This window comes from the organism of the source record quoted next, unplaced genomic scaffold (assembly GCF_019419815.1).
Source record: "Pyrus x bretschneideri cultivar Hongxiangsu unplaced genomic scaffold, Pyrus_bretschneideri_v1 Contig89, whole genome shotgun sequence".
NCBI classification, from domain to species: Eukaryota; Viridiplantae; Streptophyta; class Magnoliopsida; order Rosales; family Rosaceae; genus Pyrus; species Pyrus x bretschneideri.
In genome coordinates, this window is record NW_025999830.1 from 562,171 (window position 1) to 634,259 (window position 72,089).

The window sequence follows — 72,089 nt, forward strand, 5'->3', positions numbered from 1 at the left end:
TCCAATTCATCTAATTCAGCCAATATGGTTAAGTTGGGTTCAAATTCCATTAATTCTAACCCTATTCCACCTAATGTTCCTTTCCTTCGCAGATTTATGCAAGCAAAGAAAGAGGAGAATGACAAAGACATACTTGAGACATTTAGGAAGGTACAAGTCAACATTCCACTCCTCGATGCAATCAAACAAGTTCCCAAGTATGCCAAATTCTTGAGGGAACTTTGCACCACAAGGAAGAGGGTTTCGAATAAAGAGGTGGTAAGGGTCAGCGAAAATGTTTCCGCTGTTTTACAAAGGAAATTACCTCCAAAATGCAAAGATCCAGGTAGTTTTACAATCCCTTGTATTATTGGCCAAACTAAGTTTGAACATGCTATGCTAGACTTAGGAGCTTCAATTAACGTCATGCCATACTCTATTTATGCATCCATGAACGTAGGAGAATTGAAAAATGATGGTGTGATTATTCAATTGGCCGATCATTCTAATGCATATCCAAAGGGAGTTTTGGAAGATGTTTTAGTGCAGGTTAATAACTTGATCTTCTCGGCTGATTTCTATGTGCTTAAGATGGAAGAGACGACCCATTCCACCTCCTTGCCGATTTTACTTGGTAGACCATTCATGAAAATAGCCCGCACCAAGATCGATGTATTCAAAGGGACTTTAATGATGGAATTTGATGGGGAAATTATTGATTTTAATATTTCTGAAACTATGAGATTTCCTAATGATGATCATTCATGTTTTTCTATTGATATCATTGATTCATTGGCGCAAGAACATCTTGAACAATTACATAAGGATGCACTTGAAACGGTCATTACAAGTGGATTAGGATTCAAAAACCAATTGGCAGCACCAATTGCACCCCTTGGCACCAATCTGGAATTCCATGCCGTGCCCCTTTGTGATGATGTAATTGAAGTGGTGGTTGCCCTAGAGTCATTGCCACGGCAAACTTGTAAGTTCCAAACCCTAATTTCAATTCTCGTTTCAACTAATAAGTTGATTCCTTCAATGATACAGCCACCTTCCCTTGAGCTTAAACCGTTACCAAACCACTTGAAGTATGTTTTCTTGGGTGAACAAGAGACCTTGCCCGTTATTATGGCTTCCTCACTCATGGCACAAGAAGAGGACAAGTTGGTGAGGGTGCTAAAGGAGCACAAAACAGCCATTGGTTGGACCTTGGCCGATATTAAGGGAATAAGCCCTACTACGTGCATGCATCGTATACTCATGGAGGAAAAGGCTAAACCATCTCGAGAAGCTCAACGCCGACTCAACCCTCTAATGATGGAAGTAGTGAAGAAGAAGATTATCAAACTCCTTGATTGTGGCATGATCTATCCCATCTCTGATAGTTGTTGGGTTTCACCAGTCCAAGTTATTCCAAAGAAGTCCAGAGTCACAATGGTGAAGAATGAAGAGAATAAGCTTGTGCCCACACACATCCAAACAGGTTGGAGAGTTTGCATTGATTGTAGAAAGCTAAACGCCACCACAAGGAAAGATTACTTCCCTTTGCCATTCATTGATCAAATGCTTGAAAGGTTAGCGGGTCATTCTTTTTATTGTTTCCTTGATGGTTATTTAGGATATAATCAAATTGTTATAACTCCAGATGATCAAGAAAAGACCACTTTTACTTGTCCATTTGGTACTTTTGCTTATCGTCGTATGCCATTTGGTTTGTGCAATACACCAACCACCTTTCAAAGATACATGGTACGTATATTTTCTGATTATGTTGTGAAGATTATTGAGGTATTCATGAATGATTTTAGTGTTTTTGGTGACTCGATTAATGATTGCTTGCATGATCTCACTTTAATCTTAAAAAGATGCATTGAAACTAACCTTGTTTTAAATTGGAAAAAATATCATTTCATGGTAAAACAAGACATAGTTTTGGGTCACATAATCTCTGAAAAAGGAATTGAGGTTGATAAATCAAAAATAGATCTTGTACACTGCTTACCCTTTCCTACTTTGGTGAGAGATGTTCGTTCTTTTCTTGGACATGTAGGATTCTATAGGTGATTTATCAAGGATTTTTCAAAGATTGCACAACCTCTTTGCCGTCTCCTTCAAAAGGAAGTGTCCTTTGAGTTCAACGAGGAGTGTGAGAAGACATTCAAGCACCTCAAGGAGATGCTTACCTCGGCACCAATCATAGTTCCACCAAATTGGAGCATACTGATAGGAGCATATTCATGCGACTTAATTAGCTTGTTCTCGTGCATTTATGTTGTGTTTACTTAGTTGTTTTAGTGTTTAAGGCCACTTTTGTGTATTTTCAGATTATAAGGCCAAAGTGTGCAAGAAGATGTAAATTGGAGTCTTTTGGAGCGAAAGAGGAACGAATGAGTTGAAGACTTGAAGAAACGACGAAATCCTACTCCAACGATGAATTCCTACCAAAACGAGGAATCCTACTCAAACAAGGCTTCCTATTTTAGGAAAGTTGACCCTAAGTTTCCCGTTTTGGTAACCTTTCCTAATTCTAAACGTCCATATTTTCTAGCCACTTTATAGGCCTCGTATGCACTTTAGGACACAAAACCAAGGCCCTAGTCCTATTTCCCTTCCTAGCCGCACCTTTATATTTATGCTTTAATTTCCTATTTTCGTAAGCCCTTGATTTAATTTTAAATAAGCTAGGGTTAGTTTTCTAAAACCCTACACATTTTTACTCCCCTAGCCGCACATTATTCTTCATATATTCCATAATTCTTAAAAACCTAGCAACCATCCAAATCCATCCACTTTACCTGTGCATTCCATAACCATTATCCCATAATTCTATGCCGTGGGATTCCATATTCAATCCAGCCGCATATCCCATTGATGCCATTTTAATATTCAGCCATTCTTCCATAATTCCACCCAAAACCCGTGCATAACATCACAAAACAAGCCGCAAATCTACACTTTCACCCTAAGCCGCATGCAGCCATTCTTTTCCCATTAATTTGGGCCATTCACGCAGCCACCAATTATTAAAAAGCCAAAATAATCAGTGCATTTTCCATAACCCTAAGCTAATCAGCCGCATAATTGAGGCAGCCATTTTTTTTCCAATAAAAAAACCCGTGCACCATATCCCATATTGATTCATACAAGCAGCCGCAACAATATCCCATATTTCTTCCCCTTAAGCCGTGACTAATTCCTACCCTACTCCAGAATCATACATCATTCATCCAAGCCGCAACCATTCTCCATTTTCCAGCCGTGCTTTTTCCCAAACATTCCAGCCATTTTTACCTTCTCTGCCGCAGCAAGAAGAAAGGAGGAAGAGGAATTTAAATCGCGCACCAATTCACGTGGATTCGTTGGGCGTTTTAGGTGTAATCATTCCTTTGTGCTTTATGTTTAAATTCAATTGTACTTCTCTTTTTGCGAATATGAGAGGCTAAATCCCCCTAGTTAGCTAGGGGGTGATTCGAAACCATGTTTATGCTTGCAATATGAATTGATTACTTTTGGTTGGAATTTCATGATTGGTGAATTCAATTTGTTTAACTGCTTGATCGATAACTTATTTATGTATGTTTATTGAGAGTACACGCTTAATTTTCATGCATGAATATGACGCTAGAATATAAGTGAGTTTCACCTAATAGTTATGAACTTATATTCACAAGTAGTGGAGGTTGCTTATAAACAATCGCGTTAAATGAATTCTTGGCACTAGTTTCATGCTCATCATAGTAACGAATGCCTCGTCAACACTTATAGTTTTCATGATGCTTAATGATCTTTGATTGTATCTTTATTGTGCTTTTCACGTAAAGGACTTTTGGAGAATGTTTTGAATTGCGTTGCGCTAACCCATCCAATTCATTAACTTAAGGAGAACTTGACGGTTAATTTAAGCGGACCTAATTAACCTGGGGTGTTGAGTTTCATAATTCATCGAAAGACCAACTGAAAATCAAAGTGTATGCAAGTGTGACATGTGTGGAGAAGAACCTTCTAGCTAGCATTCATTCCATATTTCATCACATTCATATTTAAATTCTGCATTTAAATTACAATTTGTGCATTTAATTTATTTTCCTCAAAATCTCAATCCCCCTTTACCTTAGTGTCTAATTTAGTTAGAAAGTGTCTTAGTTTGTGTTTATAAGTGTTTTGTATTCTTTGAGTCTTTTGATTTGTTTGAGTGTTTTTATTGTTAGTTTTGCATTCTTTGAGTCTAGTTTAGTGTTTCAAACTTTATTTTACGTTTTTGAGTCAGTTTCCAAGTGATTTTGCAATCCCTCCTAATCCCCGGTTAAGAACGATCCCTACTTATTCATATACTACAATTGTCACAAGAGGGTTTTAAATTTGTGTGCTTACTTAGTTCGCATCACATACGTTTTGAGCTAATGTGTGATGCATCAGATTATGCAATATGGGTTGTTTTAGGTCAAAGGAAGAACAAGCAACCACATGTCATCTATTATGCATCCCAGACCTTGAATGATGCTCAATTGAGCTACTCTACCACTGAAAAAGAACTTCTTGCTATTGTATTTGCTTTAGATAAGTTTCGTTCGTATTTACTTGGCACTAAAGTTGTTGTTTATTCTGACCATGCAGCTTTGAAGTACTTATTCATCAAAAAGGAGGCCAAACCAAGGCTAATTCGTTGGATGCTTTTCCTTTAAGAGTTTGATATTGAAATTAGAGACAAGAAAGGGAGTGAAAACGTGGTGGCTGACCATTTGAGTCGTTTGGTGTGCAATGAGGAGTCTTTACCCATCCAAGAGACATTCCCTGATGAGCAATTGTTGTCCATTAACGTAAATGAACCTTGGTATGCAGATTTGGTGAATTATTTAGTGTCTAAACAAGTTCCAAACACCATAACCAAACACCAACGTGATAAATTCAAGAAGGAGGCACAGTTTTATGTGTGGGATGACCCATATTTGTGGAAATATTGTTCTGATCAGATTCTCGTAAGTGTGTGCATGATTGTGAGATTAATTCAAATTTAACTTTTTGTCACACTTATGCATGTGGGGTTCATTTTGGCACGCAACGCATAGCCCTTAAGGTGTTAGAATGTGGATTTTATTGGCGTACAATCTTTAAAGATGCTAGAACTTTTTGTATGATTTGTGATCATTGTCAAAGAATGGGCAATATAGGTGCAAGGGATCAAATGCCGCAAACCCCTATATTCAATGTTGAAATTTTTGATGTTTGGGCATTAATTTCATGGGTCATTTTCCTTCTTCATATGGTTTCACTTATATTTTGCTTGCGGTTGATTATGTCTCAAAATGGGTGGAAGCAAAAGCCACCCGTACTAATGATTCTAGAGTGGTTGCAGATTTCATCAAAACTAACCTCTTTTCTAGATTTGGGATGCCTAGAGTGCTCATAAGTGATTGAGGGGTCTCATTTTTGTAATCGCACCATTGAGGCGCTGCTCAAAAAATATAATCTCACACATAAGGTTTCAACACCTTATCACCCTCAAACCAATGGCCAAGCCGAGGTTTCCAATATAGAAATTAAACAGATTTTGGAGAAGACCGTTGGGCCAACAAGAAAGAATTGGAGCTTGCGTTTAGAGGATACATTGTGGGTATATCGTACAGCCTACCAAACACCCATTAGGATGTCCCCTTTTCAGCTTGTCTATGGCAAACCATGCCATCTTCCTGTGGAATTAGAACACAAGGCACATTGGGCTATCAAAACATTCAACATGGACATAGATGCGGCTGGAACTCAGAGGAAGCTTCAATTGAATGAACTTGAAGAGATTAGACTTGAAGATTATGAAAATGCTTACATTTACAAGGAGAATACCAAGGCTTTGCATGACAAGATGATTCGTAGCAAAACATTCTCAATAGGGCAGAAAGTGTTACTTTTCAACTCTCGCCTTCGTTTGTTTCCCGGTAAGTTACATTCTAAATGGATTGGGCATTTTGTTATTACTAATGTTTTTCCATATGGTGCAGTCCAAATCCAAAGTTTAAGGAATGGCAAAGAATTCAAGGTGAATGGGCATCGTTTGAAGCCATATTATGAAAGTGTTAAAGGGCAGATTGTGGAGGATGTACCCCTCCATGCCGTGGGTTCCAATAAAGCTTAAGAAGAGGCATCGTCCGGTTAGAAGACGTTAAAGCAAGTGCTTCTTGGAGGCAACCCATGCATTCAAATAAAGAGGCCTTAGGCAATCCAACAATCCACAACCAGATTTGCGTTCCTAAACTCTTCTCTTTATTGCTTTTACTTTGCCATGATAGTTGTGTTTATGTTGTTTGTTTGAATGTGAGTCTTTGTTTGAAACATTGAGGACAATATTTGATTTAAGTGTTTGGGGGGGGGGGGGGGGGTAAACAAGCTGTTTTTGCATGATTTTCGTGGGATTTTTTCACCTATCACTTCTAATGTTGTTTCTCACTGTTTAAGTGTTTTTAGTGTGTTTTGAAGTGTTTTTGTGTTTCTTAATCAGAAAATACGGAAATTTTACAAAAAAAATTTGCAAAACAATTTTGAAAACCCCAAAAAGAGTTGTTTTTGTGTGTTTGTTTGTGTCTTAGGGTACCTTCGAACACAATGATGAGGATTTGGTTTTTAATTGCATGATTATTAAAGAAAGTTACAAACATGGATAGAAGTTTGATTTATTCTTTGATTTATGCTTGGTTATAGTGGTTGTTTACGAATTCACATGTAATCACAAGAAAAAATCAATTTTTGTAACATGCTTGAAGGAAGGAACTCAAACTAACGCTACAACCCTGAGAGACTTGAGCCTAAAACATTCTTTGGAGAGTTATAAATCTGTGGATTTTTGTTTTCTAAAGTCGTTGCATGATCTCATTATTCTTTGCTTGGTTGCTACTTAGAATTCATCATTATAGTTCTAAATACTAGAACTCATGCCCATTTCATTCAAAGCATGATATTGATTGCATAACATACAATAAGATGAAGTTGTTTAGTTGAACCAAAGCCAAAAAGCCTAACCTTTTTGCATATGGATTGTAGGATTAACCCTTTTGAGCCTTATCTAGCCTATTTTTCTTTGTTAACCACATTATCTTCACCTAGCCTAGATTAGGACAATCCATATCCTTGTTCTTAAAAAATAGTGAAGTATGACTTAACAGAAATTCCTTTTGATCAACATATTGCAGAAAATAAGTGTGGGGGAGTTAAAATGGCACGACAAAAGAAAAAAAAAAGTTGTGAAAGGAAAGAAAAAGAGTTGAGAAATAAGTGAGAATGAACTCATAAGTATTGGTTGTTGAAGAAAAAGTCCAAAAGTTTGAATTTGACCCTAAGTTTTGTGTAAATCTTCCCTTTGTGTTTAAAAGTTGATTTCTGCCATCAAAAGTGAATTCTAAGTGTCAATTTCATTATTTTGCTTCCTATTGCTTTAAGAACCTTTGTTTATCCTTTACCCTTCTTTGTTAGCCAATACCTTAGCCTTATTACAACCCTTGACTTGTATCTTGATGTTCTGTAGTCAATATGTGGAGTTTGAAGTTGGTATGAGCATATGGAATCACTGATTCTCATTCTAAGTAGTAGCATTCCATTCATGAGATCATATACATGTCATTGTAATAATTCCATAAAATGCTTTCTTTGTTATAACATATGTGAGTGCTAGTCTACATATTTACATCAATCTTCTCACATATACCTAGTATAGGGAGTGTAGTCAGAAAATTTGTGTGAAAATAGAGAGTATATCTAGTGAGGAATTAAGGGAATTCTCTAAGGCATGTTACTACATTCAAAATGTTGTTTTAATCGATTAAATATGAGCAAGTAAGTGGTAACTATGGTTAAGTGTTTACTCAAGTGTAAAGAGAGCTAAAATCTATGGGAGTAGTGTTTTTTTAATGTGTCATGTTCATTGGAAATCCCTAAGGTAAATGTTGGAAGGTCTAGAGTGTGTTTTATTTTGTTTGTTTTGTTTGTTTTGTTTTGCTCAAGGACTAGCAAAAGATAAGTGTGGGGGAATTTGATAGAAGCATATTTAGGCAACTTAGTTACCTTGTTTTCTTACATTTGTGTTGTTAGTTCATAGTTATTTTAGTATTTTGAGCCATTTTCGTGTATTTGTAGGTCCATATGGCTAAAGTAGCAAGAAGGTGCATTTTGGAGCAAAAATTGGGCTTGGAATGGATAGCATATGCTTGGAGCAAAAGGAATGACGAAATTGAAGACTTAAATATGTTAGAATTCCTAATCAAAGAAGGTTTCCTACTTGAAGTAGGAAAGTTAAGCCAAGGTTTCCTATTTTGGTTTGACCTTTCCTAATCCTAAATATCCCTAAGTTCCAGCAACATTGAAGGTCTCTTATGCATTCTAGGACACAAACTAAACCTTCCTTGCACCATTCTAGCCCTTGCCGCACTCACCTTATCCTTTCCCTTTCCTTGCCGTGCAAGGAAGTTTCCTTTTCCTTCCCTTTGGATGCTGCCGCAAAATACATTCCTTTTTCCCCTTTTATTCTGACTTTAATTCTCCTTTTCCTTGTGGATTTGGGGTCCAATTCTTTCCTAAATCATTTAATTAAAGTTAAGATCATTTCCCTCAAATATATAACCCTTTGCCACACTCATATACAACTAGGCCTGGCAAACGGGTCGTGTATGTCGTGTTCGTGTCGTTTTCGTGTAACACCTGTTATCTTAACGGGTCATGTCGTGTCACACCCGTTATCTTAACGGGTCCTTAACAGGTCGTGTCACTTTACCCAACGGGTAAAGTGACCCGACCCGTTATGACCCGTTAAGAAAAAAAAAAAAATTTTAAATTTGCACATACCACACATTGCGACATAAATATTACTTGAAAACATTAAAACATTTCTCGTTCAAGTACTTGAAAACAATAGATTGACTAACACTTAGAGTTTATTTATACTTTCATTAAGTATAACATAAGATTTTGTGGTATCCACTTGTGTAAATATTTTAAATTGAAGATCGAATTCATTCATTGTATTCATATAGGGTCAAGGAGTGTAGTTATAAAAAATCATCAAAATCGGAGTTAAAATAACCGTTAAATCGTAATTTTTCGTTTATAACCGTTGAAAAGCTTTGTCCCGTTACTTGATCTCTGAATGTTTTTTTTTGTGATTTTTTGCTGATGTGATCTCCAAGCATATACAAACAATTTTGACGGTTTGGATAGTTGAAATTAGTTTTGGAGAATTCGTAAAACGATAGATTGACTAACACTTAGAGTTTATTTATAATTTCATTAAGTATAACATAAGATTTTGTGGTATCCACTTGTGTAAATATTTTAAATTGAAGATCGAATTCATTCATTGTATTCATATAGGGTCAAGGAGTGTAGTTATAAAAAATCATCAAAATCGGAGTTAAAATAACCGTTAAACCGTGATTTTTCGTTTATAACCGTTGAAAAGCTTTGTCCCGTTACTTGATCTCTGAATGTTTTTTTTTTTGTGATTTTTTGCTGATGTGATCTCCAAGCATATACAAACAATTTTGACGGTTTGGATCGTTGAAATTAGTTTTGGAGAATTCGTAAAACGATAGATTAACTAACACTTAGAGTTTATTTACACTTTCATTAAGTATAACATAAGATTTTGTGGTATCCACTTGTGTAAATATTTTAAATTGAAGATCGAATTCATTCATTGTATTCATATAGGGTCAATGAGTGTAGTTATAAAAAATCATCAAAATCGGAGTTAAAATAACCGTTAAATCGTAATTTTTCGTTTATAACCGTTGAAAAGCTTTGTCCCGTTGCTTGATCTCTGAATGGTTTTTTTTTTTTGTGATTTTTTTGCTAATGTGATCTCCAAGCATATACAAACAATTTTGACGGTTTGGATCGTTGAAATTAGTTTTGGAGAATTCGTAAAACGATAGATTGACTAACACTTAGAGTTTATTTATACTTTCATTAAGTATAACATAAGATTTTGTGGTATCCACTTGTGTAAATATTTTAAATTGAAGATCGAATTCATTCATTGTATTCATATAGGGTCAAGGAGTGTAATTATAAAAAATCATCAAAATCAGAGTTAAAATAACCGTTAAATCGTAATTTTTCGTTTATAACCGTTGAAAAGCTTTGTCCCGTTACTTGATCTCTGAATGTTTATTTTTTATGATTTTTTGTTGATGTGATCTCAAAGCATATACAAACAAGTTTGACGGTTTGGATCGTTGAAATTAGTTTTGGAGAATTCGTATGCCATCAATCAAGTTCCGTGTGTGTGTGTGTGTATATATATATATATTTATTAAGTAGATTTAAATCTATTTATTTTGTACGTATAAATTATAATTGACTGGTACACGAAATAGTACATACATCACGTGTCACGTGTGTCATTATAAAAATAGTGAGATATGTCATGACAATCATGTGTGTGATAAAAAGTTAATAACTTAAAAAAGAAAAAAAAATTTCTCACCACTTCTATTAATTTTCATTTTTCCCTCTCTTTTTTGTTACCTTTTCAACTTTTTCTTATCATTTTCACTTTTCCCTCCAACATCTTTCCTTAATTTCCTCACTTTTTTGTTTTATTTTCAACTTTCTTAACATTTTCATTTTCCCTCCATTTCTTTTTCAAAAAGGGCGGCAAGTTGGCAAATGGCAATGGCAAAAAAATGATTATTGAAATTTGAATGGAAACAAATCACATCTGACGCATCAAATTTCAATGGATGCAAAATCATGCAAATATGCAATGCATGATCATGCATATTAAATTATTAATTAATAATTATTATAGTTTTTATAAAATTTAATATATATAGATATATATATATATATATATAATTATAGATAGACTTAATATTTTGGGGGTATAATTATTATAATTATTATAAATTTTATAGTTAATTTAATATATATATATATATATATATATTTATTTATTATAATTTTTAGGGGTATAAAATTGTAAAATTAATGTATATAATTATTACAATATTTTTTTAGGGTTATCAAATTATAAAAATAATATTCTGCTTATCGTGTATCGTGTTACCCACGTGATAGGAGCATATTTATACAACTTAGTTAGCTTGTTTTCTTGCATTTAATTAGCTAAACTATGTTAATTATAGTGTTTAAAGTTATTTTCGTGCAATTTCAGGTTTTAGTGTCAAAGTATGCAAAAAGAAGCAATTTGGAGCATTCTAGAGCATTTTTGGGCCAAGATTGGATAGTGCAAGCATGGAGGCATGAGGATGGACGAATTTGAAGGCTTGAATTCAGTTAGGGAGCTGCAAGGGGGCCTAAAAACCTTTTTTCTAGAAGGCTTTATCTATTCACACATGGTGCCTAATTCCTACCTTGTCTCCTAGCCGCCCTACCTTCTCCTAGCCGTCCTACCTTGTCTCCTAGCCGTCCTACCTTGTCCTAGCTGTCCTACTTTGTCTCCTACCTTGTCTCCTACCTTTCCTAGCCCTATAAATAAGGCTTTGCAGCAAGGCACTAAGGGGGGATCACTCATTCACCCAATTTTCGTCCATTTATCTAGCCACACCATTCTACACATCCTAAAATCCCAGAAACACAATTCCAGCCACTTTTACCACCTTTACCGCAACCTTCCATCCAAGCAACCATTCATCCACCATAGCCCCACCTTCCCACCACCATAACCACCTTGTGCCGCCACCATTGAAGGAGAGGAGGAGTAGTGCCGTGCAGTCCAAAGGAAGGAAGAAACCTTGCACATGCAATCTGCAACTGTTGGAGTGTTTGGAGTTCTTTCTTCTATTGTTTCTGTTTTCATGTTTAATTTAACTTGTTATTCAATTATGTTAAACATGTGGAACTAATTTCTTTTTAGTTAGAGGCGAATTTGAAGCCATGGACATATGTTGGTTATGATTTGATTTACTCCAGTTATGAATTCATGAACTTTAGATGTGGTTTACTTTTCTGTTTTGATTAAGAACTTGTTTACGTATGTGGGTTGAGGGTCGACACTTAATTTGCATGCCTAAACTTGATGCTAGGATATAAGGGAATTTCACCTAATCGTTATGAACTTATATTCATGAGTAGTAAAAATCGCTAGTCACGTTTGTGTTTAGTAAACCCTAAGCTGGATTAACATGCGTATTCCATAGTTATGAATGCCTAGTCGATGTTTATGATTTCCGTTGAACTTAATGATCTTTGTTGAATGTCTCTATCATGCGTATTCCATAGTTAGGGACTTTGATTAGGAATAATTTGGTTGTAATGCGTATTCCATTCAATCCAATGAATCTAGGGAAATCTGAAAGTTAATTTAAGCGGACCTAATTAACTTGGAGCATTGTCATTCATCGTTTGTTGAAGTCATAACTCGGAATCAAATTATATGCATATGGTCATGTGTGGATAAGGAACCCTTTAACTAGTTTCTCATCCTTCTATTTCATCAAAATCGGTTTTAGAATCTGTTTTGTTTCCAAGTTTCTGTTTTAATTTTAAATTCGTCAAAATCAATCCCCCATTTATTTTAAAGTGTTAGATTAGTTAGAAATACATTTAGTTTGTGTTTTTAAGAGTCTTGAGTCAAGTTACAACTTAATTTCGTCCAAATTTGTGTTTGTACTCAAAACTGCCCAGAAAGTGGTTTTTAGGCAGATTTGAGTGTGTTTGTGCTGTTTTGAGTCTTTTAGTTTGTTTGAGTGTTTTAAATTTTAGGTTTGCATTCATTAAGTCTAGTTTAGTGTTTTAAACTTTGTTTTTATGTTTCTAAGTCATTTTAGAGGTTTTAGCAAGCCCTCCTAATCCCCGGTCTAGAACGATCCCTACTTGCATCCTTACTACAATTTGACAACAAGAGGGTTTAATTTGTGTGTCAAGTAATTCTCACATCACCACGTGTATACCCGAACCAACCCGTTATCTTAACAGGTGCTTATCGGGTTACCCGATAAGACCCGATTCGTTATCGTGTCGACCCAAACACCTGTTAATTTTGTGTCGTGTCGTGTCGGGTTATCGGGTCGTGTCAGAAATTGTCAGGCCTATATACAACCCTATTCATTCACATACAGAACCAGCCATCATTCATCCTTCTACACCTTAATTCGCAGCCTTCATCATCTTCCTTACACCATTCATTGCTCTTCCCTTCATCATACCTTCCTGCCATACATCTACCTTTGACCCTATGACACTAAAGACCACTTTTCACACCCTAAAACCTTTGTGCCGCAGCCTAGCAAGGAAGAAGGAGAGGAGAAGAAGCCTTGGACGTTTTTACATTCAAGTTGGATTGTTGGAACGTTTTTAGGTGTACTCTATCTTTTATTTTCAATGCTTAATTCAAGTTTTCTTTGTTTTCCTGTGAACATCAGAGGCTAAACTTGTTTTAGCTAGGGGAAACCTTGAAACCATGATTATATTTTTGCGATATGAATTGATTAATTCCAGTTGTGCTTTCATAAATTGTGAATGCAATTTACTTAACCATTTGATTAAGAACTTATTCTTGTATGTTGATTAAGGAGGCCTACTTAGTTTGCATGCTTGAATTTGATACTAGAATATAAGGGAGTTTCACATAATCGTTAGAAACTTATATTCACAAGTAGTAAAGGTTGCTTATCACAATCATGTTAAGTTAAATTTTTGGCATGAGTATCATGATGTCCTAGTTACGAATGCCTTGTCAATACTTATGATTTTCACGAAACTTAATGATCTTTGCTTGTATCTCTATTAGGCAATTCATGTAGGGGACTTGGGAAGAATAATTTGATTGTCGATGCGTTGTCCATCCAATTCAATGATTTAAGGAAAATCTGAGGGTTAATTAGTGATGTCACAGTTAATCTGTGGTATTGAGGTTCATGGTTTATTGAAAAAGCAACTGGAAATCAATTTGTGTTCAAATGTATCATATGTGGAAAAGAATCCTCTAACTAGCTTATCATCCATAGTTTTCCCCAAATTCGTCCAAATCTTGTTTGAGTCTTTAAGTTACTTATTCTTACTTTAAATTCATCCAAAAATCCAATCCCCTTTTCTTTGTTGTGTCTAAATGGCTAGAATTTGTCCAAATTGTGTTTTTGAGTGTTTTGAGTCAAAACGAATTCTATTTTCATCCAAATCAAGTCCTAGAATCTAGTTTGAGTCTATTTGATTGTTTTGTGTTATTTTGAGTCTCTTTAGTTTGTTTTGAGTCATATAAGTTTAGTTAAGAGTCTTTGATTTTATTTAAGTGTTTTCAAGCCTAGTTTTGCATTCTTGAGTCAGTTTTTATTAGATTAGCAATCCCTCCTAATCCCCGGCCTAGAACGATCCATACTTACATCTTTACTACAATTGTCAATAAAAGGGTTTAATTTGAGTGCTATTATTTATCACATCACATTTAATCAACATAAACATACTTATGCTTCTATGTTCGTGAGTGTGTGTGTGTGTGTGTGAATGTTTTGTTAATACTTCCTGTTTAGTTTAGGCAAATGTGGCTTGATGAAGTGATAAAAAGCATGTATTGAGACTCTAGATCCTCAGAAAACTTCGCTTCTTTGAAATGCAGAAGCATAAGGATTATGTAAAAACTCTCCACTTATTTTGCATAGGATAGGTATATATTTGGTATATGGGTTTTCATTTTTAATACACTATTGTCTTCTTGATTTGATTTACCTTCCTTATGCTTCTTTACTGTTATGAGTATATACAAGGTGTTTGATCTAAAAAATTATACAATGTTATATTTCATATTGAATAAGCATGTCCAAGAGATTAAGGATAGGTAAGCTTAGTTTAGATGCCTCTTTGTAATCATATTTTGTGGACATACTTGCAATAGTGGCGGTTTATACATTTGGTATTCCTTTTGTTATTACTTAATGGATATATATAGGGTAAACTATCAATTTAGTACCTGAATTATCATCTTAGTTAAAATTAGGTCCCTAAACTTTCTTTTTAAAGAAAAATCAATCCTTTAATTATAAAAATCTGCCAGCTACATCCCTAATATTATATTCGAAGCTACTATATTCAATTTTCTATCAATTTAAGTCATATTACTTGCATGTGAGACACATTGGAGGGTAGATTGGTAATTTTACATAAAGAAATAGTGTATGAAGTTATCTTTTGAGGGCAAATTAGACGTTAGATTTGCAACCTACATGAAATGCTAAGGCCTTATAGGGGAGAAAAGAACAGTTTTACACTCTAAAGTGTGTCAAGTGACTTTAGTTGACAAATAATTGGATAAAATAACTTTGAATGTAATATTAGTGATGAAATTAGCAATTTTTAATGAATTTAGGGACTTATTATACCGAAAAAAAAAAAATCAAGAACCTAATTTTCACTAAGATGATAGTTCAGGAACTAAGTTGGCACTTCACCCATATATATATTCATGAATTTGGTTTTTAGGAAGTAGGTGCTCTCCTAGTTTGATTACTTACCATGCTTTACTTGATGCTTAGGTAAGACAAATTTCTATTGTTGACGCTTATGTGCTCTCAGGTCATTTCAAAGAGATGGTTATGTTCTTGGACTCAATGGATTATCATATGCTGTCAAAGTTAACGATGCTTTCAACTTCTTGAGAGATATGAGCAAGAAAGGCTTATGAGCTTAAGGAAGCACGTTTATTATTAACGAGATGGATATATTATTTAGGTTCACCACAAAACCGATTGTGAGAAATTTTATGGAAACGTTGTTGCCAATTTTAATGTATTATCCTCTATTGAAGGCTCTTGCAAAACCTAAACTGAAGAAACTTGGAATAGTCAGTATCCAAATGAATGTTTTCATTTCTTTTCTTTTATCTTCTGTAAATTGGTCACTTGATTCTTTTATGGGGGTGTTCTTGTAGATTTCGGTTTCTTGTGTATTTTTTATAGCCCCCATGGTTAAAAAGCACACCATCAGTCATGCACATGTCATGCATATGGCATGCACATGAAATGTAAAATTTCTCCACAATTTCCTAAGTAATTGTCTGCATACAGGGCTTTTAAATTGGGCTTACTAAAGTTTTGATATTTGGTTATGTTATTTTAAGTATAACTAAAAGCATACAGTCGGTGTTTGATTGTGCATTTGTAGAGTGAGTATTGTTAAAGGTGTGCTTTTAATAGATGAAGTAGTGCCTGAGTGGGAAAAATGGCGGTAAAAATGGCATGAGTTAGACTATGTGCATTTCCACCTTAGGGACTCTCTTAAACACTTGGCGTCAAAATGACTCCATAAGACTTAGTGATAAGACAACGTAGATATAGAGTTTAGTGAAAAGACAAGGTAGATAAAGGCTCTTAATAAGTTGATGTGATTTGATTACAGTTACTGAATTTTTCATGGTCAAAGAAATCCCAATGCAATCAGACTGCAAAAGGACCCTATGGACTTCCACAGTCGTTGCATGCTTTCACAGCAGCATTGTTATCGAAAATTTTAGAATTTCACCTATTACTTCCCTATCCACCCAAAGACGCTACAAAGACCGGTGAACCATCTACAGGGTGTCGGAATTGCCCCAGTCCATGCAGTATTTTTTAGAACTTGGAGATATCTTCATTATTGCTCCATGGACTAAGGGGGTTGAAGCCTCAAATTCCCTAATGTTGATGTGTGCAAATATGCAGTCATCTTGGTCGATTTGGTTGAACATTTGGTACACCATCTTTGTTGAAAATAAGTCTTTAAAAGACTACGAAGCAACCTTCGTTAGTTTTTTGACAAGAAGTTCATCTGGATGAGATTGTATAGATGATGAGGTGGTTTTGGCTTTTTCATCTTTTTGAACTTGTGGTTTTCAAATAAACACAAACCTTTAAATAGATGGTTTGTATCTTGGACAAGAAGGGGAAGAGATATGATAGAGAGTGAATAATTTTACGTTGGAATTGAATAGTTCTGATAAGAAAGGGATTTAGTGAATATATGGAGATGAAATACCCTTTGTATACAACTTTTCTCGTTGAATACAATTGTTCAGCTATATCCAACAGTCATATCCTTTAGAATTAATTAAACAGTTATATTTTTTCTTTATTAATTAATTAATTAATCTATTTCACTAAAATCATATGTATATTAGTACACCAATGTTACGGTGTACCTCCACACATGATTATACATATTGTGAAAACCATGTTATCATAATCATATTCCAACACAAATACATGAATTATAAGGTCACTAATTCTAGAATAATGGCTAATTGTCAGTTATATATACAAATCCATGTTAGTTATATATACACTATGTTATCATAATCATATTCCAACACAAATATATGAATTATATTTACACTATTTGCACATGGTATGCACACTATATGCACATGATATGTAAAAAACTGCTTGACCAAGAAGCTATTTATGGGATTTCTAAGACACAATACCATGGTAAATTTTAGTCAAACAAGAGAGATGGAGTTTTAAATTATATATGAAAAATTAGTAATGACACATTACTATGACATTTTCTTTCAACATAATTATATCTTCCTCTAAATTATATAGATACAAAAAGGTTTTGAATTTTATATGGTAAAACATAAAGATGGGTTTAGAAAAGAAAAAAACAAAAAAAAAGATGTAAAAACCATCAAGTTTCGAATCCATGTCTTGTTGAAACTATCAAATTATACTCTCCAACTGACTTGACGTTGAATATTGTTTAAACTTGCACACAATTGACATATAGTACAAAAATTCTAGGATGAGTCTGGACCAACCCAAGTGTCCATGTGGCTCCGCCATTGATCAATTTCCCTAACATGTATTATATTATATGCTGAAAATGAAGTACCAAGAGTTGATAGCTATATGATAGAAATGAAGTAAGGAGTGTGAGATTTGACAACACACTAACCTATATATGTTGGAAATGAAGTAGCATGAGGGACAAAAAAAAGAGTGATGGGGATTCCTACAACTTTTGCAGGTCAAATGCATCAAATCCTCACCATACAAACACCTTCATCACAATCCCTCTTTTACCCAACAAGTTTTCTTCCACACCAATGCCACACTTGCATAAATAGGCTTCTCATGCTTATTTTCCATAACCATTAACCCCATACAAAAAAGCCTTTCCAAGTGTCAGTAGCCAAAACAATTCACAGCACCAACATGTCCCAGTACAAACATGAAACTAGGGGTTTTAACTGTGTAAGCAAGCATAAAACAAAGGCTGATACAACTTGAGAAAGGATCCCAATCCTAAATTTTCAATCGTCATAGAAGCGTCACGGCCATATTGAGTCGGACAAGCATTCCCTGGAGCGAAAGGCGAAGTGGAAAAGGAACACAACAAGGGGTTTGAGGATTTTTGTTAGGTAGCGAACAAAAACGAACCACATCAACCACAATGAGATTCTTTGAAAGTGAAGGAGGTTGAATTGTTTATAAAATTTGGTATCGGTAATCGTTAGGTGAAGGTTATGCTTAATAGTTATGGTAGAATAAATTTGAAGGCTTACATGTTAAGCAATGTAATGCAGTTGTACAATGTATCTGCTAACTATTATATGATAACAAACATTAGGACTATGTATCCTTGTTATCTTTGGCGCCTACCATGTCCTAAATTACCTTCATGCGAAGAGTATCAAATATATAAATACGCACCATGTACACTATATGCACACAACATGCACATGATATGCACAACACTGGAGATCACGCAACAAGCTGCTTTTCGCATTAATAAGACACTTTAACGGCAACTTATTGGTATAGTGGATACAATTAAAACATAATCCACAACGATGACATATATAAGGTTACATTGACATATAGTGGATACAATTGGCTTGGAATTCACAAAGATCACATATATAAGGTTACAGTGACACTTTGCAAGTCTTGTTACGTATATCAACCACCGCTTAACCGTGCATGTGAAAAACATGATACTTGTTGTCTCTTATTTTATGGACACACATGACCCTTAACGTCTTCTAAGCTTTTTCTTAATTTTGTTTTTCATTGAGGTCAACTAGGTTATGGTCATACTCACTAAATTCTGAGGCACAATGTACGTGCATCATAACTAGCGAACATTCACTTCTCATATTAAGTTGTAACCATGCACACCTTGCACACCATATACACACCACATGCACATAACAGAAATTTTTTCACAAATTTCTGCAATTGGACACTTGAAGCAAAAATCAGAACATACCCAGTATTCTAACACATCAAAAAGTAAAGTTTATTCCACAACCCATAGGCCCCAACACAAAATACAAACCCTAATTTAACTTCTAAGTATAAATTCATTTTACAAACAACACATTTATTCCATAAATCATTGATATAGAAACTTGGAACTAAACACCCTACCTTATTATGCCTGCCGAAGCTTCAATTGCCGAAAAAATGGAACTTTCCAACCAAAATATAAAATATGGTACAAACGTCCTATCTTTAAGGATGGAAACATTTGTGTTTGGTTATGGAAGAATAACACACATAGCTCACAGATCTGAGCTGAAACCCGAAAACCCCGACCTCACTCTTCTCACTTCTTTCTCAACATCCCTGTGTTCGAAATCAAAACTATGAGGTCAACCCAAAACTCAGCTCACTCTTCTCACATCTCTCTGGACTTCCCTCTCTTCAAAATCAAAGATTAACCCAAAAGTCCACAACTCACAGCTCCCTCGAGACACCCCCAACTTCAAAATCAGAAAAATGACACAACGAGTTGTGAGTTTTTATAATTTATATGTAGGTATTGTTGTCACTTCGCTTTTATGCATGGTGTGAATGGAGTGTGCATGGCTGATTTGTCTTATTTTGGTCACAAGATTAACAAAATGGGTCATTTCTATCAATTTCCCTTTCATCTTCATCCCTAAAAGATTTATTTAATTCAAAGATTGCTTAATTAACCATATGAGTTAAAGAAAAATAGTTCAATGTGAGATTATTACTTGCTTCCATGACATTCGGTTTTTATCCATCACATTGGTCAATCATTTTACAAATCAATGAGTTCTTTTTAAGATGACCTTGAGATGCTGGTAAAAAAAGAGCAATTTTCTAATTATTCTTATTGTAAGGTAAATGGTGACACATTAGTAAAAAATAAGGACTTTCCCTTAACAAAAATGAGGAAGTTTTAATAATTCGTTCTAATAGATAACAGTAGAAGATGCCCACACTCTGTGTGTCTGAAAATTTTCATTTCATTTTTTTATTAAAGAGTGTGATTAGTTTTTAAATTCTAAGAAAAAATCAATTATGAAAAAATGGTACAATGATGAAGTAATTTCTCCTAACGTGGGCATTTTTTGTAGTTATTTAATTTATGCCGTACTTTTCTCATTACATATTGTAATAGTAGACATGTTGATTGATAATTGTATTTCCCAAGAGATAAAGATAATTGTTATATAATTATTATAATTAACCAATAAAAATGAACAATATTAAGTGAAATCATCACAAATGCAAGTGGTTATCTATCACAGTGATGGAGAGGAGTTTGCCCTTGCACCACAGCGTGGGTTCGAAGCCCTTTGCCTCCCTAAACTAAAATTTAATCAAACAGATGTATCATTTGACAAAAAAAAAATAAAAAATAAAAAAAAGGTGAAATTACAATAAATAAATAAATGAAATTTAGTGTTGTGAAATTGAGAAATGTGTGCAGCGGAGCATAAAGTAAATAAGACACAATATTTACGAGGTTCAATGATAACTCACTATTTTCTCTTCACTCTCTAGCCCAGCTCACTAGTAATTTCTTCCGCATCTCTCTTCTTTCCTCTTCTGTTCTCTCTTTCTTCGATATTGAATTGTGTGTGCTACAATGAATGAATGAACCTTCCTTTATAGAGCTTTTCATCCAATAGAGTAATGTAGGAACACTATTCACTTTACAAAATTTCTTGAAATGAGCAGTGTATAAATAGTAATCCATTTGATTTTTCTTTAGATGAATAGTAAAGAACCATTCATGTGGACCATCCACATATTACATTACAACACTCTCTCTTGGATGACCATATGCCAATTTTGGTTGCCTCGTTAAAACCTTGATCTGTTTTGGATGCTCTTCTGATGAGTTTTCCCTCTGATTTCGGATTCTTCAATCTAACTTATAACTAAGTTGATGCAATCTGATACCATGCATGTGAAGGGAAAATATGAGATTTATGTGGGATTTCTAGTGACTAGCATGCATATACAATTCAAAATTTATATACGAAAGCAACGGAAGCATGTCATACATTTTATCAAAGCTATAGTCATGCAAATCCCCTTCAAGATGCATAGGTTTATATAAGATGCATCAAAAACAATTTATTGAAGAACAAAGTTTAGGAGTAGTTTTGTACCTCTTGATCTAGATCTAAGACCAAGGATTGACCACCTCCAAGCTCTTTGCTCCTTGAACTCCTTGAGCCTAGCCTCCCTCCTTGCCTCCTCCACTTTGTTGAGAATGAGTGCTCCTAGGTCCTCTTCAAGTTTCCAAAGATATGAAAACCTCTAAAGATCCTCACCCACTTTGTAATGAGAAAGATGAAGGAATTAACCAAAGGGTGATAAGATGATTAGCTAATAATCCCTTTGGTGGCCGGCCTTTGAAGAAGTTTAGAGAGAATGAATATGTTTTCTTTTGTGTATTCTCAATCACCTAACACACTATGTCTTGTTTTGTTCCTTTTATTTCTTAAAGAAACAAGTCAACAATTGACTTACTCTCTCTCCCTTCTCATATGGCCGGCCCTTTGTGTTTAATTTGGGTTTTGGGCTTTTAATTATTTCAAGTCATCCAATGCTTGAATAAAAGCCCAATGGGTTTTGGCCCAATGGGCCTAATTAAACCCGAACGTTTCTTTAAGCCCAAAACGATCTTTATCGCTTTTATGATTTCTTTAGACTTTCTAAATTAATCAAAACACTTAATTAATCCAATTAATTATTTCCTTCATCCATTAGTTACTCACTACAAGAGTGTATCGGTGAACAATCTTTTAGGTTCTAATTAGCAAGGCAGTGAGGTGATTGGCACCAATCCAATTGATTATCCAATCACTTAGTGATTTAAAACTTACTTTTAATTCACCTTCCTTTTAATGACTACATTTAATCATCTAGAAGAACTCACAAGCCATGAGTGACATCTAATCATATATCATGGCTACCCAAGCTAATGTAGAAGTTATTCGGAGAACCTATTCAGTTGGAATTTCAATGTAATTCGATCCTTCTCTAAAACAATACTCTCAATCACATTACTAGGGTATGGATTTATAATGTCAAACCCCTAATGTGATTATTCCTTCTTATACGATTCATTTGAGACGTATAGGAACGCTTTCCTTTATTACGCTCGATACTTCGGCCGAAGATTCCCGAATCATATCTTAGAGTATTCATCCTCTCTTATCGAAGATTAGAGATTCCTTGTTGCGCATTCACTTGCCTTCATGGCTAAGTGGCTTAACCCCAACGATGCCTTGGACACTCTCGAATGGAATGACTTTAACATAATCAAAGATTAAGTACTTAACCACAAGACAACGAGATGCCTCAGGTCAAAGGATTACTTACATTATTCCAACCATTAGAGTTACTTGCTTGACATGTGAGTAGACCTCCATGCAAGTACTCTCGTTCGATTGTGTTCAGTGAACTCATTCCCTTAATGAGCACCTACATGCTTGTCTTAGTGTCGCTACACGAATGGGATGAGACTTTCCATCCTTCCAATTGAAGCGGACATAGTATGTACCAGTCTATGGATTGTCAGTATCCCTCCGACAATCCTTATGACCAGGAACCTTTTTGGACATGATGGTTATGAGAAGAAGGTCTCTGTAACCTAACATCATTAGGTTACTTCTTCCATCGATCCATTGTCCATGGATTCACTATTTAGGACATATTTCGTTCATTGAGATAGTCCCAATTAGTATATTTGCCTTCCGATGTATAAGAGTCATATATACATCAATTCATTGTCCTGAAAGGTTTCTTCCAAAGATTGACTTTCAGGGCATATTTCCAACAGCATGATAGCTGGAGTGTTTGCTTCTAAAGGTGGATCACATGCCCTCCAAATTTTAATAGTCGACAAGTATTAACCAAACGCATTCATAACTTGCTTTATGGAGATATGTATTTCTAAGATATATGAACTTGCAACAATAAATCCTTGCTTCCTTGATCGTTGCAGAATCAATCTATTTGCATATGTAAAAACAAGTATTAACTCATACCATATAAACTCATGTCTAAACAACATTGTTAGAACTCTCTTAACATTATTTATATTTTAAATTTCAAGTCAAAACATTATACATATGTACTCAAAATTATTCTCGATATCAATATCATTAAAACGTTTAGGTTCATATTTTTGGAATTGATGCCCTTATTTAATCGGTACATAGATTAAGGAACTTATTGTCACATCCCGGCCTAGGGGGGATCATTTCCCGAGCCGCTCCACCACCGTAGCACGATATTGTCCGCTTTGGGCCCCGACTATGCCCTCACGGTTTTTTTTCTAGGAACTCACATGAGAACTTCTCAATAGGTTACCTATCCTAGGAGTGCTCTGATGCGAGAATTATACGCGCACAAATTAAACCCTCTTTTCGTCAATTGTAGTAAGTATGTAAGTAGAGATCGTTCTGGACCGGGGATTAGGAGGGATTGTTAATCTCTTGGAAACTGACTCAAAAACGTAAAAACAAGATAAAACACTAAACTAGACTCAAAGAATGTGAAACTAAACTTTAAAACACTAAGACAAACCAAAAGACTCAAAATGCTTTAAAAACACAAACTAAATTGATTTCTAACTAAATTGAACAATTAAGTAAAGGGGGATTGGATTTGGACGAATTTGGACGAATTTAAACTAAAAATGGAAACTTGGAAATAAAACAAATTGTAAATATGGATTTGACGGAAATGAATGGATGGGAAGCTAGCTAAGGGGTTCATCTCCACATATGTTATACTTGCATACAAAACGATGTCTAATTGCTTTTCAATAAACCATGAATTCTCAACGCCTCGGGTTAATTAGGTCCGCTTAAATTAACCGTCAAGTTTTCCTTAAGTTAATGAATTGGATGATTGCATACGACAATCCAAAGCATTCCTCAGAAGTTCCCTACATGAATTGCATAATAGAGATACAAGCAAGAATCATTAAGCATCATAAAAACTATAAGTGTTGACGAGGCATTCGTTACTATGATTGCATGAAACTTATGCCAAGAATATGTTTAACACGATTGTTTATAAGCAACCTCCACTACTTGTGAATATAAGTTCATAACTATTACGTGAAACTCACTTATATTCTAGCGTCAAATTCATGCATGAAAATTAAGCGTTCATTCTTAATAAACATACATAAATAGGTTATCAATCAAACAGTTAAACAAATTGAATTCACAACTTATGAAACGTAATTAAAAGTAATCAAATCATATTACAAACATAAACATAGTTTCGAATCACCCCCTAGCTAAAGGGGGTTTATTTCCTCATACGTACAAAACAAAGAGAATTGAAATTAAACATTGAAATCAAAGAAACGCCTAAACATTCCAACAACTCAATCTTGAATTGTATGAACGTTTAGGCCCTCTTATCTTCCTCTTTATTGTAGCATAAGGTCTAGGGATAGTTGGTTGGGGGGATGGAAGTGTTGGGAAATTATGGAAATGGATGAGGAGTGGTGGAAATGGAAGATGGTTTTTGGATTCTAAGGGAGAGAAACTCACGGCTAGGGAAGTGTTTGTGGTGTGTTGTGTTGTGAATGAGATCATATTTGAATGAATGAATGCAAGGGTATTTATAGGAGGAGTGGAGATGTATATGGCTATTTGTTTAAGGTGTTTGTGGTTGCAATGATGAAGAATTGCATGTGGAAATAAAAGGGAAAATGTGGTGAAATGATGAAGTAGGAAGGTGGAAATGCATGTGAGATGTTGGAAAGGAAATGGGAATATGAGTAGGCCATGGCATGGGAGTTGTTTTGTTGGTGTAAATGTGCCATGGTTGCAATGATGAAGAATAAAGGGTGCATGTGGGGTGGAATTGAATGAATGCAAAGTGAATGAATAATGAAATGAGTTAAAGAGAGAGAATGTGGTGAAATGATGAAGTAGGAAGGTGGAAATGCATGTGACTTGTTTGTGGAATAAAGAATGAATGGTGGAATGATGAAGAGTTGCATAAAGAATGCATGTAGGGTTAGCTAGGTTGGCTTTGTTTGGGTGCATGTGTGTTAATGGTGGTTTTGCATGTGAATTGATGGATTGTTTTTGATGGAATGGATGGTTCTTTGCATGGCTTTTGAAGTGATTGTGGGCTTTGGAATTGGAAGGAAATGCATGGCCTTGGGGTTGGTTTAAGAGAGAATGGGCTAGGCCCTTTGTTTTATGTCCAAAATGAATACAAGGCCTTCAAATTCGTCCAACACTTTGGCTCCAATCATATGCTATCCATTCCAAGCCCAATTTTGCTCCAAAATGCTCCAAAATGCATCTTTTTGCTTCCTTAGCCATATGAACCTAAAAACACACGAAAATGGCTTAAACTACTAAAACAACTATGAATTAACAACATAGATGCACGAAAACAAGCTAAGTAAGTCGCCTAAATATGCTCCTATCATGCTCTCGCGCACTACTCACTTAACTTCGGAGTTCCCATGGAACCCGAAGCCAGTGAGCTCCCAAAAGGCCTCGTACTAGGTAGGGATGGGAATATACATATAAGGATCACTCCCTTAAGCGACGTGGGATGTCATAATCCACCCCCCTTAAGGGTCCGACGTCGTCTTCGGCACACCATGGTCAGGGTTAGGCTCTGATACCAAATTGTCACATCTCGGCCCGAGGGGGACCACTCCCCAGGCCCGCTCCACCACCGTAGCACGATATTGTCCGCTTTGGGCCCCGACCACGCCCTCACGGTTTTGTTTCTGGGAACTCACACGAGAACTTCCCGATGGGTCACCCATCCTTAGAGTGCTCTCGCGCGCTACTCGCTTAACTTCGAAGTTCCCATGGAACCCGAAGCCAGTGAGCTCCCAAAAGACCTCATACTAGGTAAGGATGAGAATATACATATAAGGATCACTCCCCTGGGCGATGTGGGATGTCACACTTATGGTCCTCATTTACATAAATCAAGGAACTTCTGGCCCTTTATGGCAGTCATATTAATTTAATTGAGGAAACGATGTTCTCTCAGTTGATTAAAAAACTTCAGGTTTTAATTTTAAACAATGAACTTCGAGTCCAATCTTTTTATATGATGAGGATCAAGGAACTTCAGGTCCGATCTTTTTATATGATGGAACTTCAGGCCCAATCATTTTATATAATGGGGATCAAGAAACTTCACGTTCTAGTTTGATCAAGGAACTTTGGGTCTTGTATATACTCATCATAATAAAATGTAGTGCAATAAGTAAATTAAAGTAGAGGGAGGTAATTCCAGCCACTATAAATAAGTTGCTTTAAGTAATAATTGTGACAAGGCTTTAATTTAGCTCCATTCACATAAATATCAAAACTTAAAGATAATAATTGTTATAATAAGAAGGACGACAATGTTGCGCCATTCACAATATATTAATGTATGATGGGCAATACACCAATCACATTAATAACAAGATTTATAATGATAAGAAAAAAGTAAATACTAACTTACTATACTTCCTTTCTTCCTCTTTTGTCAACACTTTAGTACGTCCAATTTGTCTTTTCTTTTTCATCGGATTCATGGCACCATTATTTCCACCTTTTGAATTTTAAATAAAGGAGATTTGGTAAGACTTTTGTAAAAGTCCTAAGCCACTGAATTTTGTGTAGACCCTTGCCACCTACCTTTGAATCAATTCTTTTCTTTTCACAATTCATTGCCAATAATAATAGTTATATAATCAAATGTATATTTGCTTTAAGAAAATTAGTTGTATAGAAGTATGAAGATAGCCAGCTAATCGAGGTGAGAGGCATGCACTGTTTCACCGGATTTATGGCATTATGTTTTCCATAGACACGAGAACTTCTCGTGCTGATAACGTGTTATGAAATCAAGGATATGTGTGCAGTGAAACATAAAGTAAATAAAATACAATATTTACGAAGTTCGGCAAGTGCGTCTATGTCCTCGAGGCAGCAGTAGTACTTTCTTTCATTATCTGAAATAATAGGAGTATAATGATAACTCTCACAATTTTTTTTCTCTCTAGCCCAACTCACTGGTAATTTCTTCCGCATCTCTCTTCTTTCCTCTTTTCTCTCTCTCTCTCTCTCTCTCTCTTGGACATTGAATTGAGTGTTTACAATGAACAAATGAACCTCATTTTACAGAGGTTTTCATTCGACAGAATAATGTAGCAACACTATTCATTTTACAAAATTTCTTCAAATAAAAAGTAATCCATCTTATTTTTCTTCATATAAATAGTAAAGAACTATTCGTATGGGTCATCCACATATTACATTACAACATTTAGCAAATATTTTTTGATGAAGAATAATTTATAAAAAAAAATAAATATAGAAAAGAATGAAGTGCCAATTTAGTCCCTAAACTATTATCTTAATGAAAATTAGGTTCCTAAATTATTTTTTGGGTAAAGTATCCCCTAATTTTATTAAATATTGCTAATTTCATCCCTACTATTATATATAGCTATTTTATCCAATTTTTCGTTAACTTAAGTCATTTGAAACACTTTAGAGTGTAATACTGTAATTTTCTTGCATATAAGACATTAACCTTTCATAAAGGTTGCAAATCTAACGTCTAATTTACCCTCCAAAGTTAACTTCATCCACTGTTTCTTTATGAAAAATTACCAATCTACTTTCTAATGTGTATCACATGCAAGTAACATGACTGAAATTGACGGAAAATCGAATATAGTAAATTTGAATTGAATATTAGCGATATAATTGGCAGATTTTTATAATTGAAGGACTGATTTTTCTAAAAAAAAAATAGTTTGAAGACCTAATTTTCACTCATATAATAATTCAATAACTAAATTGACAGTTCATCCTTAACAAAAAAAAATGCTTTTTGTCCAAAAAAATTAAAAAAAAATTGCAAACTAAATGATGTATCATTAATAGGAATGAACATGTTTATCAACGGTCAAATAATAATCTAATTATCAACGATCAAGTAATAATCTAATCATCAACTTTCATATCATTTAGTTTAGGGGTATGCCATTCACACATCTCATTTTACTTCTCACACACCCCTTGATAATTTATGTATGTTGATCTTCTTTAATACATCTAATCTGACGATCAAAAATTAAAAATATGTGTGAAAAATAAAATAAAATGTGTGGTTATCACATTCCTTTAGTTTATAATATTTTATTTACAAATTTACTCTCTTTAGCATTATACATTAAAAAATAATTACAGACTGCAGAGATTTAGAAAGACGAAAGTCGAGACATCGAGTAGTTCCAAACTTTTTCCAGTTTCTGGTGATAACATTACAAATACAAACCCACCAAGAAACACTACTTCCACTCCCATTTCCACTCCATCCACACCTAAATACCTTTCAATTTCCATGCAACTGGCCCTATCACTCACAAACAAGAACCTCTGCAGACTGCAGACCTCAGTGATCCGAACCCAGTACCCACTACACTCATCCTCTTCATCTTCTGCAACCCAGCTTTCCGGCGGCTCCAATGGCTTCCCTCTCGATTGGGGCCCACTTGCCTCCATCCCACCACCACCATTTCACGAAGCGCTCCCTCCCCTTTGTCTCTAAGACCCACAGCTTATTTCCTTATCTGCCTTGCTTCGGCTCGTCTCTGCGTGGAATTCGAGGTTCCAGATTGCTCGGCAATGGCGTGCTGGCCAGAGCTGAGGACAAAGCACGAGATTCGAGGTCTTCTTCTTCTCCTTCAGCTCAGCAGCAGAAAGTTAAATCCAGCTCCGACAGAGAGTTGCAGGTTCTTCTTTGGCGAAAAGCTTCCTTTTTTAACACTACCCAGTAGTTAGTTTTGCTTGTTTTGCAATTTGGTTGGTTCATTTTGGCAAAGTACGTGTAAATTTGAATTGGGTAATTCGTGAAAAGTTCAACATACTCGGATAAATTTGTGAAAATTAGTAATTTTGAAAGCCCCTTTGATAATTTGTTGATATTTTGAATCTCCTTACTGCATATAGTTTAATTAATCCCTTTGAGATTAGAATTTGAAATGTATCAGTGGCACCCGCACATATAATTAGTTCATGGGTATGGAATTGCCTAATAGGATAAGACGGGTTTCTCTTGGATTGCCATTTACTTGCTGCTTTGTAAACTAAATTGTCGAAACTTGAAAGTTTTGAAGGCCTCTAGTATGGCATCTTGCTCTTGTTTGGTGTTGGTTTTCTCAATTTCTGAATCACATTTTAGCATATTATCAGGAGTTGAACCCAAGTTCTGGATCATGTGATCCTTTATGTTCGGTTGATGAAACGAGCTCACAAGAATTTGAAGCCAGTTACCGGCCAAAAACTGATTTGCTGAAAGCTATTGCAGTATTTGCCGCAGCTGGAACAGGGGCAGTGGCAATTAACCATTCCTGGGTTGCTGCTAATCAGGTAACATTTTATTTGCAGCGTGATTTCCTAAGTGCTTCTTCAGCATATAATTGTACACATTTAAAAAGGATGCTTTATTACAACACTAAGTTGATAAGACAGAACTTGTAATACAGGACGTTGCCATGGCATTGCTGTTTGGAATAGGATATGTGGGCATCATTTTTGAAGAATCTCTGGCCTTCAACAAAAGTGGAGTAGGTTTGTTAATGGCTGTGAGCTTGTGGGTAGTAAGAAGTATTGGGGTAAGATTTATATTTACTACTTGAAAGCGCAACCGCATTTGCAATATCTTGTACATTTTCCTTCTCCCAAACCTAATTTTGATACTTTATTAGGCTCCTTCAACTGATATAGCTGTTTCAGAATTACAACATGCATCTGCTGAAGTCAGTGAAATAGTGTTTTTCTTGCTTGGTGCAATGACGATTGTGGAGATAGTTGATTCGCATCAAGGATTTAAGCTGGTTACTGATAATATAACCACTCGAAAGCCAAGGATGCTCCTTTGGGTGGTGAGTTCTTTGCTTCTTCTGTCATGCGAATGTCTATTATTATTTTCTAATGCACATTTGAGATATTGGACTTACTCTAGCGGACTCATTCTTGATTATTCAATCAACAACTTCTTCGAACATACCATATTTCGCTGGATTGGCTGTGGTATAAGAGATTTGTATGTCTGCTAAAATCCAAACAGATAAGAATTTTCAATAGAAACTACGGCCAAATCCCAAATTAAACTTCACTTTTTGTGACAGGGTTGTCCTTTTACTGTTTACATTACTTTATGTGTCAATCAAATTGCATATAATGAGTAAATGTTGAATTTTCAGGTGGGTTTTGTGACTTTTTTCCTTAGTTCAATTCTTGACAACCTGACGTCCACCATTGTCATGGTTTCTTTATTGCGAAAGCTAGTTCCTCAGTCAGAATTTCGCAAGTATGTTCTGAGCATCTAATATCTATTTGAAGATTTCTTAATACTGTTTCAGCTAAAATCATCCAACGTTGAGTTACTTTTGGGCATTTAGGCAAATGTCATTTTTTCTTTTAATAGTTTCAACTTTTAGAATTTAATCTTTCCTGGTGATGTGTTGGAGAATAGTAGATATGAATGGTCAATGTTTCTAGGTCATTAGAGTACGGTCCAAGGAAAATCATATTAAGCTGAATCATATATCTGTTGAGGTTTTTGCTTGAAATGTTTCTTTGAATGAAGACATTGCTTCCCAGATTTCCGAAGCAACATAAAGGAGATGAGATCCTGCAAATAACTAGTAATACACATTGCAAGAGGCTATACCTTGACCCTGTCAAAGGAGTACATCTCTTGCACAGATACATAAGGAAACTAATAGAAAATAATTGCCCTATTTATTTCCTTACCTGCAATCTCGCCACTTGTTATTCCAGCCCGGAATTACTATCATCCTACTCATTCTAAAACTATCAGTTTCTATTATATCTTTGACAACTTGTGATTAGCATTTAAAAGAAACTTATTATACCACTTTCTGTGTATGTTACTTAGGAAGTCAATTAGAAATAGGATAATAACTAAAACTGTGTTTGTTTCCAAATATAGTCTCTTTAAGCACCACTTTAGCATGTTCATATTTCCTACCTCATTTGGCCATGTATAAAGTTGTACTATATTTCCTGTGCACTGTGCAATAATGGAGCCCAAGGAGATGCTTAATTTCTGCTTCATTCACCGAATTGTATTTTATTGACAGGCTTTTAGGAGCTGTTGTTGTCATAGCCGCAAATGCTGGTGGTGCATGGACTCCCATTGGTGATGTTACCACTACTATGCTGTGGATACACGGTCAGATATCCACGTTGGAGACAATGAAGGTCGTTCTCTTCACTCTGACATAAGTATTCATATATCAAATTTCTTCTCGTTTTATTTTTTATTTTTTTATTTTTACGTTGTCCTATTATCTATTTACTAGGGATTTATGCCTGATGTGTGTTATTGTATTTTCCAAAGCAAAACTGGAGCTTTTATGCAACCAATCATGGTTTAGCTTATGCTGTATGTTAGTCCTATCTTACATTTGGAAAGGTTGTACTGCAAGGATGATAGTTATAATGGTTTTTTATTTGCCTTCCACTGATCTTCAGTATGACATTATATACTTGATCTCTTTATTGAAATGTTATGAATTTTTGTTCACCTGAATTCTTTAGAGGCATGTAATGAGAATGGGTATAAGCATACTATTTTATGTGGAGAAGTTTTGTAAACCACTTTTCCATTTAGAGTTTCTGTTCCTGAGGGGTAAGTTTTACCGTCTGGATATCTGGCACTTGATTATGTAGAATGATCATCCTTGAAGTAATTATTTTATCAATACTCTGACCTAAAATGAATACGTTTTTCTTGCTTCAGACCTTGTTTATACCTGCAGCCGTTTCTCTTGCTGTTCCTTTGGCGCTTATGTCCCTGACTAGGTACTTCTTTTGTGTTGTCAAACCAAAGACAGGGAATTGAGATGTGAAAGTGTGTATTAAACTTGGTGAATCGTAGATGAATGATATGAGTTTTTCTTCCATTCAGTGAAGTAAGCGGGAAAGGACCAGACACGTCCATTGTCATGGCATCTGAACAGATGGCACCTCGGGGACAGCTTGTTTTCTCTGTAGGTATTGGAGCTTTGGTTTTTGTTCCAGTGTTCAAGGCCCTAACTGGGTTGCCTCCTTACATGGGTATGCTTCTGGGACTCGGAGTCCTTTGGATTCTGACTGATGCTATACATTATGGTGAATCGGAAAGACAGAAGTTAAAAGTGCCGCAGGCTTTGTCAAGGATTGACACTCAAGGAGCCCTGTTCTTCCTTGGCATCCTATTGTCAGTTAGCAGGTGAATACACTGAAACTGTACTCGACTTCTTTTTCTTGCAATTGCAAAAATCATTACCATATAATTAGCAGCAGTAACAAAGTTTCAAGTCAATCATATATATCGCATGGCTTGGCATCCTACCACTTGGCTTTCGACAGACTATGCAAAAGTGGCTACAGAAGGCATAAATCTCACTTTCTGCATTTTAACTTCTCTTGTACTCTAGCCTGGAGGCAGCAGGAATTCTTCGGGAATTAGCGAATTACCTGGATTCTCACATTCCCAATATTGAACTGATTGCAAGTTCAATAGGAGTAGTATCGGCAATTATAGACAATGTTCCACTGGTCGCTGCAACTATGGGGATGTACGACCTCACTTCCTTTCCCAAGGATTCTGAGTTTTGGCAGCTGGTTGCATATTGTGCTGGTACTGGTGGCTCCATGTTAGTTATTGGTTCTGCAGCTGGGGTTGCTTTTATGGGGATGGAAAAGGTGGACTTCTTCTGGTACTTGCGGAAGGTATCAATGAGTCAACTGGTTTCAAATACTGTTTAAACATAACATCCTTGAAGTTTCATCCTCCTTTTGGTGTTGACGAAAAAATTCATTGTCCGTCCTCTGCAGGTGAGTGGTTTTGCTTTTGCCGGTTATGCCGCTGGTATCGCTGCCTATTTAGCAGTTCAAAACCTCCACATCTCCCTACCGACTACAGTAGCTCAGGTTCCTTTCATTTCTGGTTCATGAATTGGAACTTCTGATGATGCAGTCCATACTTCGACATGAGTGTTGTTCACATTAGATTGCAAGTGATTGTGGACGGTGAATGAGCAATAGAGCGATGATTCTCACTTACAATTTATAAAAATTATTTCATGTGTTTGAGGAAATAAGATTCATGCGACGATGAGTTCAACGAGATTTGTAAGAGCTTTTAGGGAAGACACTACTTCCTTGCACAGAAATAAACAATCCCAACTTCAAATGCGATATGAAAGCAATACAGGGTACACACATGATCATCGCAAACTGAATTATTCTTCGTTCTCACCTAAATCTAACACAAATCATACGGATTTCCAAAATCGGGCAGGTAAGATGTAGCCACGCCACCTAACGGAAAGCAAAACATAAGGAAAAGGCAGTCTACAACTTGAGGAAAACGAACTCTTCAATGGCTTGAACATCCCCAATCCTTTTCAAAGATTGCTTGCTGGGTTGGTCATCCACCCCGATTGCCATCACAGCCTGCTTTCGCGGGGCAATCCTTCCAACACTCATGAAACTGACATTCACATTCTCCTCTCCCAAAATGCTTCCAACCTGTCCTATCATACCTGGCTGATCAACCTGTCTGCAGAGGATGATGCTACCTTCCAAGCTCACATCAACTTCGAATGATCCAACCTTCGTCAAGTGAGGAACCCCATCCTTAACCCTACCCTCCACCTTGATCTCTCCGCTCTCTGAGATCGCACTGGCAAATTTGGATTCCACGTTGGCAATCTGAACTTGGATTGAGTCAAGTGGATTCTCAGGCGAACCATCAAGAATGGTTCGCTCTTCTGTTATCCTAAGTCCTCTCTGTTTGGCAGTGAAATCTGCATTAACCAGATTCACGAAAACGCTGGATATGGGCTCAATGAGGCCCTTCGTAATCATGGCTCGGAGCAACCTAGTGTCAAGGTCATCAGGAGCCCTAGCTGAAGCATATGAGACCTTGACAGTTTTCACGCCACTACCTCCTGCCACTAACTGGACTGCCAGTCTCCCTAGCTTCTCAGCAAGTACAACATAAGGCTTCAGTTCTGTCAAAACCTACAATCGAGAATGGCAAGAGAAACTGTAAATTATCGCAAGCGCCGGAAGAATTTAATCTTGATATTATATACACTAACGCATTATGAACATTTTAGATTTGGTACGTGAAACTTGAAAAATTCGTAACACTCCAAAACATAACAAGTAGCTTTGCAGATCCAGTTCAATTGTAACATTTCCAGAGCAGACAATAAACAAGCTATCCAGAGACGTCATAGAAAATGAAAGAGACGAGTATATTGGGCAATTGCGATGATACCTCAGCAGGAACCATTGGTGCATTGACTGCGGTAGCAGCAAGCTCTCCTTTCAAGGCTCCAACGACGGCTTCAGCAATTTCAACGGCCACGCCTTCCTGTACATCAAATTCAAAAATCATAAGACACCCAGGTGAAAACAAAAACTAGGAAATAAGATATTGACGCAAACCAGCAAAACGGTACCTGTGCTTCCATGGTACTGGCACCGAGGTGAGGAGTGGCGGTAACTCTCTCGTGCAACACCAACTTGTTGCCCTGTGGCGGTGGCTCCACCGTGAACACATCGAGAGCAGCCTACGGACGAAAAAAATCAATGACATTATTAACTTTCATGCACAATGCTAAAATGCATATGGCATTTGAATATGTAAAGGGTAAGAACCTAACCTGAGCAACGACTCCGGTATCGAGCGCCCTGACAAGTGCATCCTCATCAATGACACCACCACGAGCGACGTTCACAATTCGTACCCCCTTCTTCATCTTGGCAAAAGTGTCATCATTGAGAACCTTCGCGGTGGCGGGAGTAAGAGGCATGTGCAAAGATATGAAATCGGAGGTAGCCAAAGCCTCATCGAAGCTTACAAGCTCCACACCAATGGCACGGGCACGATCCGCCGGAGCATATGGGTCGTGGGCAATCACGTGCATACCGAGCCCCTTGGCACGCCGAGCCACTTCAGATCCAACTTTCCCGAACCCCATCACGGCTAAGGTCTTCCCAACAAGGGAAACACCCACATACTTGTTCCTTTCCCATTTCCCTACAACACAACGAAATTGAATCACAACTGTTCGACGAAATGCCCCAATGAACACAAAACAAAGGAAAGATTACAATTAACAGAATAACTCACCAGCTTTCACAGACGCGTCGGCCTGAGCGACGTTGCGAGCCATCGCGGTCAAGAGAGCAATCCCGTGCTCGGCAGCAGCAACAGTGTTGGCCGTGGGAGCGTTCACTACCAAGCACCCGAACTCAGTCGCCGCAGCTAGATCCACGTTGTCGATGCCGACGCCGGCTCTTCCCACAACCTTCAACCTCCCGCCAGAGGACTCGAACACCTCGCGGGTGACCTTGGTCCCGCTCCGCACGATCAACGCGTCGCAGAGCGAGATCTTGGTGCAGAGCTCCTCGGGACTGAGATTGTAGGAGCAGTCGACATTGGCGAACTGCTTGAGGAGGTTGATTCCGGGCTCTCCGAGCTTCTCGGAGACGAGGACGGTGGGCTTGGCGTCGAGGTTCGCAGCAGACAGCACCACGACCAGCCGCGGAGGGGCCCCGCGGCGCGAGGCGGGAGTAACTGAGAAAGCGGAGAGGGAGGGCTTGGAGGAGAGAGAGAGGGCGGGGTTCCGTAAAAATGGGGAGCGGAGGGTTTGCGATGCTGACGTGGCCATATTTGGGTGGTGCTGGCGGTGATGCTACAGGTGGTGGCGGCGGCGGCAGTGTTTGAATGTATGTTTTTCTCTGGTCGAGGTGTTTTCGTACGTATAGGTGTGTGTCAAGTGGGGTGGGGAGGAGAGAGAGTGAGATTGAGAGGGGAGAGAGAGAAAGAGAGAGAGAGAGAGAGAGAGAGAGAGAGGGGTCAGCCCTCAGACACAGGGTTTCGGAGCTTTGTCGTTTCAGACAGGCGGGGACTTTCACGCGCTAGTTTGTCGGGTGGGAAAGTCGGGATGAGTGGGAGAGCGTGTAGGTAGCGAGAGTGGGGGAGGGTTGGTTTTTGGTGAAATACCAACCCCGGCCACATTTTAATTTCTTGGTAGGAAGAGGATTTTTTTCTTTCTTGGCCAAAATTCTTTTAAAAAATTCTCATTTTTTCCTATAAATACTTAACACATTCCTACACCATTTCTTACATAATTTTCACCATTTCAATTCTCATAATTTCTTACTTCTTTCAACAATCTTTCCTTCAATTTTTTCAATAATTTTCAAATGACCTCATCTGTAATGAAAGGTAGGGCTTGGACCCGAAAAGAAGATGAAGCTCTTTGCAGGGCATATAGATGGGTCTCGGAAGATAGTGTGAGGAGGAGTTCTCAAACAAGTGAAGGTGTTTGGACTCGTGTGTCCAAAAAATATTATGAGTTCTATGAAGGCACCACTCCACCGAATACCCGAAGCCATGAGAGTTGTTCTTCAAGATGGAAGATACTTCTTCATCCAAGTTTGAATAAATGGTATTGTAAACACGAGAAATTCCTGAAACAAGCGACAAGAATACGTGTACAAAATAATATTTTGTATTAATGATTTTGGGGTTACAATCTCTTTGTAATTTGGTCCTCTGATTCTATCTTCGTAGGGTGTGGGTTTGTGGATGAGTTGTTGATCCAAAGGGCCGTCGGGGCTTGATCTAAGGATGCACAGCTGATGAATGGATCTTCAAGGGGCGTTGGGCTTGATCTTGAAGGTTGATGGATGAACGGATCTTCAAGGGCTTTTGGGCTTAATCTTGAAGGATGAACGGATGTGTGGATTTGTTGAGGTTGTTGATCCAAAGGGGCCGTTGGGGCTTGATCTTAGGATGAACGGATCTTCAAGGGCTTCTGGGCTTAATCTTGAAGGATGAACGGATGTGTGGATTTGTTGAGGTTGTTGATCCAAAGGGGCCGTTGGGGCTTGATCTTAGGATGAACGGATGATGAGCGATGAACACTTTCTTCAAGGGCCGTCGGGGCTTGATCTTGAGTTGGTGGAAGTTCTTCAAGGGCCGTCGGGGCTTGATCTTGAATTGAACGGATGATGAACGATGAACACTTTCCTCAAGGGCCGTCGGGGCTTGATCTTGAGTTGGTGGAAGTTCTTCAAGGGCCGTCGGGGCTTGATCTTGAAGGTGGATTTTGACGAAGAACGAAGATTGCTTTCTTGATCCTTCGGGATTTGCTTGAGAGCTTTAGAGTTTCAAGGCTTCTTTCTTTCTTCCTTCCTTCCTTCCTCCCTTCCCCTTTCTCCTTCTCCTTCCTTCCTTCTTTCTTTCTCCTTCTCCTTCCTTCTCCTTTCTTTTTTTCTTTCAAAATGAATGCCTTGGCTTCCTATTTATAGAATTCCAAAACTTGATTTTTGGATTTAAATAATCAGATGAAATAAATCATTTCTGCCAGGTATTGACACGTGTCATATTTGATGACTTTTCCAATTTATTTTGATTTTTTCGTTGAATCACACGCTACATGTAAAATTTATGTGACACGTGAACGTTGAAATTTTAATTATTGGTCAACATTCATTTCACCGAAATTTTGATGTCTACAAATGCCCCCACTTCAAGGCGCGTCGTAGACATGTGCTTGTCACGTGTAGAAGATGCGTTTTGAAGTCCCTTAATGTAGATGTCAACCCAAGGGCCGTCGAGGCTTGATCTTGAATTGGGCTGGAAATTTCTTCAAGGGCCATCGAGGCTTGATCTTGAACTCGACTGGAAGATTTTCTGGTTTCCTCCAATCGTTGATTTTCCACAGGCTTAATCTTGAACTGGGCTGGAGGATTCTTTTGGTCTCCTCCGAAGGTCTGAACTTACTCCTTTGATCTGGAGTTGAATTTGATTCAAAGGTGGTGAACACTTGATTTTGAATCGGACTTGTGATTTCTTCAAGGGCCATCGAGGCTTGATCTTGAACTGGGCTGGAGGATTCTTTTGGTCTCCCCCTACCGTTGATTTTCCTTTGTGCTACTCTTGAACTGGGTAGCAGGATTCAGACACATGGCAGGCAAGCAGGAGGTGGAAGTGATGACCTGTTTCTTTGTTCAATCTTTCCCCAATTCGTATTGAAGAGGGTAGATCGGAAGACTGACTCCAAGTGCCGTCTGATTGCTCTTTTCACTTTGTCATGCAAGTAATAACAAGGACAAAGGAAAGGACATGGAGAAAGCATGATATAAGATACCTTTGCTTTTGAGGAAGCAGCGAATGAATCAGCACATATATTTGTTGTGTTTGTCTCCACATGCTTTGATGTATCATTTTCACTTGTCTTACTTGCTCCCTTTGCAGAAGTGGTATTTCCTTATGCAGGTTTGGCATGTTCTCGTGTAGTATTTGTCCTCTGATGCAGGAGTTGAATGCAACCTTTGCATTTAAATGGTGCTTCAAAACATTACTTCTCCGCGACGATGAGTACTCGAGGGCAATGCAAGGTAAGCAACCAGGCAAAGGTTCCAGGCAATCAGTTCCAGGTCGGAAGTTTGATTTCAGGTTCCGACTGATACCTCTATTTCCCCTTCTCCTGCATGTAAGAGCAAGGACAAAGAAAAGGACAGGGAAAAAGCATGATATGAGATACCTTTGCTTTCGCCCTTGATGATATGAGATACTTTTGCTTTTGAAGAAGCGGTGAATGAATCAGCACCTGCTTCCATCTACCGTTTCCTCCTGGGTCATCTGTACTCCAGGCATCTGGTATCATCTTTGGGGAAGAGGAAAAAAATTGAGTATTTTGAGATGTTTTGCTGGGAGTGTACTCTCGGAGGTGAGGAAGAGTTGGGCATTTTTTTTTTCGCAGGTCTGCCTTGCCATAAAAGATGAAGGTCGACATATATAGGGATTTCCCAATAGCAAGTGGTGGTACTGTTCTTTTACCCTTGTCGACAAACGTTTTGATCCCGCAAATTCGGCTTTACGCCTCTTTGATTTCTGAACGACGCCTCTTCGATTTCTGAACGAGCGTCTCTTTTGACAAAGTGGCACGCGTTTTCTGAAAAGCAGAGAAAGCGTCGCCGAACTTTGCGCTTGTCAGCTAAAGATGTGTGGCTGCGATGATGACCTCCACGTGATCTTTTGACAAAGTGGCACCCGTGCTCTGAAAAGCCGCGAAAGCGTCGCCAGCCTCCACGTGTTTTTCAACTTTGTCGGAGATCTTTTGACAAAGTTGAACGCGTTTTCTGGAAAACCGAGAAAGCGTCGCCTAACTTATGCCGGAAAATCCAGCTTTTGAGATTTGCAGAGCGATGTCTCTTCACTTTTGAACAAGCGGCCCTTCGATTGCTGAACCAACGCCTCTTTGATTTCTGAGCAAGCGCCTCTTCGATTTCTGAGCAAGCGCCTCTTCTTTCTTTATAGAGGTATTGACCATCTCTAACATGCACACTTTGAAGGTTGCTCATTCCTGAAAATCATCTCCGGCCTTTTGAGTTTTAACTTTATCCACCCATCTCTTTTAATACCTTTGAAAAAAATGGCTAACCCATCGAACCTTAGCTTAGAATTGAGTCTCAGCAGTGATCCGGTTGCGCCGCTTCAAGGTAATGTATGGTGTCCTTCTTTCTTATCTTCTAACGGTCCTCTTACAGGTGAAGACTCAGTGATGCAGGACGCCACAACAGCTACAATAGTAGCTAGGAACCTCCTTACTCCAAAAGATAGTAGGCTGCTGTCAGGACGGTCCGATGAGTTGGCCGTTCAAGAGTCCCTCGCTCTTAGTGTTCAATGTGCGGGCTCTGTGTCCAACATGGGCCAACGCCTGCTTGCTCGGTCCCGTCAGGTGGAATCATTGATGGCAGAGGTGGAAGATCTTAAGCAGGAGATTAAACAGCTTAAGTACGAGAATAGAAGTTTGCATGTGCTTGCAAATAACTATTCGTCGGGCATGAAGAGGAAGCTTGAGGAGCTTGATGATCGTCAACGGTTTGCAGCTTTCTTCCAAAGGCACCTCTTTCCTGGGTCATCCAGCGTCCCGCCAAGTATTGAGGCCTCGAATGCTCTATCTCCGATGCCTCTTGCTCCAATGCCTTCTGCTCCGAGAGTGTTGCCACGTAGTGGGGCTTCACGTACACATCCTTTGTGAAAGCTTCAACTTTTCTTTTTTTTTTTTTTTTTTTTTTTTTTTTTTTTTTGTACACATTTGTAATTTCTCAAAAATCAATGAACATGCTTTGTTTTATTTAGTGTATTGTGCTAAATACAAATAAAACATATACATCACCGTTCATCACCATTTTTTTTTTTATTCTTTTCTTTGCTTTCGGTGGCGCTGATCCACCATTCATTTATATATATATATATATATTTCAGATGGTGCCAGAAGCACCACCATCGTTTTTTTTTCTTTCTTTTCAATATATATATATATATATATATATATTTTTTTTTTCACATGGTTCCAGAAGCATCATCATTGCTATTTTTTTTTTTATCATTCTTTTGAATGATGCTTCCCAGCATCATCATTACCACTTTTTTTTTTTTTTTTTTTTAATTATTATTTTGAAAGATGCTTCACCGCATCATCATTTTTTTTTTTTTCTTTATATGGCCATCTGCAAGATTGAGTTCGTGGGTGAAAACCCAGACCGAGTCCGAGAGAAGACGGAGGAGATCTTTGGGTGTGAGTTGACAAACTTTGATTTTGTCAATCACATTCAAAGGCAGCAGCAGAGGCAAGCAGACGGATGAGATCTTTGAATGTGAGTTGACAAACTTTGATTTTGTTGAGCACATTCAAAGGCAGCAGCCATGGCGAAGGTGCAGAAGCAGCCAGAGCTTGAAGTAGTGCAAAGCGTCGAGTTTGAAGACCGGCTAGTCGTTTGACAGCGGTCCATGAAGCTCTTCGTTGATTTTGACCACGGTGGCCAGAGTGAAGCTGAGGGACTTGCAGGCGAGGAGCTGCATGGATGGAGAGGAAGAAGTGCCTTGTCGTGTTCCGTCACTTTCTCTTAACCTCTCTTACTGACTTCATGTTCTTTTGTTGCAGAAAAAAAGGAGCAGAGCTCTTGGATTTGATTGGAAATTCACAGGGTAACAAAATATGCAATACAACTGAAGTCCGATGCAAAAAGCTCCTCCCAAAAGTTGAACCAAGTCCCTGTACATGACATTTTTATGAAATTCTACATCCCCGTCCAACTTCAGTTCAATTGCTTTATCCTTCAAACGTTGTACTCTTTCCTCATCAGCTTTATTCCGACAGCTACCCACAAACTGAAGCTTAGGCCTGGGGAAGTGTGCATCTAATTTACCTATGGCAACTGCAAAGGCCTCAAGTTGGAGACCATGTGCCTTCTCTGGCCGAAACTGAGCAACAGATATAATTTTAGCCGGTTCAGCTGGCCTTTCCAAGGGAAGCTCCTGAAGTCCAGAAGTATCACAAGGAGGGTAGACCCGCTTAGTCCGTTGTGGAATGCTCCAGAGCTGTTCGATATGGGACTGAGTCCATGACGAATTAACCATAGCAAGATGAGCACAAGATCCTACAATCCCATACATCCGGCTAAACAAATTGTAGTATACGACTTTGCAGCTGGACAACCAATTGCTCCGAGCAATGAAGTCGTCATTGTTGTACATGGAGCTCCGCCGGCGGACCCGGGAGAGCATGTCGCAGCTGATTGTGGGGTAATGGGTGTAGCAGATAACCCTGCAACCAAACAGCCGGGCAATTGGGTACGTGAAGGCATAGCCAGCGGTGTCGAAGTAGAAAGTTGGAGTGAACTTCGTCAACGCCTCCCATTGTTCATCATGAAAACACAGCACAAAGCAGAGTCCCTGTAAATCTTCGACTTGGCTTCCAAATTGCTCTCCAGAAGCTCCATAATCCATGCCATTTGTACCGACATGGACGAGCTTTGGTCATCAACCTTGGGTTGATGAGAGACCGCAGAACTGTCCTCGAAAACCTGCTCAAGGGTCTGGCGCGATCGGCAAGCTGATAGCTCTTTTGGAGCAGTTCATTGACGATGATGACGGGTTTATCCTGGTGAGCAAGAAGTTTAGTTTTAAAATCCGCACAATCAATCTCACCAGAGATCAGACAATCAATCTTTTCGCATTCCATTCTATACACTCTGGCAGCTTTAAATATCGAATAATGCGATTCTCGAAAAGCATACAGAATTCCATCTGGAAATACTTCTCTCCCAACTAAGACTTCATGAAGATTGCCTTCCGTGCCGCAATTGGTGATGTATCCCAATACTCATTCTTCTCAATCTCCCACAACCGAGCAAACCAATCGAGAACACCGACATCGAACTGCCTTGAATGGACACCGTAGTTGCTCTCGATAAACGGATCACCCAAATTGTTGATGGAGAAATGCTGAAGCTGCATCAGAGCACAATAGTCAAAGTCCAAATTTTGGTGGCGATGATCAGAGCCGCTTGAACTCTGCAGCAGCGTGTTCAATCCAAGAGAGGGGTCTTCGATGTCACTCATTTTGGGCTTCCTGCTCGACAATCCCTCACAAAACCGCAAATTCAAATCTTCGAGCTGCTTGCAACACTGTCCCACGGCAGCTAGGCCCTGATCCCCAACATAGCAACCCGGCGTCCGAGTCGTCGAGAAAACCCAGGAGGTCTTCCGTTTGCTGCGGAATTGGAAGAATTTGAACCTGAATCTTCCCAGAGCGTGAAAGAGTGGTTGTAGAAGATTCTACCTGAGCGGTTGTTGAGGGTGAAGTCTCCGGTGGAGTCCGGCGTGATCTGGAGATCTGAGAGGGGTACACTGCAGTCGACTTCGGTGGCGTCGATTCGGGAGAGCGTAGCGATCCTGCTTTGGCTTCTGCAGGGGATCCTGCTCATGCAACTTCTTAGCAGCTTTGACATAAGAGCTGCCATCCAAAATATGTTCCATAATTGCAGCTGCCTCAATCTGTCCAGGGTGGCTGCTGGTGGTTGTTCACGCTGGTGTGAAGAAATGGAACCAAAAGTGAAGTGTGTGCGAGAGAAAGAGAGAGAAGAGGTGGGCTTGGAGCTGAGTGAGGATGGGCTTTGAGAGTTGGGCCCGGATTTGTCGCTGGGCTTGCTGGCTTTGGAAAGAGGAGTAGAAAGTTTTGGAGCCGGCCTCTTTTTTTTTTTTTTTTTTTTTTTTTTTTTTGAATAGAGAATATATATATTTTTTCTAATACATAGTAACATATGTTTTTTTTTTTTTTTTTTTTTTTTTTTTTTTTTGAAACCTACTTGTAATTTTTTTTTGTACAAAGAACGTAATAATATTGACTTTCATTAGTCACTTTTACTACAACCTCATTTTGATGTGACTAAACTCAAAATTAAACGTTCGAGCTACCTACGTACCCTTCCAACGAAGAGATCAAGTCGAAACGTAGTTCAAACATTTTTATTTTTTTTATTTTTTTATGATGGTGTGACTGTACTTGAAGTTTTGAAGTTTCAAGTTGCCTACGTACTCTTCCAAAGAAGAGATCAAGTCATAACGTAGTTCAAATATTTTTATTTTTTTTTATTTTTTTATGATGGTGTGACTGTACTTGAAGTTTTGAAGTTTCAAGTTGCCTACGTACTCTTCCAAAGAAGAGATCAAGTCATAACGTAGTTCAAATGAGTGATGGTTTTGATGATGATTTTGGTGATGATTTTGGTGATGATTTTGGTGATGATTTTGCCGTACACAGTTTATGCTCTTGCGGACCAGGAGCGTCTTGGTGCCGTTTGCATTTTCAGCTCATGCAGGCAAGGAGCGTTTGTTGTCGCCTTTTATGCTCGTGCGGACAAGGAGCTTTGGTTGTCGCCTTTTAGGCTCGTGCGAACGAGGAGCTTTGGTTGTTGTTGTGGATTTGTCAAGCGATCTGGGAGAGGCGTTCCTCGCAATCTTCATAGGAAGGAGCCTTGACTGATTGATTGAAGAAGTCTTTGGGGAAGAAATCGCGCATTGTGATGGCAACGGACGATCTTTGTGTCATAACTTCATCATCCTCAATACTTTCATGTAGCTTTGAAGGTTGACGGTAGCTGCTTTGCCCCCTTTCCGATTGGTGAACTTGTGGAGGAGACCTATGTTTCTTGTGCATTTTCTTTGGAGTGACATAAGTCCACCCTTCAACTTCACTTGACTTGATTGACATGGTTTTGGAGCATGCCCCCAGCGGTTGAGGTGAAGATTTTGAGTTCAAAGAGCCAGAAGTGACGGTGGTATAGTTTGACTTCACCACATCATTAAGATCTAGCTCGATGATCCCTTTCTGAGCCAACTTCATGATGAGATCTTTTAGCACAAAGCACTTTTCCGTCGGATGACTAATGAAGCGGTGGAATTTGCAGTACCTTGGACTGTCAGTACGGTTCATCTCTTCTGGCCGTTTGCACTCAGGTAGGTCGATCACCTTTTTGTCAAGCAAGTCTTTCAACATGGCAACCACGTCAGAGTCGGGGAATGGATAAGTCTTCTCCTCAAGCTCCTTCAAAGTGCGTCTACGTATCTCTTGATCACGAAAAGCTTCGGTTTGAATCGCCTTGCTTCGTGTAGGGATTTTGACTGGAGTTGTGTTGACCGTCATTGCTTCCTTGGTGGGTTTCCACGTAGCCTTATCCACCTTTGGCCCCAAAACTTTGTCATTCTTGTAGTCGGCGATCTGTTCTTTCTTCCCATGACGGTTGATGCTTAACTCCATATCATGGGCGCGGGTGGCTAACTCCTCAAATGTTCGTGGTTTGATGCCTTGAAGGATGTAGTGTAGTCCCCACTGCATGCCTTGAACGCACATCTCAATGGCAGAGGTTTCAGAAAGCCGATCTTTGCAATCCAGACTTAAAGAACGCCATCTATTTATGTAGTTGACGACAGGTTCATCTTTCCACTGTTTCGTGCTGGTTAGCTCTAGCATGCTTACAGTACGACGAGTGCTGTAGAAACGGTTGAGGAATTCCCTTTCTAGCTGGTCCCAACTGTTGATAGACTCAGGTTCGAGGTCAGTGTACCAGTCAAAAGCGTTACTTTTCAGCGAACGCACGAACTGTTTGACGAGGTAGTCTCCCTCTGTCCCAGCATTGTTGCAAGTTTCAATGAAATGGGCGACATGTTGCTTGGGGTTGCCTTTTCCATCGAACTGCATGAATTTTGGGGGCTGATAACCCCTTGGCATCTTCAAAGCATCAATCTTCTTGGAGTAAGGCTTTGAGTACAGTACGGAGTCATGCGAGCTTCCTTCGTACTGTGTCTTGATAGTGCTTGCGATCATCTCCTGTAGCTGCTGGATAGAGAGAGATCCCATGGATGCCGTTGCTTGGTCTAGTTTCGGCTTCTCTTCAACTTTCTCCGCTGGTGGCTCCTCTTCTTCGTCGCCTTCTTTCTTTAATAGGCCAACAATTGGGTCGACTTTCACGTCGGGCAGCGCCTCTAGTTGGTTGACAAGTGCGGCAATCTGCAAGTCCTTCTCTTCCACAGTTCGTGTGAGCTTTGCAATTGCTTCATTCATCTGAGCTAGCTGCTCCTCGATTGAAGTTGCTCCAGTGGTCATGACTTGCATGGTTGTACTGCCGCTTGAATCAGCGTCGGAGAGTAGGGACTCTGAGTATTTCCTTGGGCTCTCCCCTTTTGATGCCCTTAGCGAGGCTAGGGTGATCACAGGCTCGTACCTCAGGTGCTCTTGTTCCTTTGACAGAGTTAATGCAGGGGCGGAAGCCGCGGCAAAAAGATCTCTTGCCTTACTTCGGGTTATGATGCCCGAAATATCACCACTTGCGGCGATGATGTTCTTGTTCTTTGCTTTGATTGCAGGAACAGCTTGATCCTTTCTTGATGCCATTTGCGTTTTTGATGATTTGAGGATAGAGATGAGAGGTAGAGATTGTCCCACTGGGCGTGCCAATTTGTAAACACGAGAAATTCCTGAAACAAGCGACAAGAATACGTGTACAAAATAATATTTTGTATTAATGATTTTGGGGTTACAATCTCTTTGTAATTTGGTCCTCTGATTCTATCTTCGTAGGGTGTGGGTTTGTGGATGAGTTGTTGATCCAAAGGGCCGTCGGGGCTTGATCTAAGGATGCACAGCTGATGAATGGATCTTCAAGGGGCGTTGGGCTTGATCTTGAAGGTTGATGGATGAACGGATCTTCAAGGGCTTTTGGGCTTAATCTTGAAGGATGAACGGATGTGTGGATTTGTTGAGGTTGTTGATCCAAAGGGGCCGTTGGGGCTTGATCTTAGGATGAACGGATCTTCAAGGGCTTCTGGGCTTAATCTTGAAGGATGAACGGATGTGTGGATTTGTTGAGGTTGTTGATCCAAAGGGGCCGTTGGGGCTTGATCTTAGGATGAACGGATGATGAGCGATGAACACTTTCTTCAAGGGCCGTCGGGGCTTGATCTTGAGTTGGTGGAAGTTCTTCAAGGGCCGTCGGGGCTTGATCTTGAATTGAACGGATGATGAACGATGAACACTTTCCTCAAGGGCCGTCGGAGCTTGATCTTGAGTTGGTGGAAGTTCTTCAAGGGCCGTCGGGGCTTGATCTTGAAGGTGGATTTTGACGAAGAACGAAGATTGCTTTCTTGATCCTTCGGGATTTGCTTGAGAGCTTTAGAGTTTCAAGGCTTCTTTCTTTCTTCCTTCCTTCCTTCCTCCCTTCCCCTTTCTCCTTCTCCTTCCTTCCTTCTTTCTTTCTCCTTCTCCTTCCTTCTCCTTTCTTTTTTTTTTTTCAAAATGAATGCCTTGGCTTCCTATTTATAGAATTCCAAAACTTGATTTTTGGATTTAAATAATCAGATGAAATAAATCATTTCTGCCAGGTATTGACACGTGTCATATTTGATGACTTTTCCAATTTATTTTGATTTTTTCGTTGAATCACACGCTACATGTAAAATTTATGTGACACGTGAACGTTGAAATTTTAATTATTGGTCAACATTCATTTCACCGAAATTTTGATGTCTACAGGTATCAAGCACTGTTAGCAGCCGCAAGTAGACATGAAAGTAGCGCCAATTACTACGACGAAGTAAGTGTTTTCACAATTTATTTTAAATATTTAATTATATTACATTTAATTTCATAAATTACTTTCCTTTACTTTTTGTAATTATATATAATTATATTACCTTTAATTTCATAAATTAATTCCTTTAATTTGTGTAATTATATTTTATAGGTACACCAAGTGGAGGAATTGTATATGGAGGGCAGCTCGAAACCTTTTCAGCATCATGGTTATTGGGAAATTTGTAAAGGGTGGGTGTTATTTGAAGATCCATCTCAACATAGATTTGCTCCTACGCGGGTGTTCGGAACTACATCCTCAGTTGTAGATGTGAATGAAGATGGATCTCCTACCATTCAAGAAATAAGGATAGAAAATTTGTCTTCGGGTGAACGTTTCATACCTAGGGCTATGGGATGAAACAATGCTCGAAGGTTGAAGGAAAAGGGCAAGGCAAGGGATGATTACACCGCTCAACAGGAAGTGCCGGCCTCATTAGGATTCATGGCAGAGCAAAATGTCTTTGCCGCTGAAAGGCATGAAGACCGGGCCAAACAAATACAAGAAAAGATGGATGATAGGAATATGCAAAGGAACACTTTGGATTACAATCCAATGAGTAAGGCCTATTTTGATAAAAAAAAAAAAAAAGAGGAAATTATGGCCCGGCGACAGTTATTTACCTCCGACTATACTCCCACAATGGCGGATGATGAAGATGATGTTGATTATGGACTTTAAATTTAAGTTGTATTTTTTTTTTAATTTAAGTTGTTGTAGTCTTTAAATTTAAGTTTTTTTTAAAAAAAAAAAAAATTAGTTGTAGTTTTTAAATATAAGTTGTAGTTTTTATTTTTAATTTTAGTTGTAGTTTTTAAATTTAAATAATACATTATGTTTGGCCCTTTGGCCCTCGGTTGGAGACGGTTTTTTGTCACAGGGCTAAAACGAGCCCTATGACTTTTTGGCCTTCTGTTGGAGATGGTAAAAACATGGTTCTGCACTGTTCATTAAAATATTAATTTGTTGGAGGTCTAGAGGGCTAAAACGAGCCCTCTGGCCCTTTGGACCCTTCGGTTGGAGATGGCCTTAGGGTCCTCACTTTCTAACCGTTCAACGTACATCGAGCGGTTAGTTTTCGTCAAATACTATTTGTGTTTAATTTTGGATAAAAAAGTCAAATGATTCATGACCGCACGATACACGAAATTAGCTAAAATTGTGGATCCCTAGGATCTCCACAAATCGGATGGGATCCAATTCCTTCTTGGCAGGACTTGACAACTTTATTTATTATTTAAAAGGATACAAGATAACGGTTAATGCTAAGGGAAGTCTCTCAATAGAAATAGTAAGGAAACTATGAGATTTTTCAATTTTCATGGATTCTCTGTCATCTCATATTTTTGGAGCAATGTTTTATAATATTAGTAAGGAAATTGACATTAAACTATAAGATGAAGGAAGAGAGTACATGAAGAGTCACACTTTGAGAGAGTCTGTTAGCATTTCTGGAGACATAAATTTTATTTCCACATTTTTAAGATAAAAAAATATTATTTTCTTGAGCAGTTCTCTCTACAAACACAAACACAAACACAAGAAATAGTCCTAAACGCAGGCCCTAGCCTTTGGCTTTGGTGCAGGTGGCAACCCTTAATTTTTTTCTTCCTTCCGTCATACTCTTTTTACTTTTTTTTCTCTCTCGTATTTCAACTTTCTTCTTATTTTGTCTTAGTTTTCCTTGAGTTTTGTCTCAATTTTTTCTCTAAGCTTATCTCAGATTTCACCTTCATGCCCCTTCCTTCATTTTGTTCCATTTTTGTCCCATCTCTTCACTCCTAGTTAGCCTAAGATCTACAACTTTTCCCTCGTTTCCTTCCCCTAACCAACATCCTATTTATTCCTCCATTTCTCAATCTTACATATCCCATCTCACCACTTTGTTATGTTGTCCTCCACCTAACCAAAGCTGATTTTCATTATGATTCATCAACCACTGCCATCTGGTTCTCAACACAATGGATGTCTTCATGGCTTGTCTTTGGTGACATGCGTTGGTGTTTGGTGGTGTTCAAAGTGGACATCACACTATTTGCTTGAATTATGGGAGTGCTTTCTTGCATGTGGCATGTCCACCCCCATTTTCTATTTGAATTATTCAGTTTGTTTAGTTCTTGCTTGGTCCTTCTTGGTGGTTATGGCCTTGTGATGGTGCATCTATTTTTGTTGATTATGTAATATTCCGTTAACTTTAACCTTGACAGTTAAAATTGACCGACGTTGACTTTTTTTCAAAATTCACCCAAGACCCTCCTACGATATTTCGATGCACTGATTCCTTTTCCACACACTTTTTTTTTTTTTCAAATTCAAACGATTTAATTGAATTTTACTAATGGGTCTCTATATTATGTTTAGATGCGATTACTATTGGCGACCCCGCCTTTCCTAGTTCAAACGGCTATGACCTCGTAAGTAACTGTGAGTGGGTTTTTTCGTTTTCACGTTATATGTATATGTGGTTTTCTCCAACACTGCTTTCATATACTATGATGTGACATGCCATGTTTAACTTTACAAATAGATCTTTCGTACACTTTATGTTTATAATATTATTTGTGAGCATAAATTTGTGGCATGACATCCTTGCATCTTATCTGCTTATTATTACATGTTTGCAAGGTGTCTCTTAGTTATTTCCTTGAGGTTTTACTTCGCCTCGAAGTTTCCAAAAATATATGGAATGACAATGTTAGTGTTAGAAGTGGTAGCACTCAACAGAAGAGTATCTAGGGGATAGCCACTTTTGGTCCCTGACAACAATAATCTTTCAAATGTAGTAGTTGTAATCCTGGACCTTCAAAAGGAAAATCGAATTCCAGTAAACCCCATTCTAAAGTAGGTTAACACAATTTCCATTCCTAAGCTTAAGGCAGCTTCACAAACAATAGTTTCCAAAATTACTTCCGATGCAGTACCCGTCACTACGGTGTCTATGGCCACGAGCACAAGTTGTTATACCTATGGTTAGCAATACCATAAGTTATAGTTAGTGTCCCTAGAAATGATAGAATGATCTTACAGGAGCAGCCTTCCTAGAAACCGTACTTACTCATCCAAACATGCCCTAGGTAGTAGTCAACCTAGGCTACTCTATTTGCCACCAGAATGGCAATGTTCGGTATCCGGGAATTGTCAACTAGTATCCAAGTGATATGATTTCTTTATATTGAAAACACAATGCTATGAGGGTATCATACCTCATTTCCAGGATGCTAGTTCACAGTCCCATAGAGGCAAACAGTACTAGAATACTAGAGAAGTGTTAGGTAATGGCAAAACCGTAAAAAACGTTAATAGAGGCAATTAGGGCCAAAGGAATCAAATCTAGAAACTTATGAGCGAACCATGTAGGAAAACAGTAAACTCGTGGCAATGTTAACCATATCACCTTCCTAGATGACCAAAACGATCCTAACCTAATCATGAGTACATTATTAGGACACTTTCGCTAGGGTCTTGATTGATCTAAGCACCACCATTTAGTCATATCACTCTTGTTTTCTTATATGACTCAATCACATAATGCCCCGGTCGGGTACGACTTGAGAATCCCAATGTCATGAGACAAAGGGCTGGTTTGGTATTACTGTGCTTTGAAGAAAAAAAAACTGCTTCTGTTGTGCTGTGAGAATAAGCAGCTGTGAAATAAAGCAGCTGTGAAATAAAGCAGCAGAGTGTTTGGTAAACTTTTTTGTAAAAATGCTTTTGAAAAAGAAAAAAAAAACAGTATTATAGTGTTTGGTAAACTTTTATGTAAAATAGATGTGAAAAAAAGCTGTTTTTTCAAAGCTGGGTTTTGCAGCTTCTTGTTTTTGGCTTTTTTTCACCCAAAACTATGAAAAAAAGCTAAAGCTGAATATTTACCAAACACAAAAATAGCTCCCAGCTTTTTTCAGAATCGCCTCAGTACCAAACCAGGCCAAAGTTTATTATATCCAACCCTAATGTAGTGAATGCATTATTCTCTTTACCAATCCAATGATGCTAGTTGATCCCTAATGCGGTGAATGCACCGTTCTCATTACCAATCCAATGACACTAGTTAATGTTACTTTGTTAGATATTGTGGACTTCACGTGATCTGACGAATGGATTAACTGCATCACAAACATACCCAGGTGGAGTACCTACTGGAAGTTGTCATTTTCCGATGACCAATTATCCTTACGGTCACTTTCAATATCAAATATCAGAAACTAAAGCATGAGTTAATCCCCACCGTAAAGGCGAAACAGATGTTGAGAAAAGTTGTGAAGCCTATTAGCACGTGTTATAGAGAAATAAAGTAGTATGGTATGATTTGAGAACGTACATTCTTGACGTCGGTTTCCAAGATCTACTTAGGATACCACCAAATTGAGAGGTGGAGTACTCTTTCAATGTACTTCCAGGTATAACACTTGTTTTCTTTGAACCTTCACCATAGAGACCCCTTATCCCATTCATGAAGATGAAAGACCGAACCTTAAGATTGCACACTGTTTACAAGTAATTCAATTTATGACAATTAAAAATTGTTGGTCCATGTCTCGAATTGATGGTCTCTCTGACCAACTCTGTAGATCCCAAGCTTTCTTCGAGTTTGATCTGAATTCTGGTTACGACCAGCTGAAGATCGGAAATAATGATGTTTCCAAGGCTTAAGACTCGACATGGACATTATGAATTATTTGTGATGTCATGAGGGTTAACGAACGCTCCAATATCATTCATAAACGTGACGGAGGGCATTCCGCCCATATCCCGACAGATTCGTGATAGGCTTATTAACGACATCCTTGTTTACTCCAACAACAAAGTCAAACTTTCTAAACATTGATAGGAGCATATTCATGCAACTTAATTAGCTTGTTCTCGTGCATTTATGTTGTGTTTACTTATCTATTTCAGTGTTTAAGGCCACTTTTGTGTATTTTCAGATTATAAGGCCAAAGTGTGCAAGAAGATGCAAAGTGGAGCTTTTTGGAAGGAAAGAGGAATGAATAAGTTGAAGCCGCACCCTAATTCAAATTGATGCACTTTAATTCATATTTTTTTGATGCGAACATATATCCCATATTCATTCAAACCGTGGCATCCATTCACCCTAAAATAATCCACCATAACCTAATTTAAACCCTTCAAACCATGCACTAACCTATAACAAATCAGCCACTTTCACATTATAATTTATCCATCATTCCACTAACCCCATTAATTCCACCACCATAACCTAATTCACCACCATCCGCACTTCCCTTTATTATCCACCATTCCATTTTATTATGCAGCCCATTATCCTTTCCTTTGGCCTTTAGCCACCCCACCTTGACTTCCCATTATTAATTCCCATCCCGTAGCCAATTCCCAGGATTGAAGCCGTGCCATATCCCATAATTTCCTTGCCATCATCCGTGCATTACCATTCCACTAACCCATTAGTGCAATCTACACCTTTTCCATTCCACCTAACCACCACTTCCCATTATCCTATTCCAATCCGTGCATTACCTCCACCATGCCATTTTTCTAACCTAATATTCCATCCACTTCCCATTCAAGCCGTCTTCCACATATTTTTCCCATTATAGCCGCATATCCCATTTTTCCATTAGATTATTCAGCCATTAACCTTTACACCCCATTCACTCTAAACCTAATATTCTATCACAGCCGTGACTCACACCCAAAATTCTCATATAATTCTAAAACCTATCCGCAACACCATTCAACATTATTTTCCCCATAATCCGTGCCTTCCTTCAGCCACATCTTCCATTCCACACCTCTACACATCACCTTACACACCTTCCTACACCACCAATCCTCCCTAAATCCATCCCCAACCCAAATTAACATCCAAATCATCCATTTAACCAATCTGCCGCAGAAGGAGAAGAGGAAAGAGGAGCTTCGACGCGCACCAATTCACGTGGATTCGTTGGGCGTTCTAGGTGTAATCAATCCTTTGTGCTTTATGTTAAATTCAATTTTATTTTTCTTGTTGCGAACATGAGAGGCTAAATCTCCCTAGTTAGCTAGGGGGTGATTCGAAACCATGGTTATACTTGCAATATGAATTGATTACTTTTGGTTGGGATTTCATGCATGTTGGATTCAATTTGTTTAACCGTTTGATTGATAACTTATTTATGAATGTTTATTAAGAATGCGCGCTTAATTTTCATGCATAAATATGACGCTAGAATATAAGTGAATTTCACCTAATCGTTATGAACTTATATTCACAAGTAGTGGAGGTTGCTTATAAACAATCGCGTTAAATGAATTCTTGGCACGAGTATCATGCTTTTCATAGTTACAAATGCCTTGTCGATGCTTATAATTTCCAAAGAACGTAATGATTCTAACTTGTATCTTTATCATGCTGTTCATATAGAGAACTTGTTAGGAATAATTTGTTTACGATGCATATTCATCCAATTCAATGATTCTAGGGAAATTTGAAGGTTAATTTAAGCGGACCTAATTAACTTGGAGTGTCGAGTTCCATAATTTATCGAAAGACCAACTGAGAATCAATTTTGTATGCAAGTATGACATGTGTGGAGATGAACCCCTTGGCTATTCCATCATCCATATTTTCATCTCATTCATATTTACGTTTTGCCTTTAATTACAATTTGTCCATTTAATTTAATATCGTCCAAACACAATCCCCCCTTTACTTTATTGTCAAATTAGTTAGAAATCAATTTAGTTTGTGTTTTTAAAGAATTTTGAGTTTTTTTTGGTTTGTCTTAATGTTTTAACGTTTAGTTTCACATTCTTTGAGTCTAGTTTAGTGTTTTATATTGTTTTTACGTTTTTGAGTCAAAAATCCAAGTGATTAACAATCCCTCCTAATCCCCGGTCCAGAACGATCCCTACTTATACTTATACTACAATTGTCAAAAAGAGGGTTTAATTTGAGTGTCAAGTAATTCTCACATCAAATTTTGGCGCCGTTGCCGGGGATTAGCAACTTTGCTAATCCCTTGGATTGTTTTATTTTCGTTTGTTTTTATTTTTCTAGATTCTTAAATTTGTTTTGTTTCTTGTTTTAGGTACTAGTTCATGACTCGGAGTTCTCATCCGATTCGTGAACATATCCTGGAGTGATTGGGTTCTTCGTCCGGCTGCAAGACGTAAAAGAAAGCGCTACTTGGGAGGCAACCCAATACAGTGAATAAAGCTTGTTTATTGATTTCCGAGTGATGAAAAACAAAAAAAAAAAAAAAAAAAAAAAAAAAAACATGGCAGAGAGATGGAGCCTTTACAAAGGTTGTGTACGTGAGGTCTCACTACGTGGCAACACTCTCGGAGCAGGAGGCATCAGAACAGGAGGTCTCGGAGCAGAAGGCATTGGAGCAAGAGGCATCGGAGTGGAAGGCATAGGAGCGGGAGGTACCAAAGATAGATCATTCAAGGCCTCAAACCTTGGTGGAACGCTGGATGACCCAGGAAAGAGGTGCCTCTGGAAGAAAGCCGCAAGCTTTTGACGGTCATCAAGCTCATCAAGCTTCCTCTTCATGCCTGACGAATAATTGTTGGCAAGCACGTGCAAACTTCGGTTCTCGTACTTAAGCTGTTTGATCTCCTGCTTAAGACTCTCCACCTCCGCCATCAAGGATTCAACCTGTCGGGAACGAGCAAGAAGGCGTTGGCCCATGTTGGACACAGAGCCAGCGCACTGAACGCTAAGAGCCAAGGACTCTTGAACGGCCAACTCATCGGACCGTCCAGAAAGCAGCTGACTGTCTTTGGGAGTGAGGAGGTTCCGAGCCACTATCGTAGCCGTTGTGGGATCCGTCATCACAGAGTCCTCATCTGTAAGAGGGCCATGGGAAGATAAGAAAGACGGGCACCATACCTTACCCTGACGAGACGCGACCGGATCACTGCTTAGACTCAAATCTAAGCAAAGGTTCGATGGGTTGGATGAGCTAGCCATTGTTCACGAAGTTAAAAGAGAAGGGGTGGACAGAGTAGATTTTCAAACGGGCCGGAGACGATTTCTGGGCAATTTTCAAGTGTGCATGCTAGAAGGTGATCAATCACCTCTATTAAAGGAGAGGCGTTCACCAATCCAGAATGAAGAGACACCACTCTTCTCGTCAGACGCAATCCCAGCTTTTCAGAAGACGCGTGGAAGGCGAGAAATCAGCTGCACACTTTAGCTGACAAATGTGGGAGACAAAGCCGAAAGCTCCCGGTTTTCCAGAAAGCGTGTGCATATTTGTCGAAAGCTCCCGGCTTTGCAGAAAACGCGTGCCACTTGTCAAAAGATCTCAGACAGAGCCGCATCCGCGCTGCTACGTGTCGTTCAGAAAGCGAAGGGCGACTGCTCAGAAATCGAAGAGGCAAATTCAAAGATCGAAGAGTCGTCACTATTTTAAAAAGCTGGATTTGCGGGATCAAAACGTTTGTCGACAACGGTAAAAGAACAGTACCACCACTTGCTATTGAATTCCCTATATATGTCGACCTTCATTTTTTGGCAAAGCAGAACTGAAGAAAAAGCCCAACTCTTTCTCACCTCTGAGGGTGCACTCCCAGCAAAGCCTTTCAAAATACTCCATTCTTTCTTCTTCCCCAAAGATGATACCAGATGCCTGGAGTACAGATGACCCAGGAGGAAACAGCACCACAAATACATGTGCTGATTCATTCACCGCTTCTTCAAAAGCAAAGGTATCTCATATCATCAAGGTCAAAAGCAAAAGTATCTCATATCATGCTCTTTCCCTGTCCTTTTCTTTGTCCTTGTTATTACTTGCATGGCAAAGTGAAAGAAGCAATCAGCCGACACTTGGAGTCTATCTGGACTCTATTCCCTGGTTGCTTACCTAGCTTTGCCGAGCTATCCTCTAACCCTCTTCAATACGAATTGGAGAGATTGAACAAAGAAACAGATAAAAGGAGGAAGCTCAGACCTTCGAGGGAGACCAAAGGAAGCCTGCTACCCAGTTCAAGAGTAGCACAAAGGAAAATCAACGATGGGAGCAGCGCATTTCAAGAGTAAGCCTGTGGAATCACTCAAGATGAAGCCTCACTGCAATCACCAAGGAGAAGATGGAATTTACACTCCACAACCAGATTTGCATCTCTAAAACTCTTCTCTTTGTTAGATACATTCTGCCATGTTTAGTATGTTTAGTTGTTGTTTTATATGTTTTCTTTTGTTTGGTGTGTTTTAAGCTTAAAACATTGAGGACAATGTTTGATTTAAGTGTGGGGGGGTAACTAAGTATGTTGATGCAAAATTTGTTGGATTTTATCACCCATAACTTCAAGTGTTGTTCCTTGCTGTTTTAAAATGTTTTTAAACTGTTTTAGTGTGTTTTGACTTAAAAATTCGAAAATCCCATAAAAATTTGAAAAATTGTTTTGAAAAACCCAAAAAAAGAGTTGTTTTAAAGTTGTTTTTGTGTGTTTGTGTCGTAGGGTACCTTCCAACGCAATGATGAGGATTTGGTTTTTAATTGCATGATGGTTAAAGAAAGTTACAAACATGGTTGGACGTTTGATATACTCTTTGGTTTATGCTTGGTTGTAGTTATAGTTTACGAATTCACATGTAATCACAAAAGAAAAAATTAGTTTTTGTAACATGCTTGAAGGAAGGAACTTAAACAAACGCTACATCCCTATGAGACTTGAGCCTAAACGTTATTTGGAGAGTTATAATCTATGCATCATTGTTTTCTAAGTCGTTGTGTGATCTCATTATTCATTGCTTGGTTACTACTTAGAAAGCGTTTCATCACTTAGTTCCAAATGCTAGAACTCATGCCCATTTCATTCAAAGCATGTCATTGATTTGCATACCACATATTCAAGATGAAGTTGTGTAGTGACCACCACCAAAAGCCAAATAGCCATGTGCCCTTAACTCATTTTGTGTTTACGTTTCACTCCATTGAGCCATGTTAGCCCATGTTCTTTGTTAACCCACATTATCCTTACCTAGCCTAGATTAGGACCTTCCGTACCCTTGTTCTTGAAGCATAGTAAGCAATGAATTCCTTTTGATTAATGTGTTGCAGAAAATAAGTGTGGGGGAAGGATTATGGATGTGAGTTTTTGTGCCATAGGCACGGTTAGAAAAAAAAAAATGAAAAAGAGTTGAAAAGAAGTGAAAAAGAGTTCTAAAGTATTGGTTGTTGAAGTAAGGGCCCAAAACATTGAATTAGGCCCTAAGAGTTGTTTGAATCTTCCCTATTTGTTTAAAAGTTGATTTCTACATTCTAAAGGAATTCTAGGTCTTAATTTCATTACTTTACTTATTATTGAAAGAACGTTTGTTATTCCTTACCTTCCCTTGTTAGCCAAAACCCCAAGCCCCGTTACAACCCTTGACTTCTATCTTGAGTGTTGTGCATTTCAAATGTGGAGTTTGAATTTGGTATGAGCATATGGTGTCACTGGTTCTCGCATCTAAGTAGTAGCATCCCATTCATGAGATCATATCCATACACGTTTAATTACTCCCGAAATTGCTTTCTTTGTATAACGTATGTGAGTACTAGTCTTTCATGTTTACATCAATCTTCTCACATATAACTAGTGTAGGGTGTGTAGTCAGAAAATTTGAGTGAAAATTGAGTGCATAACGAGTGAGGAATTGAGGGAATTCTCAAAGGCATGTTACTACATTCAAAATATGTTTTAATTGATTAAATGCAAACTAGTGAATGGTGACTATGATTAAGTATGTGCTTGAGGGAAAGGAAGACTAAAAGCCATGTGAGTAATGAATTTTGACATGTCATGTTTCATTGGAAATCCCTGAGGCGAACGTTGGAAGGTTTAGTTTTTGGTTTTGGTTAGTTTGTTTCGTTTTGTTTTCTTTCTTTTGTTTTGTTTTGCTCGAGGACTAGCAAAAGTTAAGTGTGGGGGAATTTGATAGGAGCATATTCATGCGACTTAATTAGCTTGTTCTCGTGCATTTATGTTGTGTTTACTTATCTATTTCAGTGTTTAAGGCCACTTTTGTGTATTTTCAGATTATAAGGCCAAAGTGTGCAAGAAGATGCAAAGTGGAGCTTTTTGGAAGGAAAGAGGAATGAATAAGTTGAAGCCGCACCCTAATTCAAATTGATGCACTTTAATTCATATTTTTTTGATGCGAACATATATCCCATATTCATTCAAACCGTGGCATCCATTCACCCTAAAATAATCCACCATAACCTAATTTAAACCCTTCAAACCATGCACTAACCTATAACAAATTAGCCTCTTTCACATTATAATTTATCCATCATTCCACTAACCCCATTAATTCCACCACCATAACCTAATTCACCACCATCCGCACTTCCCTTTATTATCCACCATTCCATTTTATTATGCAGCCCATTATCCTTTCCTTTGGCCTTTAGCCACCCCACCTTGACTTCCCATTATTAATTCCCATCCCGTAGCCAATTCCCAGGATTGAAGCCGTGCCATATCCCATAATTTCCTTGCCATCATCCGTGCATTACCATTCCACTAACCCATTAGTGCAATCTACACCTTTTCCATTCCACCTAACCACCACTTCCCATTATCCTATTCCAATCCGTGCATTACCTCCACCATGCCATTTTTCTAACCTAATATTCCATCCACTTCCCATTCAAGCCGTCTTCCACATATTTTTCCCATTATAGCCGCATATCCCATTTTTCCATTAGATTATTCAGCCATTAACCTTTACACCCCATTCACTCTAAACCTAATATTCTATCACAGCCGTGACTCACACCCAAAATTCTCATATAATTCTAAAACCTTTCTGCAACACCATTCAACATTATTTTCCCCATAATCCGTGCCTTCCTTCAGCCACATCTTCCATTCCACACCTCTACACATCACCTTACACACCTTCCTACACCACCAATCCTCCCTAAATCCATCCCCAACCCAAATTAACATCCAAATCATCCATTTAACCAATCTGCCGCAGAAGGAGAAGAGGAAAGAGGAGCTTCGACGCGCACCAATTCACGTGGATTCGTTGGGCGTTCTAGGTGTAATCAATCCTTTGTGCTTTATGTTAAATTCAATTTTATTTTTCTTGTTGCGAACATGAGAGGCTAAATCTCCCTAGTTAGCTAGGGGGTGATTCGAAACCATGGTTATACTTGCAATATGAATTGATTACTTTTGGTTGGGATTTCATGCATGTTGGATTCAATTTGTTTAACCGTTTGATTGATAACTTATTTATGAATGTTTATTAAGAATGCGCGCTTAATTTTCATGCATAAATATGACGCTAGAATATAAGTGAATTTCACCTAATCGTTATGAACTTATATTCACAAGTAGTGGAGGTTGCTTATAAACAATCGCGTTAAATGAATTCTTGGCACGAGTATCATGCTTTTCATAGTTACAAATGCCTTGTCGATGCTTATAATTTCCAAAGAACGTAATGATTCTAACTTGTATCTTTATCATGCTGTTCATATAGAGAACTTGTTAGGAATAATTTGTTTGCGATGCATATTCATCCAATTCAATGATTCTAGGGAAATTTGAAGGTTAATTTAAGCGGACCTAATTAACTTGGAGTGTCGAGTTCCATAATTTATCGAAAGACCAACTGAGAATCAATTTTGTATGCAAGTATGACATGTGTGGAGATGAACCCCTTGGCTATTCCATCATCCATATTTTCATCTCATTCATATTTACGTTTTGCCTTTAATTACAATTTGTCCATTTAATTTAATATCGTCCAAACACAATCCCCCCTTTACTTTATTGTCAAATTAGTTAGAAATCAATTTAGTTTGTGTTTTTAAAGAATTTTGAGTTTTTTTTGGTTTGTCTTAATGTTTTAACGTTTAGTTTCACATTCTTTGAGTCTAGTTTAGTGTTTTATATTGTTTTTACGTTTTTGAGTCAAAAATCCAAGTGATTAACAATCCCTCCTAATCCCCGGTCCAGAACGATCCCTACTTATACTTATACTACAATTGTCAAAAAGAGGGTTTAATTTGAGTGTCAAGTAATTCTCACATCAAACATCGACAATCAGACCTGATCGATTTCAGAGAGAATCAACTTTACAATGAATTTAACAAGTGCCATTTCTGTTTAGATTAAGTTTCTCTTGAGGCACATAATCTTAACAGATGTCGTTCTTGTTATTCCCCAAAAGATTGCAGTTGTAGAAAATTGAAAATTCTCACAAAGTGTTGTGAAATATGAGATGTCCTTGGTCTTTTCAATTACTTTTGGTGGGTTGTTAATGATTTTTCGGCTATGGTGTTTTTCCTCCCAAGTTTACCAAGGAGATTCAATTTAGTTTGAGACGCTGAATGTGAATAAGTTTCTAACCCAGTTGTACAAACATAGTAGCTGACAGCTTCGCTAGAAGAACCTTTTAGATGACTAAATACCCTTTAACCTATCATATCCCATTTTAGTTAGAACTCATGAGTACTGATGTGACGTTACTTACAAATCATCAAGATACCTCTTTAGCTAATTTCCAAGTTCAACCTGTATATTTTTTGCTTGAGATGAAAATGGAGTCAGTAAGTAAAAATCTGATATTCCAACAGGTCAAAGTAAAAAGAAAGAAATTGTTCGAGTTGTTGCAGACACTTTTTGTACGAGACACCTTGTACACGTGAATACTATAATGATGTTTTAGTGATTGTCGACTGACTCACTAAGTCAATGCATCTTCTGCCGGTCCACGAAGACTTCCCTCTAGACCACTTGGTAGAATCCCTCATTTTAGAGTTTGTCAGATTCTCTAATATCCCGGTTAGCATCAATTTTGACCGTGATTCCAATTACATTTCTAAGTATTGGAAGGCATTCCTGTCAACCTTGGGTGCTCGTCTACCCTACCTCATCGCGTGTCATTCTTAGACGGACATACAATTTGAGAAAACTGACCAAATACATAAGATGCCAGGATCTGCAGTTCTTCAATCCTTTGACGAACACCCTACTAATCGAGTCTTTATAGTTGGTGATTGGATATCTCTAAAGCTATCACGGTAATGAGACGTTGTGAACATTGATATGGAGGAAAGTCCAAGTTCCTGCCTATCAAATTGAATTAAAATACCAGACGAGTCAAAGAGGTTATGCACTGACTCGATTGATCGCCACACAAGTGGCGTTCAAAGTGCACATCGCCCTATTTTCTTGAATTATGGGAGTGTTTTCTCGCGGGTGGCATGTCCACCCCCATTTTCTATTTGAATTGTTCAGTTCGTTTAGTTCTTGCTTAGTCCTTCTTGGTGGTTATGACCTTTTAATGGTGCATTTGTTTTTGTTGCTTATGTAATATTCTGTTAACTTTAACCCTTGACTGCCAAAGTTGTCTGGTGTTGATTTTTCTTTCGAAATTTTCCCCAAACCCTTTCTAAGGTATTCCGACATGCTAGTTCCATTTTCGCACTCCGTTTTTCTAAATTCAAAGAGTTTCTATATTCTGTTTAGTTGAGATTACAATTGGCAACCCTGCCTTTTTTAGATAGAATGGTTACGACCTCGCAAGTAACTGTGAGTGAGTGTTTTCATTTTTATGTATATATATGTCTATGTCGTTTTCCCCGACGACTGCTTTAATGTACTATGATATGACATGCCACGTTTAGCTTTACAAATAGGCATTTTGTACATTTTATGTTTATAATATTATTTGTGAGTATTAAACTTGTGGTATAACATCCTTGCATATTATTTGCTCATTCTTACATATTTGCACAATGTCTCTTAGTTATTTGTATTGTCCTGGCCAAGGACCAGCTTCACGTGTATGTTCACATGCACTTTTTGTGTTCACTTTGGATCCAGAGTTGCTAGCTTGTCCCAAGGTTAGATGTTTAGACTTGTATGTGATGCGCTTAACGCCAACTTTAGGTGATGTAGTACTAGAACATAAACAACTCTCACTAGTTTCTCTCCTCTCTAGCCTGGCTCACTGGTATTTTCTGTTGCATCTCTCTCTTCTTTCTTTCCCTTTTTTGCATCTCTTCCTTCTTTTCTCTCTTCCTTTCCTCCGTATGTTTCTCACCTCACTGCTTTCTTGTATTCTTCAATATTTTATAAGCAAAAGTCAAGACTTAACAAACGTATCATATGAGTTATTTTAATATATTAATGGGAACCAAAGCCATCAAGTGAATAGTAAACATTAATTATCTTCCAAAATCTTCATCCATACTACCTTTTCAGTGGGCATTCAAACTGCTTTTATAACAAAAATCAAATTGTGCATGGGTAGGGACATATGGTGCATGTTACATGATTCTTAGGTTGGTATGTTGTTGTCTTGGTGACTGAAAGAGTAAGTGTTTGAATAAAAATTCATTTTTGCTTCAATTAAAGCTTAAAAGAAATCAATGTAGGGCTCCCTTGTAGTACACGTCATATTTGTTGAATATTTGAATCCACTTGAGATTCTCTTCATCTTCCTTGTTCATGAAATGTTTACATGCAATGTACCTGCCTTATGTAACTGTTGACCTTAAAAACTACCTAACCTATGTGGCGTGTAGGCAAAGTAATTAATAAGCTAAATACATCCTTCAGTTGAATGCAGGGCCTGCCAACTTGTCGGTCGAGCTCGGCCGGGGAGTAAAATGAATGTTGATGTGGCGTTGGGCACGCTGCTAACTTCTTGATCTCGCGGCTACGGCCGAGGAAGGAACACATCTCGACCTTTGGGTTCTAGACTCCTAAAGATAAAGCTGCTAGTTCTGCGAAGTTCAATATCAAATTCGGCTTTCAGTGTAGTAACCTGGTAACACCTCACTTCGCCGAGAAGGCTAATGAGATGACCTCTTCCAATAAGGACTTGGAAATCCTTGTTGATTAAGACTTGGATAAATAACCAGTCGATCTCAAAGCAGTGATGTTTATCCAGACTGAAGGTGCTCCTCCTTGGCTGGTTCTACGGCTGTAGTGCTATTTATCCAAACTGATGATGAAGATGTTTCCGGTTGCCTCCACGGTGCTATTTACCCAAAGTGAAAGTGTGTGGGCAGGAAAAAGAAATAAAATAAGAATCTCAAGGTCTTTGAGAAGTTGTTTGCACAGCGCAGTTGTGTGTTAATTTGGAGGGGCTCTTGCACGTTACACATCACCTCATATTTATAGCAGTGAAGTATTTACTAGCTAACCCGTGCAATTCCGACCCAAAGCAAATCACTCATCTGAGATAGCTATCACAGAAGCCTTTGTCATCATCTTGATATCCTGGAATAGTTGGCAACTGCATTTTCCTTGCATCCAGACCAGATACACTAGTCTCCTGATAAGACTCATATTTAGAATTGTTGCCAACTTCAAATTCCTAGCACCACGTGCCATATCTTATAACCCATTCACCAGATCATCTACGATTCTACATGCATGAATTGCATGGAAAATGGTCTCCTAATTCCCTACGTACATGCATGAATCCAGTCCTTTTATCTCCAAACCCACGTGCACCACTTGGAATGTGTGCAGCATCAGGATTACTTTGTTTATCAAATCCCACTTGTAGCTTTATCCCATTCTGATGATGATCAACAAATCCCTCTATTATCCAAAATACAACCTGCATGCATGGTTTTCGGCTATGGAATACGAATTCAGTCCATATCCTCCTTTATCCCATACCAATTGGATCGACTAATAATTAATTTTAATAGAATCCCATGCACAAGTCAACTCTGTAAACATCAAAGATATTTCTAAAGTAATTACTATAACAGTAATTACAATTTACAACAAAGTTTCCTTCATCTCCGGAGTCATCCAACAGCTTCAATACAACGGACTGATAATGTAAAATCGGATCCAAACAATAACAAATAAAACGAGTGTTAGCGGATGATGAACAAGCCGTCATCAAAAGCACAACCTAGAGGCGGTGTCTCCGACGACATCTCGTTGGGTAAGTCCTCCAAATTTCGGAAGAAGAAGCACTTTTTCAAGGTCATGAATTCAACTGTTTGCAACAAGTTCTCGATCGGACGTTCATCCTCATCCTCTTCACAAAATCATCGTACGTTTGATTAATGTGGTTCCACCGATAGATTTCCTCCACGCTTTTCAGCCTTTCGCTTTCTACATTGTAATCTCTAAACGAACCGGCCAAATGAATTTAATAATTTCAATTGGGATAGTCATCCTTGCCTCCAAAACTTGAAACAATGTATGATTTAATGAAAACAAAAGAAACAGCAGCATATAATTAGTTCAGAAATTTGGTAAGGCATGTCAGCGTTGGTATATTAGATTGAAGAAAAAGGATGACTGGATGCACCAAATGAGTAAAAATTTAGCCCCTTTCGGATTTTATTATTATATCCAAGTTCTTGAACTACTTTTCCGCACTTTCTCGGATGCGAGATCAACGTCCTAGTTTGCAACCCTCTAAATTAAACATGTGCCTAACACAACCATTCAAATGGTCATTAATATACTGATTGTAGTAAGTTAAACGGCCTATGGGACGGGTTGTTAATGTTAGGCACTTTTAGGCCCATTTAACTGTACAGACCTAAAAAGAAGTCACGAGAAGCCCTAAAAAGATCAAGAAGCCCAAAGCCTAAGGGGAGCGCTCCCGAGTGCTGAAGCCGATTTCCTATAAGCTCAACTCGACCAGGACATATGAAGAGTTTCCGACCGGCAGGAGGCACATGAGTAGACTGACAGCTGTATTGGAAACTTTTCCAACTTGGGGCAAAGACCTAAGATGAAATGTAAGGATAGTCGGAACGACACTCACACAGGCAGGGTTGGATAACCAAGGGCGAGTGGGACGCTCGACATGCATTATTTTGACATAATGCACCATTTTGGCTTTACACATGTCATTTCACTGCCGAATGTTGGCTTGATAGGTCAAAGGGTGTCAGCAGCCTAGTCTATATAGGTGACACATTAAATGCCAAGTTAGGGAGACCTAAGGCTGGGAGGTTCATTGAGGGCCTATATAAAAGGGTGAGGACCATCTGTATAGAGGTCTGATGAAAAAAGGAGTTCATGTATTAGCCAAGTGCTATTTTAGTCTTGTAATCAATTAAATCCAAGTAAAACAATGGAAGTAGCCCAATTTTAAGTGGTGAACCACTTACACTGTTGTGTTCATTTCATTTCAGCCCATACCCCAAACCCACCAAGGGTTCAATATTTTAATTTGTTAACCTGCAAATTTTGAGCGTTAACACAGGTGACAGTAATAGCTCAACGGAGGATCCTCTCTGAATCTTCTTTGTGAGGATCCTAAGAATCCTCACATCCTATCCGTTCACTGTACATTGTGCGGCCAACTTTCGTTAGGTACTGTTTCTATTTAATTTTAATAAAAAAATTTAAAATAATTTCTAACCGTACGAAGTATCCCTAAGAAGATCCGGATGGGATCCAAATCCTAGCTCAACATCTATTGCATGGATGACGTCATTCAAACTATATCTTAGGTCCTTTTAGCCCTGGTTTGGCATTGAGGTGATTTTAAAAAAGTGGGTATGAAAGAAAGTTGGGAAGGTATTTGGTGTTTGGTAAACTCTCAAAATCAACTTTATTTCAAAGTTTTGGATGAAAATAAGCCCAAAACATGAAGCTGCAAATAGCAGCTTCCAAAACCTAGCTTATTTTTAAAAACATGAGCGAACACTAATCTTTAATGAATTTTTCAATAACCCAAAATTGCCCTCCTTTCCTCACACTTTCAGCTCTCGCAAAACCTGAACCAGAAAACTTCAATCCCATATCTCTCTCGTTCTCCCAAGTTTCTCCGACTCAGTGTAGATTCAGAGTTACCCAGAGTTGAGATTTGACGATTGATGAAGATTCAGTCTCAAGTTCACCGAAAATGACCAAGAAGGTCACCAGATTTCTGGGCATGAACACAGAGGGTATTTGGGGTTAAATCCCAAGAATTTCATGCGAAAATTCGATATGCAGGATACAAAAGTTGTACCTGAAATTAAATAAAGGTTTAATTGAGTTTGAAGCACCCCAATTTCGTCGAGCCTCAGGTCAACTCGTCAAAGAGTTTTTCACCGAGAGGGAAGGGTTGGCTTTCTTCATTTTTGAGTACTTGATCTTCACATGCAATGCCACCATTCAAATCCATAGGTCAAACCACACCTAAAACAAGGAATATTGGTATGGATTTCACTCGAAAATTGGTGTTGGTGTGGGTGATTCTCTCGGTAATTAGAAAGAATGAGAGTATCATAGAGAGAGAGTTAAAGAGAAAGGAGAGTCTCACGGGAAAAAGAGAAGAAAGAGAGAAGAAGAAGGAGACCAAATAAAAGGAGTGGGCCCCCCAAGGCATGCTAAATAAGACCAAACCCTTTTTGATCATTTCACACAGTCACAGCTGTTTTACATAAAAGTTTACCAAACACTATAATACTACTCTTTTTTTTCCAAAATCACTTTTACAAAAAAATTTACCAAATACTCTGCCGCTTTATTTCACAGCGGCTTATTCTCACAACATAGCAGAAGTATTTTTTTTTTTTCAAAGCACAACAATACCAACCAGCCCTTGCTCAATCCATTTGTTACTTCTTTTGCTTACAAATCATATATAAATAGCGTTATTACATTGCATGAAAATCGGAGATTACTCTATTTATAAGATGGTAAAACACGAAAATCTGCTATAGTACGGTGTAACCTAACCCTATGTTGTCTAATTATAAAATGAAGAGGTAAAAATCATATATGATTAGCAAGTTAGCAACTTAACATAATATACTCAAATAGTCAGTCTTAATCATAATATATAATTTTCTATGTATACTTCATGAGGGGGACCAAACTTTAAAGTCAGCGACAATAAAATTAACTTAATAAACGGAATCAACATATAAAAGGTTTCAATCAAATTAACAGAGTGCATAAACCTGTCATCAGTTAATTAGAGATTACCGTACCTCGGTTTCAATCACGTGAAAAAGAGAGATAAAATGTCAATACATCGTAACGTGATTAGGGTTTATTTTTTCATCAACACAAAGATCTAGTGCATTAGTGCAAGGCATGTTAGGGCCATTGGATCAAATCCCAAAAGCTGCATACAGTTCATTGTAAGGCCTCGTCCCCAAACCATACGACCAAATGAAAACACAATCCCACCAAAGTCGTAGTCATTAGTCATACAACAACAAACACCGTACCAATAATTAGGTTTAAAGTTCTTGGTCCAAACGCACCTTAAAAGAAGTAGCAACGTGAAATTAGATAGCGTACTTCAAGGGGCAGCATGAGAATTGGGTTCTGAGGGTCCAAAATGCTGGAGGTATGCATCAGCCAACATTTGACCCAACTGAACCTGGGATTTGGTGGTGAGGTGCAGATGATCATCTTTGAGCTCCAATCCCTTGGCATCCACGCACACGACGTTTGGGATTTCCATTCCCAACTGGGCCTCCCTCACTTTCTCTATATACTTGTTGTCCCCGGACACAATAGCTACCTGTAAACAAAGTATTAATAGCATTTTTAACCGAAACAATCGAGATCCTAAAAAATCAAAAACGTATCAATAGCAATATAAAAGAAAGAAATTTTAAATTTGATCAAATTATGTCACTTAGTGTTACGGTCTAGTGGTATTCCTCTTCACTGGTTAGTAAGAAGTCTTAGGTTCGATTCTCGCCGCCAAAGGCGAATTTGAACCGCATTATTGCTAACCCATTGTGAGGCTAAACCCAACCCCTCCCCTTAGCGTAGATAATGGTAATTGTTCAAAAAAAAAAAAATGTAATTGATCAAATTATGTTTTGAGGTTTCAGTTTTCGCAATTTCAGAGTTGTAATTGACTACTTGTTCCAATTCAAGGAAAATAGCTTAATTACAACAAAATTACCATGTGAGTTTGTAGCATATTCAAATGAGACGTCAAATGATGAACACCAAATTTCAATTGGATGATCTCCGTGGCAGTTTAACATCATGTTAAATTTCAATTTGATGATCTCCCAGATGCCATTTTTCACGGTTACGCGTCCACTTGACAATTTGAAGCATCGGTTGAAGATGCTCATGTGCTAATTTCGTTGTAATTATGCACAAAATCAAAACTATTGCGTTTGAATTGCAACGCTTAGTAACTAAATTATATGCTTATAAAATGGCCATCAATGCAAAGACTGAAGAATAATTTACAAGCTCACCAACCTGGATAATTGGAAGCCAAGGCAAATCAAGATCCTGGCGCACATTCTCAATTAACTTCACCATGTTCCCCTGGTACGCATCCGCATCATGCTGCGTCGACGTGTCACTCTCCCCTTGGTACCACAACAACGCCTTCATCTCACCCCCGCCTTTCACGCTCTCCCTCGCCCGCTTCACCATACTCTCGTACAAGTGCTCCCCACGCGCCCACTCCTTGATCGCCGTCCCGCCCACCGCGCACGGCACGAGCCCCACCTCCCCCGCACACTCCCTCACCTTGTTCGCGAACGCCATCCCCGGGCCCACGCCGCAAACCTTCTTGGCGTCAATGTCGGCGTGTAGCGGCTCACGCGCGGGCACCCACCGGAGATGTGCGTCGAGGCGGTGGATGGAAGGGTGGGGCTGGCACTCCGACGGAACGACGCCGTCCCATTGCTCGCGATTGTGGTGGTGGTGGTCCCTGAAGACGCCGCCGCGGCCGGCCATGTTGCTCTGGCCGGATAAGATGAAGATCTGCTTGGCGTCGGGGGTTAGGGAGTCCATCCTGGCTGGGTCGGTGTTTGGTTCGTTGTAATCTGAGGGCAGATGAGCCGTATTTGTCATGGCGTTGGTCCAAAATGTCAAGGCAGTAATCAAAGGGGTTTATCTATGAATTAAAAAAAAAAAATTAATAAAAAAAGCTTGAAAATAGGAAAACTAATGAAAAATGCTTGAAAACTTTGAGTTTTAACGATAAGAACAAAATAAAGGGTAAAGTGAATAGTACCAGGATTGACTTTTTAGTGTAAAAATGTGGTTTTTCGTTAAAGTGAACAGTACCGCGAATTTTTCGTTAAAACTCCCTTAAAAAAACACGAAATAAAACATCTATTGAATTGAATACTTCGTAGTTTCGACAAGCAGGAACATTGTACAAGTATTTAAACTACATATTACGTATTAATAGAAGGGTTTTTATCACAAATGATTCTTAAGATTGATCAAACTCATCGTTTTGGTCTTTCACTTTCAAAATCAATTAATGTTGTCCCTAACATTCACTATCACACTTCAATTTGGTTCTTCCATTTAGATTCCGTCAATTATTTTGTTAGTTTTGCATGTGGGACAAACAAATCCAATAAAATGGTGACATGTGGATTACACAAAAGAAGGATTTTTATCACAAATGATTACTGATATTGATCAAACTCCTCATTATGGTCCTTGAGTTTCAAAAATCAATAAATTTGGTCCTTGACTTTCACTATCGCACATCAATTGAGTCCTTCCATTAAAATTTCGTCAATATTTTTTGTTAGTGTACTGATGTGGTCCCTGTCACATCCCAACCCAAGCCCCCACCACATCCCGGGCTCGACTCCACCGTAGCAAGATATTGTCCGTTTTGGGCCCCGACCATGCTCTCACGATTTTGTTTTTGGGAACTCACACGAGAACTTCCCAGTAGGTCACCCATCCTGGAATTGCTCTTGCGCGAACTCACTTAACTTCGGAGTTCCAATAGAACCCGAAGCCAATGAGCTCCCAATAAGCCTCATGCTAGGTAAAGATGGGAATATACATATAAAACTTACAGGATCCACTCCCTTAGGCAATGTGGAATGTTACAATCCACCCTCCTTAAGGGTCCGACGTTCTCGTCGGCATATTTCCGGCCAGGGATTGGCTCTGATACCAAATTGTCACATCCCGGGCTCGACTCCACCGTAGCACAATATTGTCCGCTTTAAGCCCTGACCACGCCCTCACGGTTTTGTTTCTGGGAACTCACATGAGAACTTCCCAGTGGGTCACCCATCCTAGGATTGCTCTCATGTGAACTCACTTAACTTCAGAGTTCCGATGGAACCCGAAACCAGTGAGCTCCCAAAAGGTCTCGTGCTACGTAAAGATGGGAATATACATATAAGGCTTACAAAATCCACTCCCCTGGACGATGTTGGATGTTAGAGTCTCACCAATCCAATCATATGGCATTAAGTGGATTAATTATAAGAAACTATTTTTTTAGAGTGACGTATTCCACGCTGGCATTTCTCTTGCATCCCACAATTCCAATTAGGAAATAAAATTCAATCTAAATTTGATATAATCGAATCCAAATTCAATTCAAATTTGATAGGATAATAACTAACTAAATAGAATGAGGATTTTAGGAGGTCAAGAGCTTTAGTGATGTCATGATGTCTTCCTTTTCTTTTTGAGCATACATAGATGAAGACGATGATGTCTTCTTTTTTTTTCTTTTAGTTTTAGTTTTTAATTTCTTATTTTACTTTTAGTTTTAAATCTTTTATAAAATATATATATATATATATATAGTTAATCCATATGGTGCCATACGATTAAATTAATGGGACCATATTATCATGCTTACATAAAACATTGACGAAATTTTAATGGAATGACCAAATTGATATGCAGTAGTGAAAGCCAGGGACCAAATTTATTGATTTTTAAAACTCAGGAACTAAAATGAAGAATTTGATCAATTTCATGGACCATTTGTGATAAAAATCATTCTTTTCTGTAATTCACATGTAACAATTTTATTGGATTTGTGGGTCCCACATACAAATTAACAGAATAATTGACAAAATCTAAATTGATGTACGGTAGTGAATGTTAGGGTCAACAGTGATTGATTTTGAAAGTGATGGACAAAAATGATGAGTTTGATCAATCTCAGGCAAGGTCTAAAATATCGCTGATATCAGAAATATCGGTAGTCCAAAAACACGGAAATTTCGATGGAAATATCGGGATATTATCGATATCGATAAAAATTGAATAAAACCACGGAAATTGTAAGACAAACTTGGAAATTTTTATTGAAACTTTGCAGGATGTTTATTTAGTCAATTATCTATTAGTGTATCACAAAAAAATTGGAAGGAAATGCATTGCATAATGGATTTAACTGATTTAAGTTGATTATATAGCAAGTTGGCAAACATTCTGAGTGTAGAAAATATGTAATAATTAATGAAAGAAGTTTAAACACACCATAATCATTTATATATAATGAATTAGTACAATATTTTACACTTTATACATTGCATGGTAATTTACATGAGTGACTTAGTACCACATAGAGTTCATATGAGGTTCAAAATTTTCACTATCTTCATCATCTCTATGTGTAGAGTAAGTGTATTGTGAAGAGTAGTCATCAAATGATAAATCCCCAAAATAGTTTTGCATGTAATTGTTAACATGCCATCCATATGGATCTGAGATTGGTTGACGTTGTCCATAAGCAAAATCACCAAATTGCTTATGTCATCATCACATTCGTCCTCATCATCATCATTGTCAACCGCTTGGCCAATGACTTCTCCTCGTAGCCCAACTCGAATATTTTCCATTCCATGTGTTTTCTTTTCCTTCTAGTGTTTTTTATTTTTTAATAATGTGGTGATGAATGCCTTCACTTCTGGGGGGACATTATCGCATTGTTGGACATTATTTCCTGGATCTAATCCATTAAGATGGTACTTAAGTCGTGTCACTCCGCCACTCTTCATTACCCGACCACAATATTTGCATATTGTGCCATGTTTGTTTCCGTCTATTGGGTCTCCATGTTCCCAAGCTGGATCACGTTTAGTAACTCCACTAGACATCTTAAACGTACCTATATTTATTTTTCATGGAAATTAGGCACTTATTTTTGGCCAAAAAATATAGTAGT

The 72,089-nt window shown here is 38.2% G+C and overlaps 4 protein-coding genes across 4 annotated transcripts; 1 reads left to right on the top strand and 3 right to left on the bottom strand.

Moving 5' to 3' along the window:
• The first annotated feature begins 28,537 nt into the window (after nucleotides 1-28,537).
• LOC103928520 (sodium/proton antiporter 1) lies at nucleotides 28,538-33,440 on the top strand. The gene is made up of 10 exons (XM_009337568.3): nucleotides 28,538-28,962; nucleotides 29,423-29,599; nucleotides 29,716-29,844; nucleotides 29,938-30,114; nucleotides 30,436-30,542; nucleotides 31,339-31,459; nucleotides 32,001-32,062; nucleotides 32,169-32,471; nucleotides 32,680-32,974; nucleotides 33,080-33,440. The coding sequence occupies exons 1-10, from the start codon at nucleotides 28,696-28,698 to the stop codon at nucleotides 33,197-33,199; spliced, it is 1,758 nt and encodes a 585-aa protein (XP_009335843.2). The 5' UTR covers nucleotides 28,538-28,695; the 3' UTR covers nucleotides 33,200-33,440.
• Nucleotides 33,407-36,118, bottom strand: LOC103928525 (D-3-phosphoglycerate dehydrogenase 1, chloroplastic-like). The gene is made up of 5 exons (XM_048576277.1): nucleotides 35,391-36,118; nucleotides 34,921-35,297; nucleotides 34,717-34,827; nucleotides 34,533-34,628; nucleotides 33,407-34,270 (listed from the first exon to the last, which is right to left on the bottom strand). Exons 1-5 carry the CDS (start codon nucleotides 35,929-35,931, stop codon nucleotides 33,599-33,601), a joined length of 1,797 nt encoding a protein of 598 aa, XP_048432234.1. The 5' UTR covers nucleotides 35,932-36,118; the 3' UTR covers nucleotides 33,407-33,598.
• A 5,086-nt stretch (nucleotides 36,119-41,204) lies between these two features.
• LOC125473464 (GDP-Man:Man(3)GlcNAc(2)-PP-Dol alpha-1,2-mannosyltransferase-like) lies at nucleotides 41,205-42,068 on the bottom strand. The gene has a single exon (XM_048576282.1). It carries the CDS (start codon nucleotides 42,066-42,068, stop codon nucleotides 41,205-41,207), a length of 864 nt encoding a protein of 287 aa, XP_048432239.1.
• Nucleotides 42,069-67,331: 25,263 nt separating this feature from the next.
• Nucleotides 67,332-68,949, bottom strand: LOC103928518 (probable carbohydrate esterase At4g34215). The gene is made up of 2 exons (XM_009337566.3): nucleotides 68,393-68,949; nucleotides 67,332-67,688 (listed from the first exon to the last, which is right to left on the bottom strand). The coding sequence occupies exons 1-2, from the start codon at nucleotides 68,933-68,935 to the stop codon at nucleotides 67,464-67,466; spliced, it is 768 nt and encodes a 255-aa protein (XP_009335841.2). The 5' UTR covers nucleotides 68,936-68,949; the 3' UTR covers nucleotides 67,332-67,463.
• Nucleotides 68,950-72,089: the final 3,140 nt, after the last annotated feature.

Excerpts from the sequence above, each read along its gene's own strand:
- LOC103928520 (XM_009337568.3), top strand. The coding sequence starts at position 28,696 with ATGGCTTCCCTCTCGATTGGGGCCCACTTGCCTCCATCCCACCACCAC. Across the intron at positions 30,115-30,435 it reads CAAGGATGCTCCTTTGGGTG|GTGGGTTTTGTGACTTTTTT; the intron begins GTGAGTTCTTTG and ends TTGAATTTTCAG. Across the intron at positions 32,472-32,679 it reads ATCCTATTGTCAGTTAGCAG|CCTGGAGGCAGCAGGAATTC; the intron begins GTGAATACACTG and ends CTTGTACTCTAG.
- LOC125473464 (XM_048576282.1), bottom strand. The coding sequence starts at position 42,068 with ATGGATTATGGAGCTTCTGGAGAGCAATTTGGAAGCCAAGTCGAAGAT.
- LOC103928518 (XM_009337566.3), bottom strand. The coding sequence starts at position 68,935 with ATGGACTCCCTAACCCCCGACGCCAAGCAGATCTTCATCTTATCCGGC. Across the intron at positions 67,689-68,392 it reads CTTGGCTTCCAATTATCCAG|GTAGCTATTGTGTCCGGGGA; the intron begins GTTGGTGAGCTT and ends CTTTGTTTACAG.
- LOC103928525 (XM_048576277.1), bottom strand. The coding sequence starts at position 35,931 with ATGGCCACGTCAGCATCGCAAACCCTCCGCTCCCCATTTTTACGGAAC. Across the intron at positions 35,298-35,390 it reads CGACGCGTCTGTGAAAGCTG|GGAAATGGGAAAGGAACAAG; the intron begins GTGAGTTATTCT and ends GTTGTGTTGTAG. Across the intron at positions 34,271-34,532 it reads CACCAATGGTTCCTGCTGAG|GTTTTGACAGAACTGAAGCC; the intron begins GTATCATCGCAA and ends TCTCGATTGTAG.